Genomic DNA, 72,089 nt, shown 5'->3' with positions numbered 1-72,089 from the left:
ACAGTGTCAGAGAGGTGATGTGGCCCTCCTGCCAAAAACTTTGGACACCCCTGCTCTACGTGAAGATGCCCCTGAAGATGGTCCAGAGATTGCATGTGAGGTGCTTGGTTCATAACCCTCTTTCCATGTTTGTGACCCCTCTTGAACAGGAACATTTGTGTGGTTAGCCCTCTGCCACCACAGCCCCTGCAACCTCATGCTTTCAAGCTACACAGAAAGTGGCAGGTAACATGGTCTGTGGTGCAGCCCAACACCAAGGACCCACCAGAACCCCTCTATCTTTACCTGCCTTGTCTCATACAGTCACATTGGCTGTATGCTTAGCAATAGTCTCTGTCTCTTTTCTACATTGGCAAGAGTCAGCATGTGTCTTGCTTTCCCCAAGACTCTTATCTTTAATCCTCTGAGTTGGAAGCCCAAGATTAGCGTCAGGCCTCCACATGATTATTGGGCACTCCCCTAAGTTTTGGCATCATCTCCCTCTCAGTCTGCCCCTTCCCCCATAGTGTTCCTTGCCTTCTCAGGCCTACTTCCTTCTCTTTCAGAGTCTCAACTGAAGCAGCGCTGCTGAAAGGGCAATGTTGGAACTGCCCAATTATCATCATGTGGGGTGTGGAAAAAGAGCTCTGGATGCCACATCCATCCCACAGGCCTTATGTTTGACACACCTGCTCTAGATCACCCAGAGGAAAAAAGGATTTAGAAATGAGCATATGTTAGAAAAGGACAACTAGACAAAGAGAGAAAAAGGCAACAGGAAAGAAGTCAAAGTAGTGGATACAACATACAGAAAATTATATGTACTGTATATACAGGCGTGCATCACTTAATGATGGAGATACGTAATCCAATCCCCACCCCATTTATATGCTATTAGGTCGTTAAGCGAACATTCCAGCCCAATCCATTGCCTTTGTTGTATAAACAGACACTCCCTGCCAGACACTAGCTGGTTGCACAGGCTACTGGAGAAAGATTGCCTCTCCTTAGAGTTAAGAGCCTCTTTGCTGTGTAAACAGACACTCTGTTGCAGGCTATGGGAGTCCTGACTGCCTCATTAAGCCCCCACTTTGTTGTGCTTTGATCACCGTTGTATATGAGGCCCATCCTTAAGTGGAACGTTGTTAAGCGGCGCACACCTGTATGAGAATGTTCCAATCGGGGTGACCAGATGTCATAATCGCAAAAGAGGACAAGGCACCCCAAAATGTAGGCATTCAAGAAAAATAGGACATGACAAAACAAAAGCTAAAAACACTCATCTGTTGATTTCATGTGGCTAAATGCTAGATTTCTTATTATTAAATGTAAACTATATTGCATATAATTTATTAATTACAAGATGGCTATGCACTGCCTGCAGGGGCTGCTTACAGGGAAAAGGAGCACATTTAAATTCCTTTCCGGGACATGAGGTTAAAAAAGAGGACATGTCCTAGAAAAAGAGGATATCTGGTCACCCTGGTTCCAATCCAAAATGGGGGAGCTAGTTACCATGGATGTCCTGGCAATGGCATCACTAGGGTTTGCTAGTCATTGAGTGTGGGAGGCCAGCGTGTTACCCCCATGATGCCCCGGGCGGTGGGTGTGGCGATCTATCATTGCCTCACCCCCACAGTTTTTTGCCTATATACAGATATTTCAGCATGGTTTGTTTCATTGCATTCATCGCACTGAATTACACATTGAATGATAAACAACCTGATGGTATTATTAAAAAACAGCAATATTTTAAAAATTTTGGCTAGTAGTGGTGTAACCCTGCCCCCTGTTCAGGACACCTGGTGCGGCCCACACCTCCCTCGGAATTCCACGGTGTCCCAGGAACTGTATTATACACTTTATACAGGTATTCCAGGATGCGTGTTTTGTCTGGGCCTTGAAATTAAGGGTGCCATTCATCCATCAAACAATGACACAAAATGGTTAAAAGTAAAAGAGGAAGCTTTCAGAATAAATCATGTTAGACTTGTTAAAAAGATGTTGATAACAGCAGGGTGGTGGTGGGGAAAAAATCCTAACGATTTTTTAAAATCTGCCCATTCGGATTACAACAGCAGACACAACCGGGTTGTCACTCTTTTTCTATGCTTATCCGCAAACAGAATAAGGCTATAGACAAGCAATTTTCAACCAGCATGCCATGGCAGATTAGTGTGCCACGAATCATCCACAGGTGTGCCATGGAAGTTTGGGGGATGATCATTTATTAGCAGGGCCAATGGGGTGTGTGAGCCCCCCAATGGCAGTGCGTTGTGCCTTGTCAGTTGTCAAAAAACTGACAATTTTAACACTTTGTCAGAATGCCGTGAGATTTTTTTTTTTAAAGGCTGAAAACCGCCGCTATAGACTGTGAATTTGAATTGCTATGTCAAAACTAGAAGAAGGGGCAGGAACAGAATGGACTCTTCATCCTAGAAGGCAATACTCAAAGCACACAATACTGTACTTTCACTAAAATACATCTGGTTATTCAGGAGTCAAAAAGCTCTCGCTCAAGTGGGGAGAGCGGGCACAAGAGGGAGGGAGGGCAGAGTTCAGAAAAGGTAGAGGGGAACACTTTCCCTTCTGCTTGTCCCCCTTTCCAGGCATTTTCCATTTCCAATCCAGGGAGTGGGAGGAGAAGGATCCGTGCAGTGGATCAATGGAGGAGAGCAGCCCCCTCCCCACCAACCTGCTGCCTAAGTGACCACCTTGGTCAGCCTCATGGATGACCAGTCATGGGGCAAAAATTTCCCAGGAGGATTGAGCATCTGAGTTCATCATAATATTGGGCTGTTAGACAAGTATTTTCATGGTGCAGAGTAGAGAGAGATTAGTTTCGCTGTGGCATGCACAATACCGAGATAATCCAATGAAGCTGATCAGTGAGAGATAGGATGAATAAAAGGAGGTAATTCTTCACACAAGGCATAATTAGTTTGTGGAAGCCATATGATGTGGTGATAGCCATTAGCCTGGAAGGCTTCAATAGGGGATGATTAATAAGCTGTAAGGGAAATGTACATGATCCTCGAGGAAACAGGGTGTAGTGTCAACAGTGGCCCCTTGTTCTGGCAGGCAAGCATGAGGTTAACATCATTAACAAGTGAGTGTGCTGCACAGCTACAGCCAGTTGGAGACAATAAGGCCCACAGGAGTAAAAGCAGCACCTGGAGGAAGGAAAAGGGTGTGGGGTGCAGAAGGAAGGAGCCTGGAGAGACTGGTGGGAGTAGAAGGAAGGAGCTCAGAGAAACCGACAGCCCAATCCTGAGCCGCCTGGTGCACCGGGTTCCCATAGTGCCAAAATGGCACTGACTGGGCTCTGTCCCTCACTGGCCCTGCCGCCGCTCCAGGCTGCAGCTCTCTGGCAGCTTACTTAAAAGGAGGCTTATTGGGTAGGTGAGGTGAGGTAGGTGGAATCTGGCAGTTATGCCATATCCCAACCCCCATTCCTGGGGAGAACAGAGCGGCTCCAAGCTGCTCTGCTCTTCTCAGACTTTTTTTGTTTTTCCACAAACAAACAAACACACATAGAAAACAAAGACATACACAACAACATTGGGTTTGCAGGATACCATAGACCAATTAGCTAATCTCATTCTACAAATAAAGAGAAAAAAAATAAAAGATATATATTTATCTCTAAATACCATTTCTATATTATATATATATATATATATATATATATATATATATATATATATATATATATATATATATATATATATATATTCTATATTCTCTATGCTTCCTTTCATCATTTTCATCATCATAATTATCTCTCCTTCAAAACTCTAGACTCTTATCAATATCTTGTATACTAAATTTTACAACTGTTAGTCAGTGATTGGCAAGATGTATGCATCTCTATTGCAAGAGAAACTGCTTGATTGGATAGAACAAGAGAAGATACTAGGAGACGAGCAAGCAGGGTTCAGGAAAGGCTACTCTTGTATCGGTCATTGTTTTACTTTGGCATCATTGATAAGTAAATATTCATTAAATGTTCCTGGCACCTTATATACAGCATTTATAGATCAAAGAGCTGCCTTTGACTCAGTGTCTCACACAAGACTCTGGAACAAATTGAATTCTACATCTATGCCTAAAAGATTGTTAAAATTAACAATGAATTTATATACTGGAAACTCCTTATATGTTAAACTAAACAAAGATGGAGCTATTTCTTGCCCCATATCTGTTGAAAGAGGGGTTAGGCAGGGGTGTGTTCTTGCACCACATTTATTTAATCTCTATCTCAGGGGTGCTCAATACGTCGATCGCGATCGACCGGTTGATCGCGAGGCAAAATGAGTTGATTGCAGGCTTCTCTCCTGTCCACGCATCCCTGGGAGTGAGCCCTGTCCTGGGAGTGACGCATCCCTGGGAGTGAGTTCCTGTCCACGCATCCCTGGGAGTGAGCCCCGTTGACTCTACTGGGGCTGATCTGCTCCCCCCCACTTGTATTGGAATCGAGGAAGATCTGGTGAGGAGGTAGATGTGGTGTCAGCAGCGGCCCCTTTAAGGGTAAGGCCTGGGCATCCAGCAGAGTGTGCTGCACAGCTGCAGCCACTTGAAGGCAATAGGGCCCTCAGGGATATAAGAGCACCTGAGGCAGGAAGGACTCCACTTATTTATGTGAGTCAGCCTTTTCCTACATGAAGATCATTAAGTCCAAGCACCGTTCCACCATGACTGATGAACATTTGGAAGTGTGCTTGAGGCTGGCTGTCAGCAGCTACTGTCCAGACTATGTATCCTTGGCTGATTCACTTCAGTGCAAGTCATCCAAGTAAACTCAAGTAATTACAAAAAATGTTTATAGTTAATTATGTTGTGTTGTGCAATATTGGCTCATGCGGTTATGCAAGGTACACCAACATACATTGTACACATAAATGTTATATGTTATGATGGTGCGAACATTGTAAAAAAACTCTGGTAGATCTCCGGGCCTTGCTGGGTTTCAAAGTAGCTCTCGAGCCAAAAAAGTGTGAGCACCCCTGCTCTTTCTCAATGACTTTGTTCCTAAATTACTTGATTTAGATATACATGCACCGTGCCTAGATAACAAACCAGTTCCTGCCTTATTATACACTGATGATCTTGTTCTATTGTTCAGAACTCAGATTGGTCTTAAATGTGCCATTAAAGCATTTATTGCTTACTGTAGTGAAGAACTATTAGAAATAAATGAGGATAAATCTAAAATAATGGTTTTTACAAAATCAATAAGAAGGATCAATGAAAGATGGAAAATTGGCCCCTATAAGTTGCGGCAGGTTAATGAATTTCACTATCTTGGAGTAGTGTTCCAATCTAACCTTGCATGGTCCAAACATATACAGTACCTTAAGGGGAAAATTGAATTGATGCCACTGGCATTGAGAAAATTTTTTTACATCAAAGGAGGACAGTATGTGCCAGCACTCCTAAAGGCATATAAAGCAATGGTATTGCCACATATGTTATATGGCTCGCCAATCTGGTTTTTGGGACCAATAGAACAGCTTGAGCAACTCCAGCAAGTCTTTTTTCAGAAGCTTTTAGTCCTACCCCCATGTATAGCCTCTGAAGTTATACGGTTGGAATTGGGACTTCCAAAGATTTCAACCTTGATTTGGAAAGCTATTATTGGATTTAAATACAGACTTACAATTGCTGAAAATCTTCCTATTTTTATAAAACCAGTAGCACAAGAACGCTGCTGGGTAAAATGGAACAACAACACTAATATGAAAATACATGAGCTGGGCCTACAGTCACTAGAAAAATTCAGTGAAAGAAGCCATTCGTTGCTTGCTGAAAAACTATTAATTCAAGATTGGGATTGCCTTCTAAGGGAGGCTAAGCGTTAATGCTCCCCTTCTTATTTTGGAATTACATTTCCCACTAAATTTTATTTACCCATTTATTTTTAGGTACTGACGGTTCCCAAGTTGAGGTGTGCTTATATGATTGCATGATTTAATGCTTTACCAACTGCATAAATGAAGGGTCATTTTCAAAGGATCCCTACCAAGCAGCAATATTGTGATTGTCCCTTAACTGAATTAGACACTCCGGTGCATATCTTTTTCCGATGCCCCAAATATACAGCAGGGAGAGATTGATTCTTAAAGAAATGGATACATAAATTTTCTATGTTTTCAGACTCTTTAAGATTGAAATTATATATAAAATTTAAATAAATAAATTAGAGATAGAAGTTAGATGAGTGAATAAATGAATGAATGGGCTCATTCATTCAACCTCTCTGTCCCTCAGAACACCCTCCAGACCCAATCAGAGCACAGTTCTGGTCATGTTCAGTTGAGTGGGCCAGAGGCTTTCAGGGGACAAGAGGTTGGCTACGGGCTGGAAAGAGATTTGCTGCAGGCTGCATCTGGCCCCCAGGCTGGGGTTTGGAGACCCCTGTTTTAGATAAATAGGTGTATGGCTTATGTGCTGATTGACCTAATAAACTTGATTTGACAACTGTTAATGTCATAATAACTGAATATATCATTTCTCTATAACATCTCAAATGAACCTATAAAATTCTAAAATTATTAATATCTAAAAATATGTTTCAATAACACGTTACTGTAATCAATTTCTAAATTTTAACTTTAAGTTTTAACTATAACTTTCCATCTTTTCCCACCATTCATTATTTTCTCTTTCAATAAAATTCTAAACTCTTTCATTAATACAACTTATTCTAATACAAATTATTCTACTAAATACATGTCCTAAATCTAATTATAAACAAATCTGCCAGATCACTTCCATATATTACATATTCATTATTTTCTAAACTTTGTTTTCTACCTTTATATCATTTCCCCATCTACAAGGGTCGCCCAGAAAGTAATGCACCACATTTTTTTTCTCAGCCTACAGTAATGGTACAAATGCGAAACTTTAGATATACATTATTTGAATTTTCAGGAGTGCGCACACAAATTTTTGGTTTCTTCAGACAGATAGCGTAGCTGCAGCAGTGTTTCGAAATGGCATCTGTAAGTGATGTACGTTACAAGCAGCGTGTCGTCATTGAATTTCTCACTGCGGAGAAAGAAACTGTTGGGAACATTCACAAACATTTGTGTACAGTTTATGGAGAATCTGCAGTCGACAGAAGTACGGTTAGTCACTGGGCACAGAGGGTGAGGCCATTAGAAGGCGGTTCGGCAGAGCTCCAAGATTTGCAGCGTTCGGGGTGGCCATCCACGGCTGTCACACCTGACAAGATGCAGCTTGCTGATGTTTTGGGACTGTGAGGGCGTCATACTCATTGATGTGATGCCAAGAGGCAGCACCATTAATTCTGAAGCTTATGTGAAGACATTAACCAAACTCAAGAAGCGCTTCCAGCAACTTCGGCGCCATAACAACCCAGGTGAATGTGTTACCAAAAAGGGCTGTTTTGTTTAGGGGAATTAGTATATTAGCCTTTTGGAAACTTTTAGGATCGCAGGCTGGATAGCAAGACAGCATAAAGCAAAGAAATCCCTTGTTTAGCTTAAAGAGGAGACTGGGAGAAAGGTAGCTTTCAATCAAAGATTATATTTTTATTACAAAACACACAAAGGTAAACATAATACAGATTTCTTGGTTCTAGTACTTGAAAAATGTACCTAGTTTTTATGGTGGTTGCATGTGCTATGTGTTTGATGCATCCGAAAAGGAATTCAGAAACAGATAGATTGTAGGGAAGGATTTTAGGGGTTCCTTAATCTGCTACACCCAGTTTGCTGACTAAAGATGGGGAAGAAGGGAGGAATAGATAGGGAAGAAGGGAAAGAGTTTTAGATGCAAGATATATTTACCTGTCCCGGGGAGCAGTTGGATGGGAAAGAGTCCTGGGAAGGACCACTCCCTTGGGAGGGCAGCCAGAGAGAGAGAGAGAGAGAGACATGTGCTTGGAGCTTTCTCTTAAAGGCTTGTGGCTGACCTAGAATGACCCGGAAGTATCCCAGAGCTGTGCACATGCTCAGTATACACACAATGGTACACGTGGAGTATGTAAAAAAAAAGTAGAAGGGTCCAGAAATCAGCTATCAGCAAAGCCTGACTCGGGGGGGGGGGGTAGCTTGCTTCCTGTAGCTACTGGATTTTGGAGATGTAGTTTAATGGCTGTAATTTAGTTAACAATAGGTGGAGGCTAAGTATTTAGACTTTGCTGCCAAGGTCCTCTTCCCTTAAGGTGTTTGCATATTCAGTGATTGACTTAAACAATAAAGACATTTCCAGTGTCTCTAGAGAAAATAAGTCTTTCCATTCTGAAGGTGGCCAACAACATGAGAAATGAGTGAGCTTATGATTTGACTCCTTGTGTGGCCTGTAAGAGAAGTTTTAGGCCCGCATTTTAGTCCAGATAACATAACCAGATATAAAAACACAACTTGGAAGGGAAAAGGGGATTTTCACGTAACAAATGTTTGATTCAACATGATAATGCTCGGCCTCACACAAGTTTGAGGACTTCGGAACACATCACTAAACAGGGTTGGACTGTGTTACCCCATCCACCCTACAGCCCTGACCTAGCTCCCTCAGACTTCCACTTGTTTGGGCCATTAAAGGATGCCATTCGCGGAAGACATTTTGAGGATGACAAAGAGGTGATTCGCACAGTGCAGAAATGGCTTCGTGACCAGAACAAGGAGTGGTACTGACAGGGCATACATGCCCTTGTGTCTCGCTGGAGGAAGGCAATAGAACTGGACGGAGATTACGTGGAAAAATAGGGAGTGTAGAAGAAACATCATTCTTTCTTGTGTGTAAGTTTCATTGTGTTCAATAAATAATTGTTGAAGAAAAAAATGTGGTGCATTACTTTCTGGGCGACCCTCGTATAAATTCCAATTCTAATTCATCAAAATTGACCTATAAAATGCTAGCCTATATAGTGCCCAATCCTATCCAACTTTCTAGCACCAGTGCAAGGACAATGAAGCCCCAGGATAATGGAACAAACATTTCCTTACCCTGAGGAAGCATCCGAGACTGCCTCCCCACCATAGGAAGCAGTGCATGCCCCATTTGCACTGTTGTACTGGTACTGGAAAACTGGATAGGATTGGGCCCATGTTCTCTTATCTCAAATGAAATACTGTATAACTGCCAGATCATATCATTATCTTAGGTATCAATTCAAATCTTGCATACCATCTCTAAAGTTTATCTTCCATCTTTTTTCTTTTTTCCCCTTCTTTTCCTAATAAACTTCACATAAACATCTCTCAACAGTTCCTTCTTTAAAATATGTCCTCTCCTTACTCCTCCCAACAAATCCAGGTCCTGGCAAGTCATCTCCATCTCTTGACCAATTTCTTGATCGATCCCTTCAAGGTCTGTTAATCGAAATGTCTCTTCTCCATTCTGATCTAATGATTTCTGAATTTTTATCTTCCAGTTTACCATCTGTCAATGACTCAGATTGTTGATCCTTAGTTGTCTCCAATGTTATGACTTTGACTTCCGTTTCATTCAACTTAGATACGTGTTGGGTTAAAATTTCCATGCTGATTTGGACTTGTAAAGTTTGGATCACCTGTTTTTGACTCATTACCAGCAATTCTTCCATCTTTCTCAGCATATAGTTCTGCCATTCCCCCCCCCCCCAGAAAATCAGTCATTTTCCCCTTGCAATTATCTTTCAGTCCACTAGATGTCACAGACAACTCTTTTACAATGGAATGTGAAGAATTTCTCTTTTTCTGCTGAAGACAAAACAGCTCGATTTGCCACTTAACATTTCACGAGATCCTTCCACGATCTAAGAGAAATCCAAAATAGTCCCAAGTTCAGAGTCTAATAAAGAAAATTTATATCAAATACAGGGTTGCACATTTACAGAAATATATTGATGAAATCATGCTCCATATGATATCAAATGCTCAATGATCTTCTCAAATGTAAAAAACCACAGTGGGGCAGAAGGATCCTCCCCCTCTCTCCTTTTTCCTCCAAAATGTTGAGCCAAATCAATCCTTTAAAACCGGGATTTACTTAACACAAGCAGCACTTACTTTGTTCTTCCCAATGTCTTCTTTCAGTAGATGGTATCCCATAGGGGTTCAGCAGTTTGTCACGGTTTAAACTCCTTGTCTCCTTAACTGCCTTACAAAGTCCTGAAAAGAAAGCCCCCCCCCCCCGCTGAGCTCTAAACTTCCCAGGTACTTTAACACCGTCAGAATAACAATGCCTCTCCTGGCAATCATTACTGGATCTCCTAGATCCGCAGTTTCAGGTGAGAAACAGGTTGTTTTCCAGGAGCTCGCCCTGGAGACGTCCTGCTCAATGCTCTTCTCAGACTTGTGCCACCTCAAGAGGTGGCGCAAGTCTAAGGAGACCCATAGGCACCAGCGACCCTTACCCAGAGGTAAGGGGAAATATTTCCCCTTGCCTCTGGCTGAGCCGCTTGTGGCAACAATCCTGCACTGGATACAGCGCAAGCCTCTTCGCTTGCCTGTTACAGCACAGGATAGGATTGCACCCTAAGACTCAAGATATGCTTGCATTGATGGAACAAGCAGAAAAAGAGAAAATCTTCAGAGCATTACCAGAGCAGATGGGAGAGGAGATAAGAATGAGAATGAGAAATATTTTAGTATGATTTTTTCAAATTGAAGACGCAGAAGACTTGGAGATCAATTTTAATAGGGTCTACCGAGTAAACACAAGATTTGCAAGACAGAAGAATCTTGCTAGGGATGTACTAGTGATATTCGTAAGAAAAAAAACCAAGGGATATGATTTTACAACAACTTGCAAAATCAAGGTTCACAGTAGATGGAGTATTGATCATCGGGTTGAAGGAGGTCCCACTTAGAATTCTAAGGAAAATAAAGGATTACAGCTTACAGCTTTCTGACAAACATGTTAAAACAGAGGAAGATCGTTTTCAGATGGGACCAACTAGAAGGTGTTATTTTTAAAATTCAACAAAAAAACCCCCTTCAGGTTGGATACAGTTCAGAAAGCAGGAGAATTCATGAGGAGATTTGAGGACAGGAGAGGAGGAGGATTGGAAGAACAAGGGGATATGCAACATGCTCAGGGATACGAAAATTGGGTTTGAAAGACTAGTTATGGAATATAAGTTTTTATCTTGGAATATTAATAGGGCAAATTCCCCTAAAAAGAGAAAAAGACTATTTCATTATTTGAAGAAGTTAAAAAAACAATGTGATCGGCCTACAAGAGACTCATATGAAAACAGGGGATACGAAATATCTGATTCAGAAAAATTTGGAATAAGAATTCTTTTCCTTTTATTGTGCGTTTTTTAAATTTTTTTCTTTTATTATAATAAAGAGCAGAAATAAAAGCTGTTTGACCAGAAATGGCAGTAGGATGCAAGAGAAGTGTTTGTAAACCAAAATAACAATGCCTGGATCATATAGGTGTTGCCTAATATCTGTTTTTGGAGTTATCTTTTCATAGCTGAGGTAAAAATAAATAAAACTCAAGGGTTAGGAGTGAACCCCATTCTTACTGGAATGCGATTTTCAGCCAGTGTGTTTCAAACAGTGTGGTGTGCCCTGAGTAGTGTACAGGTGTGCCGTGGGAACCTGGGAGAGGGTCATTTATTCTTGGGGGATCAGCAGCATGGTGTGCCTTGTTAATTATCAAAAAGCTGATGGTGTGTCTTGTCTAATTTTAGCACCTTGTTAGTGTGCCCTGAGATGAAAAAGGGTTGAAAATCACTGGCTTAGAGACTGTAAGTTGGGGAAGGAGACCAGTGACTTGAGACTGATTTACATGGGTCCTGTCCTCTTCCTCACTCTGGCATCCCAGCTCATATCAGCTTCCCCCCAATGAACTAGTACTATGTATGTAGAACCCTCTGCCCTATTATAAACTCTACCCTTAACAACTCCATTGTTTTATGATACATTAATTGATCAATTAAATTTGATGTTGTTGGGGGCAAGGGGGCTCCAAATCTTCTTTGCACTGGGTTGCAAATGGCTTAGCTACAGCACTAGTGAGCAGTAACATGGTTGCTTTATATGAATTTGGTATGTGCAGGTGTATCTAGGTGCTGATACTCTCAAGCATGGTGGAGTGTACTCAAGGTATTTCACTTCCTCCAAAGGAAATGGTAGTTACAACTTGAAAGTGTGTGTGCAAGGCAAAGAGAAGACCAGAAAAATACATGGTCTTTTCTGGATATTAAGATAAACACAATAGGGGACAGTTTTCTTTACACATGCATTATTTATTTATTTTTTTACCTTGTTTATACCCCGCCTTTCTCTGCAAGGGAATTCAAGGCAGCTTTCAAAAGGGCAGGTAAAAAACGTAAAATCAGACACTCAAACTTTTTCAGACACTCAAACCCAGCAAACTGCTGAATGGGGCACCTGGCAAGGGAGATGGACTCATGATACACCATTGCAACTCCCCCTCCCGTCCGTGCAATCATGGCTGCTGCAACACCTGGATGGGAGAGTCCTACCACTCCTGCCTCCTCCAACCAGGTCACTGTAACACACATCAGGCTGGCATCCTCATCCAGGATTAAGTCCCAGATGATACAGGTTTTATTATTTACCTACCTGGCGTTTGGAAGCAGCAACTTCAGATTCAGGGAATCACTGCCAATAATTGGAGGGTTGGAAGAGAAACCAGAAAGAGAGACCATCTGTCTACAATGGACCATTTTTCTCCTGAAAAGGCCTGCCCAACCCTCACCACCATATCTTCCATGGTCTGTCATTCTCTTAATAGTGGCACCATCCTCTCCCCCAAGCTCCCTCCTGATAGAAAACACATGCTCTCCCAGGAAGGCCCACCCTCTGAGACTGGCATAGCTGCTCAGTTATCAGTTATCCAGCAAGTCAGCCAAAAAGCAGATAAAAACAAGATAGCTGTGATGCTGAATGAACAGCTGATACAGGTGAAGACCTCCAACAAACAACTTTGCTGAAGCCAATTGTCTTTCTTATTGCTGAAGTTTCAGTTTGGCTCTTCCCTGGTTGAGTAGTATGAGGGGGAGGACAGGCTGGATGTTGCATCTCCAAAAATACTGATGAGGGCTATATGATCTTCTGGGCACAAGCCACAGGTCAACAGCTACACCTCTGGCAAGTCAGAGGCTTAAGCCTGCAGGGAAAGGGAACCAAGCAGCCTTGGAGAGCTGATCCAGCCCCACAAACACAGGTGTAAATGAATAGCTCCCTTCTCTTCACCCTCACATCTTTTTTCCTTTGATTTAAAGGGCCCTTCTCATTGCATTGAGATAAAACTACAGGTGAAAAATCCATGGATCATTAGGTTATACCTGTACATAAAACCATAGGTAGAATGGCCAGATAAGTGAATCAACTATGCTGCAGTTGACCTGGCTCTGCTCCAGGAAAATCAGACAAGAGAGGAGGCTGCCTCTCTGCAAAAGGAGGCTTTTGCAATGGCCAACAAGTAACCACAGAGTCTGAAGCAATCCATCAGATGCCCACATCAGAAGGCAGTTAACAGGGTGGAGATCAGGGGAGAAAAGGAGTTGCTGGACCATCCCATTAGACTGATAATTATCTTTAGAATTAGGTAAGAAAGTACCCAACTGGGGGAAAGCAGAAAAATGGTTGGTAGAACCTCCAAGAGCTCAAGATAAAGCAAGTCCACTATTTAAACACAGGACCAAAATAGGTATTGGGGTTTTTTTTCTCTCTGCACACTGAGCATCCCTCAGACTCACAGACTGGCCATATTACTTGGGGGTAAATTGATTAGAAAAGACTTGTTGAGATTTAATTGTTAGGATTCTCTACAATCTTGTATCCTTTTGATTTATTGATCTGAAAATCATCTTGCATCATTGACTGAGAGACAGCTCACTTCACAGTTCCCTGGGCATTCTCTGAACCCTATGAAAATACAGTTTTGTTGGGATTCCACTTCTTTGGTGAAGGGCAACTTACAGCACAATTCTATGCACATCTACTCCAAAGTAAGCCTCTGAGCAGTAGTATCACTAGGGAGGTGCAGAGAGGGTGCGGGCCGCACCGGGTGACGTGTAAGGGGGGTGACGTGCACTGGGGGTGACATGCTAAAATCATGGTTTTAGGAGCAACCCTGTCATGCCATATACCGTTGGATGTGGAATTTCCAGTGGAATGCAATGCAAAAAACCAGAGTGAAATAGTTCCTTTCCTTCAAAAGTTATGGCCAAAAAAACCAGAAAGAAAAAAATGCATGGAGCCCTATGGAAAGTGAAACAGAGCAGTATTGCGCATTTACTTGCGTGTAGGCATAATTGCCATAGTCCATTGGAAAGGGCAGGCTGAGAGGAAACCAACAACACAAGAATGGTCCCTATCCAATGAATGCAGTCCCCCAAAAACACCCAAGGAGGAGGTCCCTCCCTCCCAGCTCTGAGTGTATCGAACCCTGTGGAAAGCTAAACAAAGCCACGTGGCCATGTTTACTTGCGAGTAGGTGTACTTGCCATAGTGCATTGAAAAGGGCAGGCTGAGAGGAATCCAATTATACCAGAATGGTCCTGATCCAATGAATGCAGACCCCAAAAACACTTGAGAAGGAGGTCCCTTCCTCCCAGCTGCGAATGTATTGAGCTTGATGGAAAGCAAAACAGCCTCATGGTCGTGTTTACTCGTGAGTAGGCAGACGTGTCTTGGCTTGTGATCAGGTCAGGCAAAGGGGAATGTGAGGACACCAGAATGGTCCTGATTCGATGCAACTGGAGAGCAACAAATGCTTCAGAAGGCAGCCCCCCACCCCCCACTAAAAAGGACAAGAAAGAGGCTTCAACTGGTAAGGGGAATGTTTTATATTTTGCACTTGTAAAGCCAGTTGGGTCTTTATCTTGATATGCTTTAAAAAGAACTTTAAACTGAGCACTGGGGAGGGCTGGAAATCTCACTGATTCTTTTTGGGGGGGCGTTATTGCAGGCAGACTACAGAGAAAATTCACTTGGTGGAACAGGACTGGCTCCCCCTTATTTATTTCTTTTATTTTAATTTAATTATTTATAATTATTTATTTTAATTTGCTTGATGATGTCACCTCTGGCCATGACATCACTTCCAATGGGTCCTGGACAGATTGTCATTCTAAAAAGTGGGTCCTGGTGCTAAAAGTTTGAGAACTGCTGCAATAGGGTGTTAGTAAGTTGACACAGGTGTGTGTGTGTGTGACTCTACAAGTTTTCAAAATCACGGTTTGGAGGAATAAAACCAACATGTTGTATATCAATCAATGTGTAATTTCATGCAGGAAGCAATGAAACAAACCACACTGAAATATCTGTGTTCTATCAAAAGGTACAGCCAAAAAACCAGTGGGGGCGGGACAATGGTACATCACCGCGCCCACCACCTGGGGTGTTGCCCTACCCACTGCATGGGGGGACGTGCAGGCCTCCCGCACTGGGTGACACAAATCCTAGTGACACCACTGCCTCTGAGTAGTAATAAGCTGAGGGACCAATCCTATCCAACTTTCTAGCATCAATGAAGCCAAACAGCAGCTCCAAGGTATGGGAACATTTGTTCCCTTATTTTAGGAGTCCTATGGGAATGCCCCCCCCCCCAGGATGCAACGATTACCCCACTGGCACAGATGCATCAGCACTGGAAATTTGATAGGATTGTGCCTGAATGGGGCTTACTCCCAGGTGAGTGTGCCTCAATGAGTTTGCCAGGTGCCTCAATCCTTTTTCTCCTACAATGGAGTGGCTTTCCCAAGGGTAAGAAGTTTTGAATTCATTGAAAGGAATCCTTGTCACTGTGACTCTTGATGGTTAAACATCTGTAATCAAATGCATATGTGTTGTTGACCAGACATTTGGAGTATTACTCCACAGCATTGAAACAAATCAACATGATGGTCATTACCTTTTAATGCTTAGGGGCGCAATCGTGTCCTGCGCTGGAACAGGCACACCAAGACGCTTGCGCTGTGTACAGCACAGGAAAGGTGCCCAAAGCGAATCAGCCAGAGGGAAGGGGAAATGTTTCCCTTTCTGGGCAAGCCACCCTTGCACCTATGGGTCTCCTTGGACTTGTGCCACCTCCTGAGGTGGCACATGTCTAAGGAGAGCGGAGTGACTTGAAGCCGTTCTGAGCTCCCCAGGAATGGGGATTGGGATTTGGCATAACTGTGAGATTCCGGCCCCACCTCCTGCTCCCCACCTACCTGTGCCCTGGGTCGCCCACCCTCCCCAGAACGCCTTCCTCCTGCCTCCTCCCCACCTCCTTCCAGCCCCACCTCTGGCCAAAAACACCTCCGGACAACACCTCCTGTTGTTGTCAGGACAAAAAAAAGGAAGGAACCATATACACCATCTTGAACTACTTGGAGGGAGGGTAGTATAAAAATGTAGACAGACAGACAGACAGCCAGAAACGTTTTTTTGGAACCAATGCAAAAGAACCAACTTAAGCAAGTTTTTTAGTCCTCCAGAACTTTTCATCAGTCTGGATGTTAAGTGGCAGCTGGGCATGTTGTGAGAAACTGCAGTTTACAACAAGATGGAGGATTGGAGGAATGAAGAAGATTCCTGTTGATTAGCCTCACTGGGTGCTAAATATTGATCACAAGCTGCACCCAAGCTTCTGATCTGGCATTAACTGTAGACATTTAGTGCTATTGCACCATAATCAGTTACCAACCCAATGAAGAGTTCTGGAGAACTCAAAAGCTTGCTTAAGATTTTGTGTTTATTGGGAAACGTTAAACAGTGGTTGGGAATTTTTTGCTCTGATGGACCTACATCTTAACCCTGCTAAGGAGGAAACAGGCACTTTTTAAAGTGACAATTCTCTTATATTAGCAGGGGGCAGAAACTCTTCCTATTCATCCCAGCAAAGTGTCTGTCCCAGTGGCTGTTGCTAATGTAATCTCTTTTGTTTAGATTCTGAGTTCCTTTGGGACAGGAAACTGATTTTTGAACCTTTGCTATGAAAACTCTTTTGAGAATTTTTCTGTACATAAACATTGTGTGACGTAGGCAATATTTTATTTCTATTTAAACAAGATGTGCAGGAGACACACACTGAAACATGTCTATCTGGTGCTGAGTCCAGCCTAAGAGAACAGAACTAGGAGGGAAAGAACCTAGGAAGGGCCAGTTCCCAACCACCCAGGCATAGTCCATTTTAGAAATTGAGCATCACCACCTTTAGGAGGTGATAAGAGCCCCGTTAGGCTAATCCAAGCACTCGATTCAGGAGCCTGCAGAGTAGATTAGGCCCATCAGCAGCCTTTTGTCTTCCTGAGCTTTTGTAAGCTCACCTGGGAAGACCAGCCCCCCTTTCAATCAGCAAGGAAGGAGGGAGGAGGAGCCAGCTAGGAGTATAAAGCTAGGGCCTGTCATCGCGTGAGCCTCTCTGCAGAAGCGTGTGGCCTCTGGGGCCCCAAGTGCCTCTGGGAACTGTGTGCCAGGTAAGGCACCTCGAGTTTAGCATCTGGGCGAGTTCAGCAGCAGGGCGAGGAGGCCAGGGCCCCAGACACCGCCCTTCTCTTCCCTTGAGAAGAGGGCTGCTAACCAGTGGAAGGTTTTTTAAAGTACCCCTAAATAAAACAACAACAAAAAAGCTATGCAGTCAGACAGCCAGCAGCAGGGTGGGGGCTATCCAGTGTTCTGCATTGAGTGCCACATATATGATTATATGCCTCTGGGGCATAAGTCATGGGTATGTCCTCAATGCAAGGAGCTCTAGGGACTCAGGGAACGCGTCCGCTCCCTTGAAGCCTTGGTGGGTGACCTGGAGAAGCGCAGGCAGGCAGAGAAGGACCATGGGGAGACTTCCAGGGACAATCAGTCTTCGTCCCAACCTCCGGCATGCAGCTCCTCAGCTGCCCGGGTGGGAAGTCTCAGGGCTGGAGGACGTCATCCTGGAGAGGAAGGAAACAATCCCCTAGGGGGGACCCCTTCTCCAGGGGACGGGCCCGTGTCCGAACACACTCAGGATGCTCCTCAGCAGGAGGGGGTCGGGGGCTTCTTGTAGTGGGGGATTTGATTATTAGAACCATAGAGAGGGGGGTTTGCGACGGATGTGAGGACTGCATGGCGACTTACCTGCCTGGTGCGAAGGTTGCGGACATCACTTCTTGTCTAGACAGGCTGGTAGACAGTGCTGGGGAGGAGGTAGCGGTTGTGATGCATGTCAGCACCAACGACATGGGCAAGTGTAGCCGGGAGGTCCTGGAGGCCAAATTTAGGCTTTTAGGCAGGAAGCTGAAAGACAGGACCTGAAAGGTAGCATTCTCTGAAGTGCTACCTGTTCCACGCGCAGGGCCAGCTAGGCAGGCGGAGATCACAGGTCTCAATGCGTGGATGAGATGGTGGTGTAGGGAGGAGGGGTTTAGTTTCGTTAGGCACTGGGGAACTTTTTGGGACAAGCGGGGCCTGTACAAGAGGGACGGGCTCCACTTGAACCAGAATGGACCCAGACTGCTGGCGCATAACATTAAAAAGGTGGCAGAGCAGCTTTTAAACTGATCCCTGGGGGAAGGCCGACAGGAGCCGAGGGGCATCTGGTTCGGGACCCCTCATCCCTATGGGACGAGGATGGGGGGGTTAGAGAACAACAAGACAAAGGCAGAGTAGGAGAAGAAATTGGAAAAGGTAGCGTGATGGGATGTGATAGACGGTCTGGCACAGTGAGAGGATGCGGGGACAAAGGAACGAATAAGTAGCCCATCCTGGGGCAGTCTGTGTACAAATGCTTTTATGCAAATGCCCGAAGTCTCCGAGCAAAGATGGGAGAACTGGAAAGTCTGGTGACTAGGGGAAACATTGACATAGTGGGCATAACGGAAACCTGGTGGAATGCGGAGAATCAGTGGGATACCGCAATCCCGGGCTATAAAATCTACAGGAGGGACAGGCAGGGGCGTGTTGGAGGTGGGGTGGCTGTTTATGTTAAGGAAGGTATAGAATCCAGCAAAGTAGAGATTGAAGGTGGGTCCGACTCCACCATAGAATCTCTGTGGGTTAAATTACCAGGCTTTTGCAGCGATGTAATACTGGGGGCGTGCTATCGTCCTCCAGACCAGAAATTGGAAGGGGACCTTGAAATGAGGAAACAGATCAGGGAGGTGACAAGGAGGGACAGGGTTGTAATCATGGGGGACTTCAATTATCCTCATATAGGTCAATTTGTGTTCTGGTCACGAAAAGGAGACCGGATTCCTTGTGCTAAATGACTGTGGCTTAGAGCAGCTAGTCACAGAGCCCACCAGAGGACAGGTGACTCTGGATTTAATATTGTGCGGTACACAGGACCTGGTTAGAGATGTAAAGGTTACTGAGCCATTGGGGAACAATGATCATGCTGCAATCCGTTTTGACATGCACGTTGGGGGAAGAATACCAGGCAAATCTCTCACAAAATCCCTTGACTTCCGACTGGCGGACTTCCCTCAAATGAGGAGGGTGGTTAGAAGGAGGTTGAAAAGGAGGGTAAAAAGAGTCCATTCTCTCCAGAGTGCATGGAGGCTGCTTAAAACTACAGTAATAGAGGCCCAGCAGAGGTGTATACCGCAACAGAAGAAGGGTTCCACTAAATCCAGGAGGGTGCCCTCTAACGAGCCAAGTTAGAGAGGCTGTGAAGGGCAAGGAAGCTTCCTTCCATAAATGGAAGTCTTGCCCTAATGAGGAGAATAAAAAAGAACATAAACTGTGACAAAAGAAATGTAAGAAGATGATGTGGGAGGCCAAGCGAGACTATGAGGAATACATGGCCAGCAACATTAAGGGGAATAATAAAAGCTTCTTCAAATATGTTAGAAGCAGGAAACCCGCCAGAGAAGCAGTTGGCCCTCTAGATAGTGAGGGAGGGAAAGGGGAGATAAAAGGAGACTTAGAGATGGCAGAGAAATTGAATGAGTTCTTTGCATCTGTCTTCACGGCAGAAGACCTCAGGCAGATACCGCTGCCCAAACGGCCCCTCCTGACCGAGGAGTTAAGTCAGATAGAGGTTAAAAGAAATGATGTTTCAGACCTCATTGATAAATTAAAGATCAATAAGTCACCGGGCCCTGATGGTATCCACCCAAAAGTTATTAAGGAATTGAAGAATGAAGTTGCTGATCTCTTGACTAAGATATGCAACCTGTCCCTCAAATCGGCCACGGTGCCAGAAGATTGGAGGATAGCAAATGTCACGCCGATCTTTAAAAAGGGAAAGAGGGGGGACCCGGGAAACTATAGGCCGGTCAGCCTAACATCTATACTGGGTAAGATGATGGAATGCCTCATCAAAGACAGAATCTCAAAACACGTAGATGAACAGGCCTTGCTGAGGGAGAATCAGCATGGCTTCTGTAAGGGTAAGTCTTGCCTCATGAACCTTATAGAATTCTTTGAAAAGGTCAACAGGCATGTGGATGCGGGAGAACCCGTGGACATTTCAGAAGGCGTTCGACACAGTCCCTCACCAAAGGCTACTAAAAAAACTCCACAGTCAAGGAATTAGAGGACAGGTCCTCTCATGGATTGAGAACTGGTTGGAGGCCAGGAAGCAGAGAGTGGGTGTCAATGGGCAATTTTCACAATGGAGAGAGGTGAAAAGCAGTGTGCCCCAAGGATCTGTCCTGGGACCGGTGCTTTTCAATCTCTTCATAATTGACCTGGAGACAGGGGTGAGCAGTGAGGTTGCAAAGTTTGCAGATGACACCAAACTTTTCTGAGTGGTGAAGACCAGAATTGATTGTGAGGAGCTCCAGAAGGATCTCTCCAGACTGGCAGAATGGGTAGCAAAATGGCAGATGTGTTTCAATGTCAGTAAGTGTAAAGTCATGCACATTGGGGCAAAAAATCAAAACTCTGAGCTGTCTGTGACAGATCAGGAGAGAGATCTTGGGGTGGTGGTGGACAGGTCGATGAAAGTGTCGACCCAATGTGCGGCGGCAGTGAAGAAGGCCAGTTCTATGCTTGGGATCATTAGAAAAGGTATTGAGAACAAAACAGCTAATAATATAATGCCGTTGTACAAATGGATGGTAAGGCCACACCTGGAGTATTTTGTCCAGTTCTGGTCACATCTCAAAAAGGACACAGTGGAAATGGGAAAGGTGCAAAAGAGAGCAACTAAGCTGATTACTGGGCTCGGGCACCTTCCTTATGAGGAAAGGCTACAGCGTTTGGGCCTCTTCAGCCTAGAAAAGAGACACCTGAGGGGGGACATAATTGAGACATACAAAATTATGCATGGAAGGAGAGAGTGGATAGAGAGATGCTCTTTACACTCTCACATAACACCAGAACCAGGGGACATCCACGAAAATTGAGTGTTGGGAGTGTTAGGACAGACAAAAGAAAATATTTCTTTACTCAGTGTGTGGTCGATCTGTGGAACTCCTTGCTGCAGGATGTGGTGATGGCATCTGGCCTGGATGCCTTTAAAAGGGGATTGGACAAGTTTCTGGAGGAAAACTCCATTACGGGGTACAAGCCATGATGTGTATGCGCAACCTCCTGATTTTGGAGGTGGGCTATGTCAGAATGCCAGATGCAAGGGAGGGCACCAGGATGAGGTCTCTTGTTATCAGGTGTGCTCCCTGGGGCATTTGGTGGGCTGCTGTGAGATACAGGAAGCTGGACTAGATGGGCCTATGGCCTGATCCAGTGGGGCTGTTCTTAAAAAGTGGTCTCAACTGACTGTTGGTAGCTGGGCTGTGACATGACACTCCCTGTAGTGAAGCAGTGCCTTACTGGAAGCTCCTGGAGGCTGCTTCCGGGTAAGGCCAGGGCTGGTGCTCCACTACATTGGCCTCTGTGAGCCCCCGAATGCCCCACAAACATGATTTGAAGTAACTTCAGGTGTGCAGAAGCCAACAGCCTAGCTCCCTTGCCTGGCTACTTTCAAGGCTACTGGTTCCCTTGCATGTGAGGGGCTTAGTTCATAGCCCTCTGTCCATCTCTGCGACTCCTCTTGAACACACTCATGAGTTCAGCCCTCTGCCACCACAGCCCCTGCAACACCATGCTTTCAAGCTACACAGAAAAGGGCATGTAGCCATGGTCTGTGGCGCAGTCCAACACCAAGAACCCAAAAGAAGCCTGCTACCTTTCCCTGCTTTGTCTCATACAGTCACATTGGTTGTGTGCTTAGCAATCATCTCTGTCTCTTTCCTGTGTTTTGAATAGAATTTGCATCTCTATTTAGAGACAATGCTTTATCTGATGCTTTGGTATAATGAATATACAAGCTGTAAATTTGATTCCAAGAGAAGCTTAAATCACTTGTCATACTAGCAATTAGCCTGAGAGGGAAATTCCAGCCTTACTCCCTTTATGAACCTTATCTGATGCTTTTGGCAGTTTTGCCTAGAAACATTCCTTTGCTTAATTTATAGCTTGTCTGCTGGTTGCAGTTTCAGACTTCCTTAGACAAACATAGTGGATTTCAGGTCTTAAGCATGAATACATTTTCCCAAATAATTGCTAAACTAATAATTTGTGAACATGCTAGCATATAAACACTTTTCCTTTTTCCCCAAACACATAAACAAATAACCAATTTAGCTATAAAAACCCATAAATATAGCATAAACATTTGGTTAAACATTACATAAATGACTAGTTTTCATGGCCTGTTTGAGACTGAGAGAGGGCAAAATGGATTTTTGTAAACATCTGAACATTTTCCCTATTAAACTTCCTAATGATTTGCTCTGTTTAACTTTTAATTTTGTTTGTGTTTGGCTTATGGCTTTCATTAGCCTGTATCAGGACCCAGTAGAAGCCTCATTGAGGCTTGCCGGCAAACTCATTCCGGTTTGCCGGAAGCACAGTTTATAGCGCTAGGGAACCTCACAGAGGTTTCTCTGGTGTGGGAGGAGGTCATGCGAGGTTCCATAAGCCTCTGGTGAGTAGGGGGGGCAGATTTCTGCGTGGGGGTGGCAGTAGCCTGCAGGGGGCGCCATCACAGAGCTATTCCCCGAGCGTGGGGCTGCGGAGGTCCGTGGCTGGGCAGTGGGTATCTCTACGCTGCCTGAATCCACACTCTGCCACCTTGGTGCACAGACACCCTCCTATGAATCCCTCCTATGGAGACTGAGTGGGCGGATGACCAGGTGTATTTCCACCCCACCCCCTTCCCTTTACTTATGAAGATTGCTGCATGCAGCTTCCTTGGTCCACACTATTTATGTTACAAATGAACAGGTGCAGAGGATCCTGGGAACCCAGGTCTCCTGCTCACGTTCATTACAGACAGAAGAACTGGTAAGGCTGCATGCAGTGATCTTTGGAAGTCCAGGCAAGGGGACAAGCAGATTCTAAATCACTTTCCCTGCCTAGTTGGTGCTTCATAAGCATCTGGATGGGAAGATGTGATATGGAGCCATGAGAACTTCTCTTTTTTGACTTCGTCCTCCAGCAGCGCTGAGAGCTGGGGGCCTCACTGGAAGCTTGTCTGATCGCTGCCCCTCTAAGGGTACCCAGGGTCCCACTCCACATAAACACTTCAGATGGCCTCATGGTTGGGCTGCCCCTGAACATAGAGCACAAGGGGGAGTATGATTAAGAGCAAAGCCATGGTGAAAACGAGTCCTAAAGCCCCAAATAAGTCCTTAAAGCCCCACTCCACCACTGTTCCCTCTAAGGCAGTTTTTCTCAAACTGTGGATTGGGACCCACTGGGGGGGGTCGCAAGCCAATTTCAGGTGGGTCCCCATTAATTTCAATATTTTATTTTTAATATATTGAACTTGATACTACCATGCTATGTGACTGCATTTGGGGAATTGTTACAGACCTGTACTTTTAGCAAACTACTTTGTATATTCTTTTAACAATGACAGTAAATGGGATTTACTCCTGGGTAAGTGTGGGTAGAATTGTAGTCCAGGATTTTTAAAAATTCTGCTGCTTGATGATGTCACTTTCGGTCATGACATCATTTCCAGTAGGTCCTGACAGATTCTTATTCTAAAAAGTGGGTCCCAGTGCTAAATGTGTGAGAACCACTGCTCTAAAGTGTGCGGCCGAGTGGCTGTGCACCTCCAAGTTCTGCATAGTGTGGTGTTTGGCAGCCCAGAAATTTGGTGATAATGTGATGATGTCATTGCCTAACATCTGGAAGTGGCATCGCAACACAATCGCAACACCACCCAGCTGCAGAAGTGGTCCATGTACTGGCACAGTGGGAACAATGCACTCCACTCCCTTGATGCAGTTTTGTGGCCCCTTTAAACTGCTACTTAAAAAAATCAAACAACTAACTGGGCCACAAAATATTTCATTCATTCATTTGATTTTTATCCTGCTTTTCTCCACGGAAGGTATGCAAGGTGGCTGACAACCAATTAAAATACATAAAAGTTAAAATACATAAACTGTGAAATAGACATTAAACTATAAAATACACATTAAAAGCCAGAGGCAACATAAAAAAACCATAAAACATTAAGGGCCAAATTCTATCCAATTTCCCAGTGCTGGTGCAGCCGTGCCAACAGGGCATGCGCTGCATCCTGCAGTATGGGAGCTGTCAAGGAGGTATTGTCTAGATAAGGGAAAGTTTGTTCCCTTTTCTTGGGACTGCATTGCAGCTGCACCAGCATTGGAAAGTTGGATAGGATTGGGCCCTAAATCAATTAATAAAAAGCATGAGCCAGTGCAGCCATCATTCACTAAGACATTAGAGGGTACCAACGGCTTTTCAGAATAAAAACATCTTCAGGCCTCACCAGAATGAGGGAGCTGTTCTCAGTGCAAAGGGGAGGGAATGCCATAAAACAGGAACACCAGTGAGAAGACCCTATTTCTGGTTGCCATCCCCCTCACCTCGCAATAACAGCACAACCAACAGGGCCCTTTTAGATGATGAAGAGAACAGACAGCATTGTATGGAAGAAGGCAATCTCTCAGATACACTGGTCCCAAGCCGTAAAGGGTTTAAAGATCAAAACCAGCATCTTGAATTGGGCCTGGAAACAAACCAGCAACAGGTGTAGCCACCGAAGCAGTGGTCCAACAGAGTCAAACCGCTGACCTCCAGCAACCGTATGAGCCACCACTTTCTGCACTAGCTGCAAATTCCAGACTGTCTTCAAGGGCAGCCCCATGTAGCGCATATTACAGTAATTAAGCTTGATGTCACCATGGCATGGACCATCATGGCCAGAACCGACTGGGGCAGGTACGGCCACAGCTGGCGCACCTGTCAAAGTTGGGCAAAGACACTTCTGGTTGCAGCTGACATCTGGCTGTCCAGGAGTGCCTTTGCCCAGCTTCAACTGGTGTACCAGCTGTGGCCATCACAGGAACAACTGTGAGTCCAGCATAACCCCCAAGCTGCAACCTGCTCTTTCAGTGGGAATTCTTATAACCCCCAATAGGAAATTCCATAATTGTGGTTCCTCACAATGAGACACTTCCAGAAATGTGAATCAACTAGGCTGCAGTTGGCTCCAGGAAAGTCCGACTCAAGAGACGATGCTGCAGAAGAAGGCTTTTTGCAGTGGCCAACAAGTTACCACGGAATCTGAAGCAATCGGTCACAGCATGAAATACAGGTGCCCACATCAGAAGGCAGTTAACAGGGTGGGGATCAGGGGAGAAAAAGAGAAGTTGGATCCTCCCAGACTGATTATCTTTGGAGTTAGGTAAGAAATTACCTAATTTGGGGGGAAACAGGAAAATGGGTAGTAGCTGATAAGGAGTCCCCAAGATCTCAAGAAAAGTAAGTCCACTATTTAAACTCAGGATCAACAGTTATTTGGGATCCATCTTTTGGCACACTCACATCATCAGGAGATTGATCCAGGCTTACAGGTACTAGCCCAGGCATTTGATTACTTGGGGATTTGTTTGATTGGGAAACCTAGTTGACATGTAATTGTTTGGATTCAAATATAATCATCTATGGTTGATTACTGTTTGGCAAATAATATCAGAAAAGCTTTTTGCATTGTTAATTGGCAATCAGATCATTTAACAGTTGTCTGGGCATATCACTGAAACCTAAGAGTACCAGTTTCCTTGGAATCCCTGGTCTCTGAGAAAGGACAACTCACTCATTTTTTCTCCAGCAACGAATTGGAGACCTGATGGTAGAAATATTCAAATTCATTGAAAGGGATCTTTGACATTACTAATCTTCGCTCTTGGCAGAACATCTATATCTAACATACATGCTTTGTTGACTGGGTCCAAGCAGAAGGAGCTCCGCTCCCCACAGTTAAAACAACTTCAGTGATTCCTAGTTCATTTCCAGACCCCATTCACTGTGCTTCTCATTACCTTAGAGCCCTGCCTAAACAATTTAAGACCAGGTTCCTCAAGGATGTCCTTCTCCCATATCCTGCCTAGATATTAGGATTAGCCTCAGAGGTCTTGCCCTGAGTCCCTATGCCTTCTGAATGCCATCACTGGGGATCTGTGGAGGGCATTTTCTATGGTGATACTCCATTTATGGTACAGTGTCCCTAGAGAGTTGTCTAACATAATAGAGTTATGCCCTATATTCATTTTAGAAATCTGAAGTCTCATTTTAGCTTTTGAAGTCTCTTTTGTTTGCCCAGTCATTTCAACATACTGCATTTTATTGGCTCCTGGCTGAGTGTGAATGCTCCAACTGAGTCTCTTTTTAATGTTAAATAATATCATTGTTATTATTTGTTTGAACATTGTTAGCTATGATGGGAAGATTTGCCTAAGGAGCAGGGTGAAAAACCCTGTAAAAATACTCTTTATTTTGCAGCTGAGAGATATGAAACAAAAATGAGTGAGAAACCCTTAGAATTAAGAGACGCTACCTTTCAGAGTGCCATTTCTGTGAACATTTTGGGTCTGACACCAGCTGTTGCTGGAACAAAACAATCCCTTCAGTTCAAGCCTGAAAACGTCACAAAGGAAAATAGCACCATGATCTACTTTGCAATAACAGTAGCAATGTGGGAGAAGCGTCCAATACCGCAAGAGCAGTTTTGCGCAAGTCACCATTGCCTAGGTCTGCCACTAGGCATTCTAATTTGCATGAAAACAACAGTGTTATAAGAGCTGTTACTGTAATAGTGATCATAGCATGTGTTTGGGCTATTTTTTATTAGTGCTTACAATAGCACTAATAAAAAATAGCCCAAACACATGCTATGATCACTATTACAGTAACAGCTCTTATAACACTGTTGTTATACAGTATGTGCTGTACTAAAGCGAAAGAGGCATCCAGAAACAGGAATGTAAGATCTTTTAAGATCTTATGAGCTGGGAATGCTAAATTCTACAATAGGGAGAGAAATGTGTACTGTCTGCAGTATTTAGATATATAGGTATCCACAGGGACTGTGTTCCCCTCTTGTTATTCACATGTGATGTAACCAAGAATGCCGTGGTAGCGCAGGAGCTGGGATTGGTGCCAGCCTTTGGACAGGATAGAGAATATAGTACAGACAAAAAGAGGAAGCGCTTCAAGAATATCTTCCAAAGGGCAGAAATGCACAATGAGAAAATGCTGAAAGAATTTCTGGTATGCCCAGAGCAAGAGCCATCCTGTTTGGTTGAAAGATTACAGGACAAGACAATGAACAGAAACAGTACTGGCATTTTTGGCAGTGCCCAAGCTTGGGGCAATGTAGCCGCATGGGTCTCTGGGCAAAATCCAGTCTCTGACAAACCTCTGGATTGCAGAAAACACCATAAAAGGCATTCGGTTGACCTTATTGGGAGGGAAGCACCTCATCAATTCGCCACATCTCTTACTAGTAACTGTTTCTGCTACCATAATACATTTCAGAGTGATGCCTAGATACTAAGTGCATTCAGAAACAATCATGAAATCCCAGAATTTTTTTTTCTGACCACTTCATATACATGGGTATTGCTGCTGTGTTGGAATTTTCATGTATCCTGAATGCACTATAATCTAATGTTTACACAACCTGGTATCTTTTTCACCTTTTGTGCATAGGATGGAAGCCAATGAACTATAGCAGGGTTGGGCAAACTTTCAACTTTAGGGATCCTGGACCTTTAATAGTTGTATAAGAGAGAATTTCAGCAGGTACAGCTTGTAATCAGTGAGAAGACAAGCTGTACCTGCTGAAATTCTCTCTTCTATACAACTGTTAAAGGTTTAGGATCCCTAAAGCTGAAAGTTTGCCAACCCCTGAACTACAGACTTGCTTTACATGGACAAATGGCAAAACAGGCACATCTCCATTTGGCATTTGAAGTGTACTGATAACTTCCTACAGAGAAGTGATATATGCGTAGAAAATTTATTGCATGTAAAGTGTCTCTCTTGAAGAAAGAAGAGCCTCATCTCCTTGAGTTATATACTATATATACTTGTGTATACGTTGATCTCATGGATGAGTTGAAGGCGTGTTTTAAGCCAAAAATTATGGAATTTGTTATGACCCATGGGGAAGTAAAACTTAGGGATGTATGAAAGTCTTTGAATTACGTAGATACGGCAGTTTTGACTGATTTTACACTTGGCCACATTCTGAAAAAAATCAACTTACCAGGTATTGTTCTGAAGCTGCTATTCCCCAAACATGATGCAGTCATTCCCAAACAGAAAGGAAGGTGAAGGAGGTTGTAGACTTTGTGAGGAGTACAGTGAGTATAGGTAGACCCTCTTTATCCATTGGTTCAGAACCTGCAGATTTCACTCACCAAGGGTTCCAAACCTGTGAGGTTACAGCCTCTCCGGACCTAAGAAAACATGTCCCAACAAGACTGAAAGGTGCTTTCAGTCATGTCCAGAGGTCATCTGATGGTTGACCCACTGATTCCATTATCCACAGTTTTGGTATCCGGCAGGTGTCCAGGAACAGCTCCCAGGCAGATACCAAGTTCCAATCTTACTTCCACAGCAGCAGCCTTCACAAAGGCAACAATTCCCATAAGCTCCTTTACCATCCTTTCTGTTCGGAGAATAGCTCCATTTCTGTGGTGCTTCAGAAAAAGATAAAATTGCTCTTTTTCTTTCCTTTTCCCCCCCTGGGCACCCTGCTTCTCAGGCCACTCCCAGTCCAGCTCACCAAGCTGCTGTTCTTAGAAGCTGAGGAGGGCTTACAGCTGCTTTTTTCAACCACTGTGCCGTGGCACACCAGTGTGCTGCAAATTGATCTCAGGTGTCCCATGGGGCCAGAGGAGTCAGACAGCCGCTGCGAGTGAGAAGCGGCCACTTTACGCCTCACACTGCAGTGAGCTTAGAAGAAGCAGCTGGAAGCTGCAGGTTTGATGTTTATTCTGTGCAGAAAGAATGAGGCGGCTGTTGCTTGCTTTGCATGCTGATTGGGCAGCTGAAGATGCCGGAAGGAAATCTGGGAGGGAGCTGTGTTGTGGGTGAGAGCGAGAAAGCAAGAAGGTGAACTGCAGGTAAGCAGCCAGTCATAGTGGGAGTTGGCCCAAGGCCACCAATCAAACCAGATGACTGTCAGGATCCACCTGGCTTTGCAAGTCTCAAAAAAGTTCACTTTATCAGCTGAAGCCTGTTTTGATCCTTTTTAGTGTGTGTGTTTGGGGGGACTGCCTTCTGGAGCATTTGTTGAGCTCCAGTTCCATCAGATCAGGACCATTCTGGTGGCTTTACATTCCCCTTTGCCTGGCCTGACCACTAGCCAAGGCATGTTTGCTTACTCATGAGTAAATGCGACTGTGAGGCTTAGTTTTGCTTTCCATAGGGCTCAACACATTTGTCTGCTTGGAGGGAAGGGCTTCCTTCTCAAGTGTTTTTGGGGGCTGCATTCATTGGATCAGGACCATTCTGGTGTTGTTGGATTCCTCTCAGCCTGCCCTTTCCAATAGACTAAGGCAGGTTTGCCTACTCATGAGTAAACACACGATGCAGCTCAGTTTCATTTTCCATAGGGCTCTATGCATTTTTTGTTCTTGGGTTTTTGGCCATAACTTTTGACAGAAAGGAGATATTTCACTCTGGTTTTTTGCATTGCATTCCGCTAGAAATTCAGCATCCAACAGTATATAACATGATGGTATTACTACTAACCATCATGATTTTAGCGTGTCACCCTGCAGTGCATGTCACCCCCCCCCCCGTGCATGTCACCTGGTGTGGCCTGCACCAACCACACTCTCCTAACAATGCCACAGGCAGAATGCAATGAAACAATCGGTGTTGAAATATCTTTATCAAATGTTATAGCTAAAAAAGCAAGTGGGGGCAGGGCAATGGTGCATCACCATGCCATTCACCTGGGGTGTTGCCCTGTCCAGTGAATGGGAAGAGATCCATCATTGGGGTGAAGTGCTGGTCTCCCGCACTGGGTGACACAAACCCTAGTGATGCACTGCTGGCTTAAAAGTGTGCTTGAGAGTCCCTTTTCCTTGCAACAGTTCGTCTGCCTGCAATGCCCCAAAGTGACCCTCCCTGTGTTGTATTTTTTGTGCTGTCTTTTCTGCATACGTGAGCAGACAATTGGCACATCTCTCTCCTCTACTCTCCCAACCCACTCCCTCCCGCACACACAACTCATTCCTTCCCCCATCCTCAAAGCTCATAATTACACTTAAAACTTCCCTTCCCATCCCTCCCTCACTCTCCCTACTTTCTAATGGACTGGAGTCATTGCCTTGTATTCTCTCCCCTCCCTCACTGATTCCCACATCTTTATTCAATCATTCCACCTCATTGCCCCTTACTCCACATTTCTCCAGTACACCATGCGGTGGTGGTCCTGGGGATGGGTCAGGGGGAGCAAAAACCCTGGGGTGCAGCATTTTTGCACCCATCGTCGTTGCCACCTCCACCCACCCTCTGGAGCCCCACACTTTGTCCATAGGGACTCTGAAAGCCTTCTGAGGTGTCCAGAGCACTGCTTTAACAGTACTTCTGGTTTTCGGAAGAGCAGGCGCCTGCTAAACCCTGAGAGGCAGTTAGGAGCCTAGCTAGGGGCCCAGCTAGGGGCCCTCTGGGCCAATCCTCAGAGGGGCCTAGAACAGTGATGATGAACCTGTGAGACACATGTCAAAAGGTGACATGCCGTGATGTTTACAGTGACATGCCACCGTTCGCCTACACCCAACAATATGAGTTTGTTTTACTCATATTTCATTTTTGCAGTTATAGCCATGCCCCTGAATCTGTGGGTTTCTGTTCTGGAACCGCCAGTGGATACCTGAATCCGCAAGAAGGGGGATTCCCCTGCCCTTCAGAGGCAAGGAGAGCTATGTTTCCTATGCTTCTGGAGGGTCCCCTTCTGAGCCCCACAGAAGCCACACACATCTGGCCACAGCCTCTGTGGGGCTCAAAATGACTATTCTGAGTGTTAAAAGTCACTTCCATTTTTTCGGCAAAACTGGAAGTGACATTTTTAAACCATTAAAAGACATTATGAGGGCCAGAGAAGTGCGGTTCTATGTGTAAGTATGTCATATTTGGTTCTATGTATTAGATTAAAAAATTTCAAATATGGGGGGGCAGCAAATCCGCAGATAAGTGAAACTGTGGATGCAGGATCCACGGACACGGGGGGGGGTTGAATATGATATTTCTTTATCTAATATGTAGAATCATTCATGACTAGAAAGTGCTTTTCTAAAAAATAAATATGTAAAGAATTGTTTCTCTTTTGTTTGGGGGGGGGCAGGTGTGTCACGCCAGCAGACTCAAGATAGGTATTTTCCAAATTTTTGACATGCTGAGGCCAAACTTTTTGCCATCACTGGCCTAGTACAAAAGGATTAGACACCTCCTCCTAAAGTGCCACTAACTTGCACTGAGGAGCAGCTTTCTAGTGCTGCTGAGAGGTGTGGTTTGGAAGTTAAGCTGTTGCCCTGACAGAAGAAGGTAAGAGGGAGTAAGTCTGGTTGTGCCTTGGATGGGAGGCCAAAGCTGCTGACATTGTGAAAGCCACTGTGAAAGAATGGAGCCGCAAGGAGTTGCTGTGATAACCTGCCATGAGGAGGCAGGGGAGTTTGGAGGTCAGCTGCCCAGAATGAATAACAGCCTGGCTGATTTGTAGCTGCTTCTGCAGGACGCATGAGCAGCATGTATGCTTTGCAGCAAAAAGAATGATGATCACACTGTGAGTTTCTCATGGAACAATTGTAAAAACTCCATCTGTAAAAAATGTGTTTAGTGATAGCCTGCCTGTGTGAATTGCCTTGAGTCTATAAGACTCTCACTCATTGCAAGAATCTGTGAGAAAGGCAATGTATTAATACAGTATAATGATATCATAACCTCAGATCTCGGATGTCATATATAGTTACACCAAGACGCGTAGTTGAGGGGGGCAGGGTGATACATTGTCTCAGGTACCACGTCTTAACAGGAGGTGCCAAACTGAACCCTCAATGGTGGACCAAAGGTAAAGAAGTGGCCTTCTGTGGCCTGGGGAATTCATGCATGGCGTTTGCTGAAAACCGGATGTGCCTTTCTAAGGTGCAGGGTGTTAAAAAATTTTGTGCCCCGGGTGCCAGATGGTTCAGCTATGCCACTTCAGTTCAACAAACTTAGGCAGCATTAAAACTAATCACACTTTTTTCTTGTCTCACTATGAATTTGACAGTCACCTATAAAATACAAGTGGTAAAGAATCCTAGACCAATCACATGGCTTAACCTGTATATCTTCTACCTAGCTCTAAAACAAGTGAGAAGTTTCAGGCCACTGCAGTGATCAGCATGAAGCTTCAGCTTCTTAAAAATGCTTGCAATTCACAAGCAATGCAAACAGAATATGGAAATGCAAGGTCTGATTAATTTATGACAACATTTGGAGAAGTTTCTTGTTTGCTATCACGTAACTGAAGGTGGTATTAACAGCAGTAATTCTGCTGTTCTGTCAAGTTCTGTCAAATTCTGTCAAGTTCAATTTTCTTGACAGAATCTAGGCTTCTTGTCAAAAAAGACAGGGGCTTTTAGTGCGTATATAATACAAGCCCTTCCGTAAACAACTTTCTATATGCTGTTGTTTTTCAAAGGAGACTGATGTCACAAGCAAAGATGTTGCTTCTTTTACTGGTGTTACAACTGCTACACTGTGTGACAGGGACTATGGTCAAACTCAACAATGGTGGGTTTGAAGACATTGTTGTTGCAATTAATCCTGAGCTCCCTGAAGACCACAGGATTGTTGACAGCATAAAGGTATGTTTCTTAAACCTTTGTGACTAGTTTAAAGAGTAGCTTAGCCATCTGTGATTTTGCCAAATTCAATACATTCTAGAAAATTCAAATTTCCCCACTTCAGACATTTCTAGCAATTGTTATCTTAGGGAATGCACAAACCAAATTTCAACAGCAAAGCTTGTGGAATTAACTCTTTATTCAGTGGTGCTGCTTGTGCATTCAGGCACTGAGGTTGCATAGTGCAATACTGCGCAGTGAACAAAAGGGCTGCTATCTGTTTAAACTGGCCATATTCATAGTCCTTTAATAACAGCCTTAGAAATTTAGCAGACACAAACTATCAGACAATGGTTTAAATATATGCACTATTTAAAACCCCAAAGAAAAAACAGCAAAATAAAGAAGGATTTGGACATGACTTGGATGGCCACATAGAGGTATCTTAACAAAATTGAATGCAGTAATCATAGTGTCAGTACAATCTGAGCAGATCTTCCTCCTGAGTATGCAGAGATCTGCCGGCCCTGAATCACCCTTTAAAAAAAAAAATAATTCACACGTGCTAATGTGCACACATGCTGCCAGAAATATCCTCTCTCCTACTATCTATTTACATTGGCTCAGGAGTCCTGGCCCCCAACACTTACCACGATTAAGTGTTCCTTGGGCAAACAAGCAGCTGGTTCCAATGGCAGACCTGACACAACACCCCAGCATCTTAGTGCTTGATCTTAACAAACCTAGGGATGATGACATCTGAGGGCCATCTGATTGGATGAGGAGAAACCACCAGGCTATCCCCTTAGAGCCCAGTCCTACACATGACTTCTCAGAAGGAAATACATTATAGTTAATGGACTTTACTCCCAGATCCGTGTGGACAAAATTGCAGCCTCAGAGCCCAATTATATCCCCTTGGTATGCTATAGCATGCTGCCACACCAAAAAGGTACACACTGCATGCTATTGAAGAAGAAACTTGAAGGTAAAAAACATTTTTACTTACTTTTACCTATTTTGGTGGTGTATGTCCAAAGAGGGAAAAGGAACAGGAAGGTTTAAAAAAGAGAGGACAAGACCTGACATGGTTGACTGCTGCCAGATCTATCCATCTCCCTGCCCTGGTTCCTCTCCCAAATGCCTTGATCCTTTGGGATCCCACCCACAGCCCACTCCTGCCAGTGCCTTGCCAGTGAAGGGGAACCAAAAGGGCCACTGCCACGTGGCTGGCACAGCTAATCCGTTCAGCCGCAGCTGGGTACCAAGCAACAGCATCATGTTTTGCGATTCTTTAAGTCAGGCTGCGCTGCCAGAACGTGAGTTCTGGAAGCACAGCTGGGTGATCGGATTGGGCTGTGAGACTGATGGGATTGGCTGCCCAATTGGTGGACACATGATCTTAGCGGCGGGGGGGGGGAGGTTGTTTGAAGCTATTGACCTTGGAGTAAACCCAGACATAGAGAAAGAGCAATACACGTTCAGGCACTTGTGGCTGCATGAACATAGCATTTCATGGCATTCCAGGTTAATGGCTGCTGCATTTAAGATTCCAAGCAATCTCTTTCAGAGATTACAGCATCCCAATGGGATGCCAGGGCTAGATATTTCACAAAATAAGGGGGAGTAGGCAAAAAGATGAGGTATTTCATCACAAATGTAAAAGAGAATATGTTATTTTCTTTTCCTGTTAGGACATGATTAAAGAGGGATCTACTTATCTCTTCGGTGCCACACAGCAAAGATTTTACTTCAAGTCTGTAAAAATTATAATTCCTCTGACATGGACAACTAAAACTGAATACAAAAGACTAACTACAGAATCCTATGAAAAGGTAAGCATTGAAGGAGGGTTCTGGAGATACCTTCAGTCGAAGAATGCTGGGTAAGATATTAGCGGAAGTGGAGAAATTTACAATTTTCCTGAAAGATAACTCAGTAAAAACTTTTATAGTTAATTGGAAACCATTCATGAACTTCCTGCGTGTGAAGGATAAAATGGGTCTAATGAATTATGGATTCAATGAGTAGATAATTGATATGTAGAAAATTTTTCTTGTTTTTTGTTGAAAATGTATTTTAGAATAACCAATGAACTATTTAAGATATGATACCTAATATATTATATAATTTTGTCGAAGAACAAAGAAATGTAGATTTAGAACTCCGCACTTGCCACACAACTTTCAAGACTTATTTTTATTTCCATTTCCAACTTTGAGTTTGTATTTGTTCATTTTTGGTGTCTTAGAATAAAATTATAATTTCTTTTTTTAAAAAAAGGTGAGTGTTGAAGAGTATACTTTACAATCCTCATGTATTTTTGATCTCCCTAAAACACAGAAGAAAGACTACAGGATAAATCTGAAGTTCTATAGAAACTCACCGAAACTATATCCTGTTGAAATCTGTAGGACTTACTGCTGAATGAATATGAATAGGACTAGTGTGTACATAATTTACAGGGCAATTCTATTCTGAGGCCTGATTTGCCGCTGTCACAAGGAGCTTGGAAGGCTGGAGCAACTAGGATCCTTCTGGAACCCTGGAGAAATGGAGGGTTCCACTGATTTCTGTCATAGAATAACTTCTGTAGAAACCTCATTTGAAAAAATGGGATTTATGGTCAGTCTGCCTAGGTCACCTTGTGTTTATGAGAATGGTGGTATATTAATTCTGTAATAAACAAATAAAAAATAAATCCAACTATGTTCAGTGGACACTGTCCCTCTATAGCATGCACAGGATTGCAAACTAACTGTTCTTATAAAGATTGTGCTGGTCATTGGTGATGTTTAAACCAGGTTCTGTTGCATTTTAGGCTGATGTCATAGTGGCAAAACCTTTCCAGAAATATGGAGATGAACCCTACACATTGCAGTATGGAGGATGTGGAGAAAAAGGACGATACATTCATTTCACATCCAACTTCCTGACAGATGATAAATTGATTAATGCTTATGGACCACGAGGTAGTATTTACCAATTAAAACTATGTTTTCTTATTTATTATAAAATAGTAAATAGTAAAGGTTTGCAAAATAACCAGAATAAAATAAGCCACCACAAACCATTTGGGGTTTCATTTTATTCACTAAATCTTCCTCTAAAGGGCCTTAAGATCTGAATGCGGACATGAATAGATCAATTCCTGGTGGGATTTAGGATTATCGCAGCTTTCCCCTCTGCAAGGGTGGGGACCACCCTGGAGACTGATGGATCCAGAGGGATTCTTGAGGACTCTGGGGGACTTTCCCATTACCAGAGCTGGTGACTCACCCAGTGCCCTGATGGATCTCTATCAGGAAATTTTCAAGCCACAAAAGCAGTCTCCATACTGTACCTATAATAATTTCTAATTGCATTTATATTCTGCTTTTTTTTTTTTGCACTTTTACAATTTTTCTTATTTTTCCTTTTTTGTTTCATTAAAAGCAAATACAAAAAAATTAAAAAGTAAAGATATTACAAGTTGTGTGGCAAGTGCAGAGATCTCAAACTACATTTTTGTTCTACTACAAAATCATACAAAAAATTAGTTATCAAATCTTAAACAATCTACACTTATTAAAAAGTACATTTTCAACACAAAAAGAAAAATGAAAAAACATAAAAGTTAAATCCCTTATCTACTCATCAAATCCATAGATTATTTGCCCCATATTCCCCTCAATGCACAAGAAGTCCATGAATGGTTTTCAATTGTCCATAAAAGTTTTTACAGACTTATCTTTAAGAAGAATTGTAAGTTTATCAATTTCTGCCAAATTCAATACCTTTAGCCACTATTCTTCCAGTGCAGGTATCTCTGGAACTTTCCAGTATTTAGCATACAATATTCTTGCAGCAGTTGTCATATATAAAACATAGTTTCATAGTCTTTCTGAATCAAATCATCCAATATTCCCAACAAAAAAGATTCTAGTTTCATTTGTAAATTTACTTTAAATATCAACTGCATTTGCTGGTGTATCAAAGTCCAATATTTTTTCGCTTTTGTACAGGTCCACCACATATGACAGAATGTTCCTTCTTATCTTTTACACTTCTGACATCTGTTCACTACATTTTCGCCAATTTACCAAGAGTCAAATACCATCTATACATCATTTTATAAAAGTTCTCTTTAAGGTTTACATTCATTGTAAATTTTAATCTTATAATCCACAAGCTCTCCCTTGTGGCATGTTCTTTTACCAGACACAGTTGACTCTCCAATAAAGACATACAGTCTTCAAAACCATACCTTTTCTTACCCATTGTGAATTTCCTCAAAAGCTGTATATACTGAAACCATTGACAACTGAATCCTTCCCCTAAAGGCTCCTCTCTTGTCTTTATCCTATATTCAGTTTGTGTAAAAATTATTAAATTTCTGTATGATAGCCAAGTTTCTGTAGAACCTATACAACAACCAAAAAAAGCTTCTTGTGGAGAGATCCATAATGGTATTTTTGTATAAAATCTATTTTTATATTTACTCCATACTCTCAATAAAGCATGTCTAACATAGTGATTTTTAAATTCGAGATTTGCTTTTAGTTTATCATGCCATAAAAATCCATGCCATCCAAACCTTAAGTCTGAATCTTATAGATCCAACGAGCTCTTATTTCGTAGCAACAACCATTCTTTTAACCAAATAAAGACACATGCTGCATAATAAGTCCTCAAGTCCGGCAAGACTAATCCTCCTCTTTGCTTTGCATCTTGCAAAATCTTAAATTTGATTCTTGGCAATATCCTGCTTTTCTTTCATAGTGCCACATATAGGACTTTTCAAGAAGTCTCCCATCCAGGTGCTAGTCCAGCCTAGGCCTGTTAAGTTCCAGCAAGTTTGCTGTATGTATGATGTGCCTTCAGACCATGCTCTGGGATGCAAGGGCAGCACTTCAGCGTAGCGTCCTCATGTTTCCATACCATGCCTCAGAGCCATGCATAATGAACATATAGATTTAAACAAAGCTACCTTTTAAAAAAGGTTATACCTTGGGGACTGGAAGAATAGCTTCAACAGGAGCACAACTATTAGTGGTACAAGGCCCCTCATATTACAAAGCTTCTCAGTTGCTGGTGTGACTACAGAGTACTTCTAATTTTGTTTTAGAAGTTTCTTATAGGAAAATGTTGTTATCATCAGCATTATACTAACAACAGGCTGGCAACAATGCCATCAGGCTGCTGCAGGCACACAGGAGATAGGAGACTGGGGGGGGGGGGGCAACACTTGAAAAAGTGCCTCTTTACCCAGTTAGCAGGGGTAACTGGAATTGAGAGCTCACTCATTGACACCCTATTGGTTCCATGCTGTATCATAACAACATCTCATTGGCTCTCAGAATAGTCTCATAGGTCCATTGACTATAATGAAACTTAGTTCTGAGTAGACATGCATAGGATTGGGCTCTAAACTAGATAAGCCTTTTAGATTTATGGTTACTTACAGAACAAAGAGGGTGGAGGTTTGAAAGAGGGCCCCTTGCCTCCAGTGATCTCTAAAAACATTTCTATTTCAGCAAGCCTTCTGATTTTATTCCTTAACACCTGACACCTTCTGGTTTTATTGATGCTTTTATTCTTTATTGATCATTGTATTTTAAGTAGTTGTGTGTTCATCCATTATGCCAGAGCTATTCAAACTGGGGTGTTGTGACTGTGTTGCTTTGGCCACTTTCCCCTTAAGGGGCAAGGGCAGGGGGGAGGCAAGGATGCAACCCCCAGGATCATGTCACTAAAGGGGGCACAGAGACTGGCATGTACTCACCAGTCCCTGCAGCAGCATCCCTAGGGTGCGGTGAGCCCTGCGCAAGCGTCTGCAGGGCTCCCTGCAGCTTAAAAAGTGAAAGTGGAGCGTTCACACTCCACCTCCGCAAAACCAGAAGTGGAGCGCGATCACTCCGCTTTCACTTTGAGAAGGCTGGGTAGACCTGCAGATGCTTGCGCAGGGCTCTCCGTACCCCCAGGACACTGCTGCAGGGACTGGTAAGTAAATGCCAGTCCCTGCAGCCCCCTGAGCAACGCGATCCTGGGGATCCTCCCTTTCCCCTTCCCCCTCCCCTGCAAAGACTTACTGCACTCCTCAAACTCCCTGAGAGTTTGAGAACCGCAGCATTATGCCCGTGATTGATTGAGGGCTCAATCCTATCCAATTTTCCAATGCCGGTGCTGCTGTACCAAAGGGGCATGCACTGCTTCTTGTCATGGGGCAGCAGTCACAGAGGTCCCCTTAAGGTATGGGAACATTTGTTCCCTTATCTTGGGGCTGCATTGTGGCTATACCGGTGCTGAAAAATTGGATAGGACTGGGCCCTTAATTAATTAAATTTGATATCATTGCAGGTGTGGGTGTGTGTGTGTGTGTGTGTGTGTGTGTGTGTGTATGTGTGTACAAAAATCTTCTTTGCATCAGGTAGCAAATGCCTTAGCTATAGCGCTGGTTTATACTGTTTATATTTTTAAATTTTATCTCTGTCTCTAAGATTCTAGAGACTTTGGCTGTGAAGTTGGGTCCCTGGAAAAAAATGTTTCCAATTGGGCCGGCCCTGATTAGCTGTATATTGTAAGTGTAAATCCCCAAATTATAGTCAGTTTTCTTTCCGGTGCTGTGCAGGCAGAGTCTTTGTGCATGAATGGGCTCATCTCCGATGGGGCGTCTTTGATGAATATAACCATGATGCACCTTTCTACACTAATGGAAGGACCAAACCTGAAGCAACAAGGTACCCTCCTAAATGCTTATCTTCCTCTGTTACAATAAATACTGTACCGGTTCCCTTTGCATTGGTCCAGACCCCCCATGGTTACCTGAAACAGTAGATATGGGCGAACCCCCCTACCCTCACCCTCCAGGACTTTCCGGGGCCTCCTAATGCCTTAGAAGGCATTAAAAAGATCACTTCTTGTTTCTCTGTGAAACTGTAAGTTGTATTATTTGAGCTGCCCAGCTCAGTCTGAGGGCTCAGAGGACCCCTCAGAGGCTAAGGTAGCAGAGATACCCTCGCCTCCCACAGGTGGGGAGGCTCACTGGACCTGATCTGCAGATAACTGAATCCGCAGGCACGGGATCCGCAAATACGGGTCGTCGTCCCCAGTACAACTTCTTTGCATTTCACGTGAGGCAGAGTCTTAATCTGAACAGTTGCATTAGTACTGAGGCCCAGAATACACCACTGGGGAACCACCACAATATGGACTTGCATTTTTAGTTTATCTTTAATAGCCAAACAGTAACAATCAGAAGAAGGAATTACTGCAGCAAATACCTTTCTTGACAGCTATTGTTAAATTTGTTTAGATTAGAAATAAGGTCCTGATAAATATCACGAATAGGTTTCGTGCCGGTTTAATAGATACATCTATGACTGCTCCCAAGTATCAACAATGCTGAGGGAGATGGCTCAGGAGAAGAAGACAACAAATATTCTTGTTCAGGATAAAGAACAAGAAACTGCCTTATACTGATTTGGACCATCTGTCCATCTAGCTCAGTATTTACAGTTGTCACCGACTGCCAGTGGCTCTCTAGAGCAGCCATTTTCAACCTTTTTCAGCTCAAGGCACACTGACAAGGCACTGAAATTGTCAAGGCACACTACCAGTTTTTTACTTACATTAAATTGAGATGGGGGGAATATTCCTGGGGAAGGGGGTGGGGTGGGGGAGAAGAGAAGTGCCAATTGCCTGCTTGTGTATTTGAGAAAAAAGAGTGCAACCAAAAGCCCAATTCTATGCATGCCTGCTCGGACGTAAGTCCCATTATAGTCAATGGGGCTTACTCCCAGGTAAGTGTGGATGGGATAGCACAACTAGAGCCCAATCCTGTGCATGCCTGCTCAGAAGTAAGCCCCATTACATTCAATGGGCTTACTCCCAGGTAAGTGTGGATAGGATTGTGGCCCAGCACCCTTCCTCTAAAAGCCCCAAAGTGCAGGGAGGGTCGCTTTGGGGAGTTGCAGGCAAACTGGCATGGAAAAGGGACTTTCAGGGACCCTTTTCAGCCAGCCAGTCCTTAGGTTGGGGGCCTCAGCAGACTCGCTCGCTATGTACCTGCTTCTGGCTCCCTCTTCTCACTCATTCCGCAGCTCCCACCTCCTGGCTCCTCTGGGCTTCTCTGGTTGGGCAATCACCACGCAGGTAGGCAACAACCGCCTTCGTGCCCAACTCTATGCATGGCTACTCAGAAGTAAGCCCCATAATAGTCAATGGGGCTTACTCCCAGGGAAGTGAGGATCAGGTTGCAGCCTGAGTCATGCTCAGCAGCAGGAGCAAGCTCCAATGGGACACTTCAGCTGCTGCGTGGGATGCAAAGCAGCCTTGACCAGCCCCTTCCCTGGCTGCTCCTTTGCTTGTGCTGCCTGCTGCAGGAGGCTCAAAGCAGCCGCTTCTCTGGCATGCGGGCGCGCAGCTGCTGCCTGCCTCCTCTGATCCTGCGGCACACCTGAGGCAGCCTCACGGCACACCAGTGTGCCACATCACAGCCATTGAAAACCGCTGCTCTAGAGTTTCAGGCTTACTCCCTGAGTTTCAGGAGTCTTCTCTCTGTCCTTCTGGAGATGCTAGGAACTGAACAGGAGATTTTCTTAATACAAATACATGCTCTACCACTGAGCAATGGCTCTTCCACAAGGTACAGAACTTCTAAGTACAGAACTACTAGGTAGTGTAAAGTTACATTTAAAACATTCACAAATACGAAGTACAAAAGAAGTACACAACTTTTTCAAACTTTGTATTCTCTCTGTTACTTTCAACCCAGTTCTTGATCTGGCTTTCTGGGAACGGTAGGGCGGAGGTTATTTCTTGGTCATGAGACTTGATGGGCCTGAATTCAATTTTAGTAGTGTCACATGGTGTACCTTTTCCAATTTTCCTATCCTATTTTCCCATCCTCCTATCCAATTTTCCAGTGCCAGTGCAACTGTGCCAGTGGGGTGTGCACTGTATCCTGTGGTGGAGAGGCACTCACAGAGACCTCCTTAAGGTATGGGAACATTTGTTCCCTGACCTTGGGGCTGCATTGCGGCTGCACCAGTGCTGGAAAGTGGGATAGGACTGGGCCCTAGGTGTGGTATGGGCTTGTTTTTGTTTCTTTTTAGTTATTTTTTTTTTATTTTCCAAAAACAAATATAAACAAACAGACATAACACAAAAAACATAACACCCTTCACTACACAAAAAAGGGTGCAGGAAATCATATTTCATATAATGGTATTGACAATTTAAAACATGTTTGTTAGAAGAAAGGGCGGGGGAGGGGAAAGTTCTGCTCAGGAGAACTACTCCTGGCCTCTCAATGGAACCCACATGGCACAGCTCAAAGTAATGAGCTGGAGACCTCGATGTCTCAGTGCCAAAGTAGGGTTTGGGGATGGGAAGGGGACAGCGAGAATGGTTGCAGGTGGGAGGGAAAAAGGAGATGGGAATGAGGGAGGAGAGAGGCAGGGAAGTGGTGAGAGGGAGAAGTTAAGAACAAAAGGAAAATTAATTAGACAATGCTATTTAGTTAAATATGACCATAAGTGGAACGCTACAATATATATTAAATATTTTACAAAGTTATGTAAGAAGAGTATGTCTGGAAATATAGGTTATAAAATTTATGACTGTAATGTTAGATAATTTGTATATAATTTCTTATAATACAAATGGCTCACCAGCTAAAAGATATAGGATTATGAGGACTTTTAAAAAATTGGGAGCAGTTGTATTGCTGTTACAGGAAACTCACCAGAAGAAGGGGAAAAAATTCCAGGAGAAATAAATACAATTTAAGCATTGGAGACAAATTGGAATTTATAGAATTAGAGATTTATTTGAAGCAGGGAAACCAATTACAACCAGACAATTAGAAGCGAAAACAAGTCAAATAATAACTAATTGGCTACAAATAAAACAAGTAAGGAGTTTTGTGATGCAACTATATAAAGAATTTGGTCCTATGAGACCATTAACAGAATTTGAACAATAGAAGAAAATAAACATAATAGAAAAAGATTAGCTTCATTAATATCTAGAAATATTATTGAGAGAGAATATGGAAAGGGTATGGGAGTTAAAATAGCTTGGGGGAAAAATTTGAATGTTAATATATCAGAGGAAGTATGAATGGGAATATGGAGCAAATACCCCTATAAATCAATATCAGCTAGAACGAAAGAAATGGTTTTAAAGGTACTTCATAGATTATTAACAGTACTTATTAACAGTATTTATATACCGCTTTTCAACTAAAAGTTCACAAAGCAGTTTACAGAGAAAAATCAAATAACTAAATGACTAGATGGAATTTGTACCCCACAAAATTGCATAAAATTAATGGAGATATATTAGATATGTGTTGGAGGAATTGCAGACGATAGGGTACATTGGAACATATGTGGATTTTTTGTCCTAAAATAGAAAAATATTGGCAGGAAATAATCACGTGGATAGAAGCTTTAACTAATCAAAAAATAATTGGGAATGAAACATTATTATTTTCATTATTCACTGGGGAAAATGAGAAGTTGACTAATAAAGAAGTAATTGCAAATCTTATTGGACTGGCAAGGTGTGAGATTGCAAAAAGCTGGAGAAATACCCAGTGGCATCACTAGGATTTGTGTCACCCGGTGCGGGAGGCCTGTGTGTCACCCCATGCAGTGGGCGGGGCAACACCCCAGGTGGTGGGTGTGATGATGTACCATCGTTCCCCCCTCCCACTGGTTTTTTGGCTGTACCTTTTGTTAGAACACAGATATTTCAATGTGGTTTGTTTCATTGCATGCTGCATGAAATTACACATTGATTGATATATAACATGATTTTTTCTTAATTTAGTTTGCCAAACTGATGCAAGGTAGTGAAAGCCACTTATGCTAAACAATTAGAACAAATCATTAGGAAGCTTAATAGGGAAAATGTACACATCCTTAAAACACCTAGAGCTCCCTGCTTAAGTGTTTAGCAGCTTACTTAAAATCCATATTACTTTTCTGTCTTAGTCTGAAGCAGGCCTAAAACTGCAAACAGCAGACAGGCAGTTTAAAAATAGCACAAGCAGGAGGACAGCTAGAATTGGCAGACTGTCAAGTAGCTCTTGGCAACATACCAAGGCATCAGATAGCGGTTCAGGCTTCTTTTACAATACAAGGCATATTGTATTTAGAGAGGTTGCTGGAAAGCATCCAAGCCATCTTAAGCTAGAAATTCCCTGCTTGCTTGTATGGAAAATTAAATAGAAAGCATTTTTGCAGCTTAAATCATAATGCTTTCAGACTTTCCCCTTTTAAACCAAAAGGATAGTGTTATAACACTAAGAGAGCTAGGTAATATACCAAAGCATCATAGAAATGCCAAAATTTTACAATGCCTATAATTGAGTAAACAGTGCCATCTACTGGTTGTTGAAATCTTTAAATTGTATGTTTCAATGTATATTTTTGCCTTATTTGAAACCTGTAACTTGAAGCCAACCAATCAAATGTTTGTAAAGCTATCTGTAGCCAACCCAGAGCAAGCCCCGTCTCTGATGTCAACTCCAGCCAATGAAAAGTGTGAAACTCCTCAAACAAAGGAGCCAAAATGAAATATAAGCAAGAGGGTCAGACTAGGAAAATTGCTCTCTTCGCTTTGGACAAGGAGTCCCTGAGAAGCCCGTTGCTGGCAACGAAATAAAGTTTCCAGACGATCACCACTCTTGCCTACTGAGTTTGCTTTTGAACCTGCAACACCTTGCAACAAAACATAACACATTTACATTGAAAAAAGAACAGTAAACAACTATAATAAACTATAATAAACATAAAATACATAAACAAATACATAAACAAAAAAAGATAAGAAGGGGGGGAAAGGAAAAAAAAACACCATATATACTCTAATGGTGTAGCAAGAGTGAAGCCAAAAAATTCTAACTACTTATATTTTATATATATAAAGTCTAAACATTAACAAATGTTGGTCTATATTATTATCTAATCCTTTAAAACTAATCTTCAAATCCATAATACATTAAATTATTTTCTCTGTTTCAAAAAGTCAATAATTGGTTTCCAATTTTTCAAGAAGTTTTGTGTAGAGCTCTCTTTAAGTATAGTAAAGAGTTTTTTGTTGAGTTCTCTTTAAGTAAGGATATATAACATGATAGTATTGTTCCTCCAAACTCTGATTTTAGTGATTTTGAAAACTTGTAGAGTCACACACACACACACACACACACACACACACACACACACACACACACACACACCTGTGTCAACTTACTAACACCTTATTGCAACAGTTCTCAAACTTTTAGCACTGGGACCCACTTTTTAGAATGACAATCTGTCCAGGACCCATTGGAAGTGATGTCATGGCCAGAAGTAACATCATCAAGCAAATTAAAATAAATAACTATAAATAATTAAATTAAAATAAAAGAAATAATTAAATAAGGGGGAGCCAGTCCTGTTCCACCAAGTGAATCTACTCTGAAGTAAGTCCTATTGTGGTTAATGAGGGTTACACTCAGGAAAGTGTGGGTAGGATTGCAGTCTGTGAGCCCAATCCTATGCATGTCTACTTAGAAGTAAGTCGTACTGTGGTCAATGGGGCTTGCTCTCAGGAAAGTGTGGGTAGGATTGCAGCCTGTGAGCCCAATCCTATGCATGTCTACTCAGAAGTAAGTCCCAGAGTGGTCAGTGGGGCTTACTCTCAGGAAAATGTGGGTAGAATTGCAGCCTTTGAGCCAATTCTATGCATGTTTACTCTGAAGTAAGTCACATAGTGGTCAATGGAGTTTACTCTGTAGCCTGCCTGCAATAACAACCCCCCCCCCAAAGAATCAGTGAGATTTCCAGCCCTCCCCATGCCCATTTAAAGTTCTTCTATTTCAGGCATATCAAGAAAAAGACCCACCTGGCTTTGCAAGTGCAAAATAGAAAACTTTCCCCTTACCAGTTGAAGCCTCTTTTTTGTCCTTCTTAGTGGGGGGGGGGGGGGAGGCTGCCTTCTGGAGCATTTCTTACACTCCAGCTCTATCAGAGCAGGACCATTCTGGTGGCCTCACATTCCCCTTTGCCTGGCCTGACCAAAAGGCAAGGCATGTCTACCTACTCGTGAGTAAACGCGACCGTGTGGCTGTGTTCTCAGGTGTTTTGGGGGCTGCATTCATTGGATCAGGACCATTCTGGTGTCCTTGGATTCCTCTCAGCCCTCCCTTTTCTGATGGACTATGGCAAGTTCGCCTACTTGCGAGTAAATGCGTGCTACGGCTCACTTTCACTTTCCATAGGGCTCCATGCATTTTTTCCTTCCGGTTTTTTGGCCATAACTTTTGAACGAAAGCCGCAAAGTTAGTGCATCCTCCCCCCAGGGCACGTCACCCCCCCCGCGGCGCGTCACCCGGTGCGGCCCACATACCCTGCACCCTCCTAGCGACGCCAGTGGAAATACCCAAGATATTACATTACAGAGATTTTTGAATAGGACCTGACAAATAGTTACTATGGAAAAATTGACCAATAAGGCCAGAATATATAGAGGAGAAATAAATGATCAATTTATGAAAATATGGCAGCCCTTGTTAATAATAATAATAATAATAATAATAATAACTTTATTTCTACCCCGCCTTTCTCCCCGAAGGGACTCAAGGCGGCTTACAACATATTAAAAACAATTTTAAAAACAAATAAAAACATATTAACACATACTAAAAACAGCAGTCAGAGTAAAAAAAAAAATAGGTAAAAAGAGCATAGAGCAGCAGCAAGTCATAAAAGAATCAGGCCTGTAAAAAATATTAAAAGATGTTAAAAAGATGTTAAAAGGCCAAGAACTCAGAAGGCCTGTTTAAACAGAAGGGTCTTCAGGCCTTGCCGAAAGGTCTCAAGAGAGGGAGCCATTCTTAAGTCAAGGGGAAGGGAGTTCCATAGCGTTGGTGCCACTACTGAGAAGGCCCTATTTCTTGCAGCCGCCCCACGCACCTCCCTAGGCGGCGGCACTTGTAAAAAGGCCTTCTCTGATGACCTGAGAGGGCAAGCCGGATTGTAAGGGAGCAGGCAATCTCTAAGACACCCTGGTCCAGAGCAGTATAGGGCTTTAAAGGTCAATACCAGCATCTTGAATTGGGCCCGGAAACGAATGGGCAACCAGTGCAGCCGCTGGAGAAGCGGACTGACAGAGTCGAACCGCCTACCTCCAGTAACCGCACGGGCCGCCGCATTCTGCACTAGTTGCAGTTTCCGAACCGTCTTCAAGGGCAGCCCCACGTAGAGCGCGTTACAGTAATCTAATCTCAATGTCACCGAGGCATGGATCACCGTGGCCAGGTCTGCACGATCCAAGTATGGCCGCAGCTGGCACACCAGCCGAAGCTGAGCGAAGGCCCCCCTTGCCACAGCCGCCACCTGGGAATCCAGGAGCAGCTGCGAGTCCAGGTGGACCCCCAAGCTGCAGACCTGATCCTTCAGAGGGAGTGCAACCCCATTCAGCGCAAGCCGATAGTCCAGCACCTGCATCGAGGATTTCCGAACCAGGAGAGCCTCTGTCTTATCCGGATTTAATTTCAGCTTGTTAGCCCCCATCCAGATCCTCACTGCCTCCAGACAGCGCTCCAGGTCCTCAACCGCCACCCTGGAGTCTGGAGGAAAGGAGAGATAGAGCTGGGTGTCATCAGCATATTGATGGCACCCCACTCCAAACCCCCGGATGACCTCTCCCAGCGGTTTCATGTAGATGTTAAATAGCATGGGGGACAGAATTGAGCCCTGTGGCACCCCGCACCTCAAGGGCCAGGGTGTCGAACAGGCATCCCCCAGCACCACCATCTGGGACCGACCCTCCAAGTAGGAGCGGAACCACCGCAAAACAGTGCCTCCAGCTCCCAACTCGGCCAATCGGCTCAGAAGGATACCATGGTCGATGGTATCGAAAGCCGCTGAGAGGCCCAGCAGGACCAACAGGGACGCACTCCCCCTGTCCAGTCCCCGGCGTAGGTCATCCACCAAGGATGTTAACATATAGTGCTGAGTTGGATAGGAATAACGATGTGGAAAGTGGTCTGGATTGTTGGACAAACAGACATAACACATAACACAAAAAACATAACACACTTCACTACACAAAAAAAGGGTACAGGAAATCATATATCATTATCACAGATCACTAAGGGCGCAGTTCCTAACCCATCTGGAGCAGGCAAGCCATGAGGCTTGCGCTGCATCCAATGTGGGATTGCAGCAAGCAGTGGCTCAGCCACAGGCAAGGGGAAGCTCTTCCCCTTACCCGTGGGTAAGGGCTGTTTGCCCCTATGGGTCTCCTTGGACCTGCGCAACCTCCAGAAGTGGCGCAAGTCCAAGGAGAGCAGAGTGGCTTGAAGCCACTCCACTCACCCCGGGGATGGGGGTTGGAATCCAGCATAACCGCCGGGTCCCAGCCCTGCCCCAGCTCCCCGCATTCCCGACCTGGCCCACCCTCCTCCCACCCAGTAATGCCCCCTCCCCACGCCTGACTTTGCTGCTTATGTCGGCGCAAGTAGCGGCGCAGGAGCTGCGGCGGAGACTTCTGCCTCTGTCTGCGTGTTGGCGCATCTGAATGCACCAATGCAGCTCCCGCCTAAGGAGGCGCAAATGTGCTTTACGGCACGTTTGCGACCCTCAAGGGCCACCTATACTGGCATAACTGCTGGTTAGGATTGTGCCCTTAAACTAATAAATCATTACATATCTCCTAATCAATTTCCTCTTCTAAATTTACCTCTTAATGTCATTTTTCATTCATCATATATATCATACCCTATCATATATTTCTAAAACTTCATTTTCAACCAAGCATAAAAGGGTTTCCATTGCTCAATTTGTGTCAGTTTTCGTTGTTGATCCAAAATTTCTGAAAGTCTGTCCATTTCCGCCACATTCATTATTTTCTCTATTAATTCATCTTTCATTGGTATTTTAAAGTCCTTCCAATATCTAGCATATGAAATCCACGCTATAATTAAAATCATAATAACTAGATATTGTTTTCTTTATCTATAACATCTAAAGTAATATTGAGCAAAAATAATTCAGGTTTCAACGGTATAGTAATAATAATAATAATAACTAGGTATTTATATACCGTCTTTCTGGTCATCGGATTACTCCTCTGACTTTATTCAAGGCAGTTTACATAGGCAGGCGTTTCTAAATCCCTCAAGGGGATTTTTACAATTATAGAGGTTCTTTCTTTCAAGAACCAACAACATTTCAGAATGGATCTTTCTGGTTTGGTCTCACTTCTGGCCTCCAGTTCTCCCAAGCAAGCTGACAAGCAGCTCCATCTCTCACATGGAGGGCAGCCAAGACGCTTCTTGCTCACACCAAGAGCGGGTGGAATCACTCCACCTGTAAATAGTAAATCCAACAATCTCTTGTATTATATTTCTTACCATCCTCCAATAAATTTGCATTTTTACATGTCCACCACATATGATAAAACGTTCCTTCTGCACATTTACATTTCCAATAACTATTTGATATATTCGATTTCATTTTTCCAATTTTTTTGGTGTCATGTACCATCTATAAAACATTTTATATACATTTCCTTTGAAATTTGTTGCTCTAGTAATTTTTATATTATGCTTCCAGATCTATTCCCATTGATCTATTGTGATATTATGGCCTATATTTTGCACCCATTTTATCATACATGGTATGGGCTTGTTGAAGAAACAGAAATCTGGCTAAATGATCCTGTTTGGAAGTGTTTGTAACTGATTAGCCACACCTATGTTTTGAGTCTGATTTAAATATGATAGGAGGGCAGGATAAGTTTCTGGGCATATTCACAGAGGAGAGATCTGTGCTGATGTCAAATGCAAAACTAGAAATATTAGGAGCTGAACCCCAGAAAAGAAGGTGATGTTTTATGACTGACTTGTAGGATTGGATGCACTGATTATATAGTCCCTGAAAAATATCCTGTGCAATTGTGCCATTCTGAGCATTATGGATTTCATATTGGTTGGCAACCTTCAGTCTCGAAAGACTATGGTATAAGCCTACAGCAGCCGGTATTCCCAGGCGGTCTCCCATCCAAGTACTAACCAGGCCTGACCCTACTTAGCTTCCGAGATCATGGTATAAGCCTACAGGAGCCGGTATTCCCAGGCAGACTCCCATCCAAGCACTAACCAGGCCTGACCCTGCTTACCTTCCAAGATCAGACAAGATGGGGCATGTGCAGGGTAACAGTTGCTGTCATTTCATATGTGGATTTCATATTATAATAATGATAAATGGTATGTCTATGGATACAAACACCTTTAACTTGTAAGTAAATTTAAGGGTATCTGCGGGAATGGGGAGCAAAGTCAGAAGTAAAGGGAGCGCTGCACCCACTGGATGGGACATTTGATGGAGCAGTCAGACTGGGAGCCCAGGTCTATCCACACAGCAACTCTCGGCCATGGAGGTCACAGGTTCAACTGGGAGCCCTGGTCTACCTGGCAGGTAGATCAGCACGTCCAGGTGGGAGTCCAGGTCTATCTGCTTGGTTGACCTGGGTTCTGGAGTTAAGCTAGTGCTCATGGCTCCCCCCCCACTGGCGTAGATAGAGATGGGGCAGCACACTAAGTTTTGCAGGGAACCTCCCTGCAGCATGCAAGCAGCTCCTCCCCCTCCCCTTGGGAGCCATTAACCTCCGTTTCCCCCCCCCCACATGGCTCCAAAGGGGAGGGGAGGAGCCACTTGCATGCTGCAGGGAGGTTCCCTGCAAAACTTAGTGTGCCACCCCCCCTCTAGCTATGCCAGTGCCCCCCCCCACATAAATTCTGGATCCACCCCTGGCCCTTGGCCAGTGTCCAACATGGCCAACCTCTAATGTCAGCCCCAGATAACCTGTCTTTGGGATGGCTGTGTTATATAAATAATGTCAAGTGGTTTTGGATATAACAATTCCTTGGTTTTATCACTTGCTAACAATACTTGCTTCTTATATTGTTTAGATGCTCAGCTGGGATCGCTGGTAGGTACATATTCCTAACTAGCACAGGAAAAACCAGGCCATGCAGAATTGAACACCGAACTGGACTATATGAAACTGGATGCCAATTTGTGCCAGCAAGAAAGCAAAACACGCCAGCATCTATAATGTATATGCAAAGCCTACCTTCAGTAAGCTTGAGTAATGTGATTTGGGAGGCTAAGGGATTGACTCCACTCCACTGTCTGATCTTCTCTCTTCTTCTTCTTCTTCAAAAGGTTACTCAGTTCTGTGACAAAACGAACCATAATATCCAGGCCACAAATTTGCAGAACAAACTGTGCAACTACAGGAGCACCTGGGAAGTTATTATGGACTCAGCTGACTTTGCCAGTTCATCTCCAATCGCTACCCCTCCACCTGCACCCACCATCACCTTGCTGCAAACACAAGACCGAATTGTCTGCCTGGTACTTGATGTCTCTGGAAGTATGAGCTCGGTATGTCTATCTTCCCCCTTCCCAATTTACAGAAACTAGATATTTAGAATGATGAAATTAGTCTGTAGTCCTGAGTCAGCAATTCTATAACAATGTTTCTATTGTGTTGGAAAAACAGAGCCTAGTTTTGCTCTTCCTCATCAGTGTGGTGATAAATAGGCTGCACACTTACCTGAGACTTGACCCCCGTGACTCTAATGAGACTTACTTTGGAGCAAACATGAACAGGACATTAAAAGACAGACTTGCAAATAAGGGCTTCCCCAGTTTCAACCTCACCTCTGCCATGAACTCTCAGTAGATGGCCTTAGGCAGGCCATTCCGTGTCAACCTCAGTTGCAGTGGCGGACCTGGGGCGGAGGCAGGGGGCAAAAGCCCCAAGCTCCATGCTCACCATGCTCCCGCTGCTGCTGCCTGCATCCGCCATTCTACCCCACCTGCCTGTCCAAGCCATTCTGTGGACAGGCGAGGCCCTGCATGGCTCTTGGCAGTGGGCAAAAAGCCTTCTGAGGCTTCTCCTGCTGTTTTAAGCAATACCTTCAGTTTCATTGGGAAACCGGAAGTACTGTTTAAAACAGTGGGAGAAGCCTTAGAACAGCGGTGAACCTCCCCAGCCCCACGCCTGGGGCAAAGGTCCGTGATGGCACCCCCCGCACAGGCGGTCACGGCCCCCCTGCGTGAAAATCCACCACCCCCTTATTCACTTGAGGCTCATGAAGCTATGTACGTCCTTAAACCACGTCGGGGAAGCCTCTGAGGTTCCCCAACAATTTAAACTGTGCTTCTGGAAAACTGGACGCATAGTTTCCGACCCTGTCAGGAGCCTCAGAGAGGCTTCTGCAGGGTCCTAGTGGCTCGTGCCTGGGACATTTGCCCCATTGGACCTAATGGCAGGTCCGCAACTGCCTCAGAAGGCTTTTCACTCGCTGTTGGGTGTTGCACTGTTGGGTGTCCGTGAGCCTATGTGAGTATCCTGGGGAGAGAGGCATGCTGGGGGGGGGGGCAGCATGTTGCAGACCTGCCCCAGGGCACAATGGGGGCAGGTCTGCTACTGCTCAACTGTAATAAGAGGGATTATAATAACACCATACAATCCTAGGCATGTTTACTTAGAAGTAAATCCAACTATGTTCAATGGGGGCTTACTCCCAGGTGAGTGTGCTTCTCCTCTATGGAGAACTAGTGCAGGAAAAGCACCCCACAGGCAGAGCACAGCTGTGATATGATATCTGCAAGAGGGATTTGAAGGCCTTAGGAGTGGACCTCAACAGGTGGGAAACCCTGGCCTCTGAGCGGCCCGCTTGGAGGCAGGCTGTGCAGCATGGCCTTTCCCAGTTTGAAGAGACACTTGGCCAACAGACTGAGGCAAAGAGGCAAAGAAGGAAGGCCCATAGCCAGGGAGACAGACCAGGAACAGACTGCACTTGCTCCCAGTTTGGAAGGGATTGTCACTCCCGAATCGGCCTTTTCAGCCACACTAGACGCTGTTCCAGAACCACCATTCAGGGCGCGATACCATAGTCTTTCGAGACTGAAGGATGCCAACAACAACAAGTGTGCTTAGGATGGTAACCATACTGGGTTATAGTAAAGTAAGCATCAAGTTACTGCATATGAAGCATTCAGCACACTGAGAAAGTGTGATATAAATATTACATATTATCACCTTGCAATAACAGATCCATACAGAGAGGATCTCGAGTGACATGTAGCCATCCATGCTTATTATACTGTGTCAGTCGTTGATGCTTCTGACACTGACTGGTTGAACAGAACAACCTAACTCCTTGGAAACAAAGCCGTTCTCAGAAAGCTTGAGGTCCAGACTGCGTGATGGGAAAGTTGTGTGGATGAGATTAAAGCTTTACAGAGAGCCTAGAGACAGGAGGGGATTTGTTGTTTCTGTTCATTTTGTGTTATGCTGTCATTTGTGTCAGGCGTTTTTATTTAATTTCAAATTTTTCTCCTTGAATGCAGATATGCAGTAAGGCAGAATATAAAATGGTATCTGTGATATTTAGTGGCTGCCCTCCTTGGATGGCACTGACAATTTTAAAAATATCTTTTCCTTCACATGCAGCACAATCGCATTAATCGACTGAGGCAAGCGGCAGAACTATTCCTCCTACAGATTATTGAAAAGAATTCCTGGGTTGGAATTGTTACATTCCATCAAACTGCAAGCATTGCAACTGGTTTGCAACAGATTGCCAGTGACAGTGTGCGCAAATCTCTTTCAAACTATTTGCCCACAAAGGCTGATGGAGGAACTAACATCTGTTCGGGAGTGCGTGCAGGATTTCAGGTGAAGCAGAACCTTTTCCAGTTACTTTTATTCCATTTCTAATAAGGTATTTTGGGTTGTATCCTGCGGAAGCTAGTGATGGCAGGCAGCCCAGTCCTGAGCTGCCCAGTGCACCCAGGCTTGGCAGCACCAAAAAGGGCTGCCACCAAATCCTACACCTGCCACACTACCGCGGGAGGCTCCTCAGAAGGGGGACTTTCGTCCCCTTCCCCCAAGTAAGGTAAGCAGCCCCGCAATGGGGCTACTCACCTTACCGCTGACCAAAACGTCGGCGGTAGAATAAAGGTGCTCGTGTAGGGCACGCAGCCCTCCACAAGTGCCCTGGATCCTGCGGAGCCCAGCTCTGCAGATCCTCCTCCCGCCCACCCCCGGCACACCTCCCACCTGCCCTTCGGCATGCCTCTTCCCTGCCCCCGCCAGCCTCCCCCCTCCCTGGAACGCCTCCTCCACGCCCCCATCCCTGCCCCTGCCTGCCGTTTCGCAGCTTGGCAGTCTGGGAGACTGCCCCGCTCTAGCCCAGCACTGGCTGGCGCTGGGCTAGCACCAGTGGGAACCCGGCAGTGAGCCCCGCGAACGTGCCTTACGGCACGTTTGCGATTGTGGTCGGTGGCACGGAGCCATGCCGCTGACCACAGGATTGGGCTCTAAGTAACACTGAAATTAACAATATAAAATTAATATGATATACAATATAAAATAAGATAACAATATTAAAAAATAAGGTAATTTATTTAGATAAACATCTAAATTTCAGGAGGATAATGATTCAGTTATTTTTCTGATTATGAAAATTCCTGTCAGGAGTTGGAAGGCCAGATCACATTACTTTTATCATGTGTAAGTAATGAAAGCAATTTCATTACATTTGCAAGTAGTTTTGAGAATTGGAAAGCCAGATATACTATTAGAAGACAAGTTTGCAGAAAGCCCTAGGGCACAATCCTAACCGGCAGTTATGCCGGCATAGGAGCCCCTGGAGGGTCACAAACATGCCGTAAAGCACGTTTGCACCTCCGTGGGAGGAAGCTGCATCGGTGTATCCAGACGCGCCAACGCACAGAGGCTGGCAGAAGCCTCCATGGCGGCTTCCTCCCTGTCGCTTGTGCCAGCACATCCACACCGACACAAGCAGCAAAGGTAGGTGTGGGGGGGCAGGGAGGAAGTGGGAGGGGGCGTTTCTGGGCATGGGGGAGGGCGGGTGATGTGCGGCCCCAGGGGCGGGCACGCAGGGAGCTGGGGGCGGGGCTGGGACCCGGCGGTTATGCCAGATCCCAACTGCCATCCCCAGGGAGAGCGGAGCGGCTTGGAGCCGCTCCGCTCTCCTTGGACTTGTGCCACTGCCAGAGGTGGTGCAGGTCCAAGGAGACCCATTGGGGTGCGCAACCCTTACCCAGCGGTAAGGGGAACAGCTTCCCTTTGCCCCTGGCTGAGCCGCTGCAGCCAACGAAACTGCACTGGATGCAGCACAAGCCTTCTGGCTTGCCTGCTCCAGTGCAGGTTTGGATTGCGCCCCTAGACACATTTGGAGAGTGGAGGTTTATTTCCTTTCCCAGAGGAGATCTCCAGTTTGAGCGGTTTGCCAATTGCTTTGTGAACTACGTTTTGGTAAAAAATGGAATACAAATATTCATCATCATCATCACCACCATCATCATCGCACTCCAAACATCTTCCTGTGACGTCTACATTTCTTGCTGCTAATATTTAACATGCTCTTTAAATGCAGGTATTTTTAAGCAAATATGCAAGTACTGAAGGCTGTGAGATCGTGCTCTTGACAGATGGAGAGGATAAAGGCATAGGCTCTTGCTTTGCTGAAGTTAAAAGAAGTGGGTCAAAAATTCACACCATTGCCTTGGGGCCCAATGCTGCAAAAGAACTAGAAACCTTGGCAGACATGACAGGTAAGGATGTAAGCAAAGCATCTAATTCTATGCCTGGCTCCTCAGAAGTAAATTCCACTGTATTCAGTAGTGCTTGCTCCTAAGAAAGTGTGCATACAATTGCAGCCTAAGTTTCACAAGACTCAGATATCCCCCAAAACTTCACTTAACTTAGTAGGCAATGATCTGAAGCATCTAGTCCAAGTTCACAGCAGCTTCAAAGTACAGTCCAATCTTCCCAGTCCAATCCAGCAGCATCCCCACATCAGTCCTTGGATGGATCCAAGGCAGATCTGTCAGGCAGAGTCCTGGCATTCCCCTGCTCTGTGTGTGTCCAGCAGAGTCCTGGCAGTCCCCTCCTCTGTTTTCCTCCAGCAGAGCCCTGGCAGTTCCCGTCTGTCTGTCTGTGATACTCCTTCTAGGGCTGCTTTTTATTCCTGCAAACCCTCATTAGCCTAATTAGGCACAGGCGTGAGCAACCTCATTAGTCCATATCCATCATCCATTGACCTTAATTGATTACAGCTGTGGTCAGTAGCCCTGCCCTTCTCAAAGTTGTCGACCAGCTGTCAAAACATGGGAATCGCTGTCCACATCATCTACCTGGTGATCTCCTGATCTTCCATTACACCTGCCAAATGATTCCCATCCACGTATATCTTCTCCTATCTGCTCCACCCAAGCTCACTCCATTAGACCTCTCCTATCAGTCATGACATTTCTATAGAAACTTCAGAGGCAGCATACATCTGAATACTAGAAGCTGGTGCCACAGAGTGGATCCTACTTTGGGAATGTTTACATAGATAAATGGTTTTGGAGTAAATGTATGCAGGTGGAGAAATGGAACCAAGTGTTGCATGTATCCTAAGACACTGTGTGCAGCAGTGGGTTGCTGCATATACTTCCTGTCATTAAAAAGTCAACTGTGATTATCCGGCTCCAGTCACACATTTATTGATACTATTACAAAAACAATACAGTTGGCACACATTATCTGCAGGGGATCTGTTCCCAACCCCCCCGCCCCCACATGTACCTAAACCTGCAAATAATAGACTCCACAGGTCCAGGTCATAGAGAACATCTGGATGTGTCTGGATGCCACCTGGGCCTCAGAACCCCCCCCCCCCCCGGAGGTGTTGGAAAGGCACTTCTGGTTTTCAGAAAAACTGGTACTTCCAGTTGTATCTGGGAGGTCAGGTGGGGGCGTACAGCGCAGGTTCATAATCCATGGGTTCTGGACCTGCAGATAAAAAGCACCCACCTGTATCTGAGATTCTCTTGCAACTGATGGATTCTTTCTCATCATTCTTCCTATCACATTTTAGGAGGACTGAAATTTTCTGCCACTGACAGTTTGGATTCCAATGGCCTCATAGATGCTTTCAGTGGACTTTCATCAGGAAGTGGTTCTGTCTTTCAACAGTCTATTCAGGTCTGGATTTCAATTATTAGGAACCAAATTGGGATTATTGTTATCATTTGCTATTGCAATTATTATCATTAAATAGTTCCTCACAGCCTAGGCTGGGCTGGTGATATTCTGCAACTCAGAATTTAGCCAAGATCCTGAGCATCCCAGAGATACCATTTCAAAAACTGCTAAAACAGTTGTTGTACCGAAATTGCAAAGACCACAACAACTGCCCCGGTTTCCAGTCACAAGTAGAAAATTAATCAAACTTCCAATTTAAGAACACTTCATTCCCAACTAGTTGCTGCTAAAGTGGCAGACCTGATGCAAGCCATAGGCACCCCGAGGTAGATGCCAGGGTCTCAGAATCAGGCAGAGGTCACTATTGATGCCTGGCCTGAGACACCCTTTTCAGTACCATGCAACTTTTATAAACCTGTTTCCATCCTCCCCCCCAATTTGTTTTATGTATAGCAATACTATTTCAAACAGCAAGAGTGTGTGTGTGTGTGTGTGTGTGTGTGTGTGTGTGTGTGTGTGTGAGAGAGAGAGAGAGAGAGAGAGAGAGAGAGAGAGAATATACCAATTATACAAAATCATTACATACTTGAGAACACATGCAAATATATAAAAGAACTCTTTCAAGTCCAGAGGAGGCAAAAAAAAATTGCATTATATACAACACTTCACAGTTCCCATTTTCATTTGACTTGAGTCATTTCCAAAACTGGGTTTAAGGGAGCTATTGTTCCCAAAAGATCAGCATTGCCTCCAATTTCCCTTCCACCAAAAAAAAAAAAATGTTCTAAAATTGTGACCGTGGTGATCTCAGAAGCTTCTGGATGCAATTTTGATTTTCCCATAATGTCCCCAACTGGTACTGCATCAAGGGCACTGTCAGGAAAGCAAGATGGTGGCCAGAAGCCACCGAGAGTCCTGCTTTTACTGCTGCTACCATCCTGGTGGTAAAAAGTTTTTTAAAAGGTGCTCATGTTGCCAAGTTAAGTCTTAGTGCCACCATCACCCAGCATCACCCATGGTGTCCACTAGTACCCACTGGCAAGCACTCTGCCAAAGTCCCCTTCAATCCTGAAGCCAGCACTGTCTAGTCTTTCATTTTTTAAAATGAAATTGTGTTGAAATGGTGTTAAGATTTAATAAGAAACTAAAACTATGAAAATTAGCCAGTGTAAAAGGGATGCAGCATAAAAAATCAGTGAAAAAACTAACTGGTAGTTAGTGACAAAGAACCCAGATGTTTGGGTAGTAATTGGGTGTAATAATGCAGATATGGGATCATTTAAATGAGAGCAATACTTATTTTGACTTTGTAAATAATGTAAGTATGTAGACAATTCCTCCATATAACTGATCATTTTTCACTACAAGAGGCCACCTCTTTATTCACCTCCACACTTCATGCCTCATCAACAATTTGACCCAGTAAATTCAATCTGAGTAGCAATGAACTTAGTGGTTGAGTTGTTCTGTCCAGAGGTAAATGAGTCCTATAGTCCATTACTATTGTAGGATGATTAAGGGAAAGTACTTGGCTCGTTCATTTAGAAAGCGCATTTCCTGATGGTTTGTAGAATGAGATTTCTGCCTTTGTATATCAACTTCTCATCCATGATCATCACTTTGCATTTGGTCAGCATTTGTTCTCCTTTTGCCCACATTACCATTATCAAGCAGTGATATATTATTATTATTAACAGTATTTATATACCGCTTTTCAACTAAAAGTTCACAAAGCGGTTTACAGAGAAAAATCAAATAACTAAATGGCTCCCTGTCCCAAAAGGGCTCACAATCTAAAAAGATGCAAAATGAATACCAGCAGACAGCCACTAGAACAGACAGTGCTGGGGTGAGGTGGGCCAGTTACTCTCCCCCTGCTAAAAAAAGGAGCACCCACTTGAAAAAGTGCCTCTTACGCAATTAGCAGGGGTTGGGTAAGTTATAGTTAAGTCATTTGACACACAGGGCCTGTAAATTTTTGACACCCCCACATGAAAAAATTTTTTTAGTAATAGTCATGGAATTAAATGAATAATTATTTATGTAGTTAATTTTCACATTTTGATACCACCCTCCTCCCAGAAGCTGAGGGTGGCATACATGGTTCCTTCCTTTTGTCCTCACATCAACCCTGTGAGGTAGGCGAGGCTAAGAGTTAATTAGCCCAAGGGCACTTAGGTTCATGGTTTTGAACTTGGATCTCCAGGTCTAACACCAGCTCTTGAACATCTGCCCCAGTGGTTCTCAAACTTTTAGCACTGGGACCCACTTTTTTGAATGAGAAACTGACAGGACCCACTGGAAGTCGGGGCTGGGGCACCTTCCTTATGAGGAAAGGCTACGGCGTTTGGGCCTCTTCAGCCTAGAAAAGAGACGCCTGAGGGGGGACATGATTGAGACATACAAAATTATGCAGGGAATGGACAGAGTGGACAGGCAGATGCTCTTTACACTCTCACATAATACCAGAACCAGGGGACATCCACTAAAATTGAGTGTTGGGCGGGTTAGGACAGACAAAAGAAAATATTTCTTTCCTCAGCGTGTGGTCGGTCTGTGGAACTCCTTGCCACAGGATGTGGTGCTGGCGTCTAGCCTAGACGCCTTTAAAAGGGGATTGGATAAGTTTCTGGAGGAAAAATCCATTATGGGTTACAAGCCATGATGTGTATGCGCAACCTCCTGATTTTAGAAATGGGTTATGTCAGAATGCCAGATGCAAGGGAGGGCACCAGGATGAGGTCTCTTGTTATCTGGTGTGCTCCCTGGGGCATTTGGTGGGCCGCTGTGAGATACAGGAAGCTGGACTAGATGGGCCTATGGCCTGATCCAGTGGGGCTGTTCTTATGTTCTTATGAAGTGATGACATGACCAGAAGTGACATCATCAAGCAGGAAAATTTTTAACAATCCTAGGCTGCAAGCCTACCCACACTTACTCAGGAGTAAGCCCCATTGACTATCATTGTTAAAAACATATACAGAGTAGCCTATTAAAAGTACAGATATGTAACATTTCCCCAAATGCAGTTGCATCCTATGGTAGCATCAAGTCTAATATATTAAAAATAAAATATTGAAATGAATGGGGACTCACCTGAAATTGGCTCGCAACCTACCTAGTGGGTCCCAACCCACAGTTTGAGAAACACAGATCTACCCCATCACCCCCACTCTTGTAATAGTAATTGTGGCCTGAAAATAAAAGTAGTGAACATTTTCTTTTTTATTTATAAGTAGTGTGAAAAGTCTTTCTTAAGTCCCCACTTCAACCATAATTCATAATCTCCCAATAGTAATTCTTCCACCCATTACCCTTCTAATCTCCCTCCTTCCAATATGTGCACCGGCTGCAAAAAGCACCCTATCAAAACTTCGTGGATTGAAAAAATATTTGTCAACTTTAAAAAAACAAACAAAACTAGTACATGGAATAGAACAGAGGTCTTTTTTTTGTGCCACAACAGAAAGAAAGAAAGAAAGAAAGAAAGAAAGAAAGAAAGAAAGAAAGAAAGAAAGAAAGAAAGAAAGAAAGAAAGAAAGAAAGACTGGGCACCCACTGTCGATCCTTCCCCCCTTCAGATTACTTATCTGCCCACTCCCTGCCCTCATTACGTTGTCCCACCTGTGTTCACTGTAACCAAATAGTTTGATTAGAGACAGCAGAAAAAAGTTACAGTGAAGCCTGGCACTAGTAAAAGCTATTTCAGCACAGTTGCTAAGAACCAGAACAGGACTGGGACACAATCTGCTGTTACCTGAAGGGGTACACCAGATGCCTCCCCCTTCACCTGGTGGTTCTCTAGTCCAGCGGTCTTCAACCTATTTCATTCCTGTAAATTGGCGCAACCCCACAACTGAGGCTTTGCAACCCCTTTGGGGTCTGAACCCCATGGTTGAAGAACACTGGCATAGACAGAACACATACTCAGGCTGGCTGCCTAAAAATTAAACAAGGGAAGAGAACAGCTGTAACATACTGGCTGAAAGCATGAGCTGTAATCTGAAATGGACTTGATTAAAACTCTCGCCCTCCATCACAGTCATTATAATGGGGGGGGCAGTTATTTTCTTGACCTAGGATTTGATTATACAGAAATCTATAAAATTAATCAAGAATAACCCACATTGACTATTTCAAAATTTTTGCTAAATAGTTTTTTAGGTAACTTTTCAGAATCCCACAGGAAAGGTGCCCCATATGTTATTAGCAAGCAATGCGAAGGACAAAATTCAGACCCAGAGCTGCCTAGGTTATGCACTGAACTGCTGTACAGAAGGCAAAGTCTAGCAGCTGCCACAAACTACATAGAGAAAATTTATTCTTCAAACAGAAAAGACCTGGAGCAAAAAATAATAAGACACCAGATAATGTTATTCCCAGTAGGATACACACAAACTCTCCATCAATCCTCCTTTTGCACTGAACTAGAGTCTAAACAAAAGCATCACTCACCAGCAAGGGAAGATTGCAGAAAGAACCAGGAGAGTTTTCAGAGGTGCATCAACAACACACACTAACAAGGGGTAAGAGAGCTCTTAAATTAAGCAATTGTACAGGCATGCCCCAGTAACCATGGATCCATATACATGGTTTCACTTATCCGCGGATCCAGGACCCCCGTCCCTCCACACAATCTAAACTTACCAGGGCAAGGACTAAGTTCTTGTTTAAATTAGGCTGCTATGTAACCCTCCAGGCTACCTCCTGGCAGCGTGACTGCTTGCTAATGACTAGACGGAGTGCTTGCAGCCCTCTTGCAGCCCAGCTGTTGGCCTGCAGAGCTCATTACAGAACATTTTTGTGGCACTGGTTCTTTGGCGGTGGCGCCACCTTGAGGAGCCTTTTGTCGCACCCCCTCAAGCTTGGTGTCTGGGGCAGCCGCACATCCCCTACTAGCTTACACCACTGTTGTCAGGCATTCTGTCACTCCAAAAGCATGCACTGTAAGAACATGTCACTGAAACATGCTGTCAAGTTACATCCCTTTTTCTCCTACAGATTTTTATTGGTTTACAATATTCATATTCCACCATTCAGTTTAAAGCTCACAACACAGCCAACAACCAATGCAGATATTTTTTGAAAACAATAACAACAAATCTATTTGGCCCAGATTAAAGAACCAGTGTGGTTTCTGCTGGGGGTGGGCCAAAAAGAGCAAATGAACAGTTTTGGGTGCCACAGATACTAGGATACCAGTTTTAGCACCAGGTCACTTATCACTGCTCATGGCAATTCCAATGTAAATACTTGTCTGAGCAGTATGTATAGCTTTGCTCACTCAAGGTGCCTTGAGGAAGCCATCACAGTGGACAATGAATTAATGGCTTTATTGTTCATGAAATGAAATCAACCATATTTATTAAGTCTGTAACTTTTTGTGCTGTATTATACTTTGGAATTTTCTTTTAATAGCTGGAAAGTAAAAGTCAAAGTGTCAGTATCTCCCAATGGATGGATGGTGTTATATCCATTGATAAGTCTGTGGGAAATGATACATTCTTTGTGGTTACATGGAGTTTGAGCGCATCCCCACCAACAATTATCTTGACGGATCCAAGAGGAAAACGATACCTTCAAGCAAACTTTGTCATTGACAATACCAACGTGCGACTGGCTCGACTAAAGATTGACGGAACTGCAGAGGTAAGAACTGAACTTTCTTTCAACAGTATTTAACCTACAGACATGACAAAAGAGCCTTCAGGAAAGCAGGCAAACATGACCTATGGAAATGCAGCCAGTGCCAACAGAGATTTATATTACTGCTGCTAGATAATGTCATAGATTCAGCAAGTGGGGAAGAGCCTTGCAGCTTTGCCTCACTAGACTCAAAGACTTCCTCCAATCCATTCACTTCCACAAATCCAGGGCTCCATTCTAATGGCTCTCAGTATCCCATGGTAGCATTTCTCTATCCCCAGCATATAACTATTAGGGCTGGTCATGCAGCCCTAAATGCAGTGCCCAAATGCTGCCGAACTCCTAGGTGTTAAAACTGTGGAGTGTTCTCACAACAATGTCACCTAGGTCCCTGCCATCTACACAGAAATCACAGTATGTTATGTTTGACTATTTTATCTTTTATATTATAAGACAGGCTCTAACAGAATGCTTGTATGAAACATTTATTTGCCCAGGACACTTGTTCATAGCACACTACATTGATGATGCTGTCATGTTTTTTACTGCCACTGTTTGCATAATTTTTTGAATGTGCTGTGTATTGTAGTTTAAGTTATGTTAGTAACTCCTTTGATTTATTTCTAGAAAGGTTGTTTAAAAATATATCTTAAATAAAAATATTGTAGAGCTCTTGACAAGGGCCGTAACAGGTTGTAAACAAATCCCCATTGCAATACCAGGACAGAGGGATACACAGTGCAGCAATCTTGTAGTACTAGAGGTAGGAAGGTAGGAAGCCCACACAGTCACAGACCTGAGCTGCAGTTCTGTAGGCTAGTATGATGATGAGCAGCCTATTGATGACAACAAGCCCATTGTTTGCACCACTTGCTCATCTCCCACTGCTTCATCACTCACTGCTTGATGCCCTGCAGACACTCTCAGTCTTGCTCATATGAATGGGAGGAGAGGGAGGGGGGATGCAGTAGCAACAGGCAGGAGAGTTGTGTGAACAGGGCCTGGGAGAGGGGGTACTTTGTACCTGGGCCCAGGGTCAAAAGGGTGCCCAGGAGCCAAAGGAGGGGCCCCAGAAATTTCCTGGGATCTGACATTTTCCAATCTTGCCTGGACTCAAAGCCCACACGGGATGCGGGAGGCACTACTATGAGGCATCTGGCTGCACCAACTGGCAAGCCATACATGCTAGGCTAAGGAATGCATACATTTAATACAGTGTCAAATCTGGAAAGCAACTGGCCTGCTACAGGAGGTCTTTGGCTTATGGATCTACTTAGCATGAAGAAGCATATAGGAGCTCAGGGACACAGCTGTGGGACTACAGAAGGATGTTTTGGTGCACACAGGACACTTTCCATTCTAGTGTGAGCCTAAACATGATGATGCTAATTTTCTGCATGTTTCTCTATATTTAAAATATTTTTGAAAGACTTAGGAGTGTGTTTGTTTTTCCGTATTACTGTATTTACCAGCCAATGCTGCATGAACAAGTAGACCTCGACTCTTTTCCAGTTGTCTTCACCCTCCCCCTGCCCTGTTTTTGCCCACCCACCCCCATTCAGCTTGCCCATCACCACCCTCCCCATCTCTGTTTCACCCCTCCCCCTTTGCAAAAGAAGAAACTTTGTACCCCCTGATAAAATTCCTCCCAGAAGCCCTGTATGTGACCAGCCAGGCAGTATAGCAACAAGCTAGCAGGTGGTTGCCCCCTTCCAGGCTTCCAGGTAAGGAAGATTCAGATTCAATAGGATGAAGAGCAGGGAGCAACACAAAGATCCCAGGGACTGACATTTGGCATCAATGGCACCTGCCCTTCTGGAGCCAACAGCATTGGGGGAAAAGGTTAACCTCCACCCACCTCTCTTGGTTCTGACTTCCAGTGTTGCTCTTTTTAAAAGAAAACACACATGCATGGACAAAGCATGTGATTAATATAACATGTGGATTGGCTTATATCACAATCAATCAAGGCTTGCTTCCAGCTAGCCCTGTCAAGGGGAGTCACTTTACCATTGCTACATTTATAAAATTTTAATCTTGGATATTGAATATTTGATTTTCTTTCTAACTTAATCAAACATTGTGATCTGCAGGCAGGAGACTGGGCTTACTCCATTCAGAATACCCACAACACGGCTCAAGTCATATCAATGACAGTCACCACCCGAGCAGCATCTTTAAGTGAGCCTCCAGTGACTGTGAACCCCTATCTGAGTAGAGACACCAATAACTATCCTAATCCATTGATCATTTATGCAGAAGTCAGCCAAGGATTTTTGCCTGTGATTGGTGCAAAGGTCATAGCCACAGTCGAACCAGAGTCTGGCACTGCTGTAGAGCTGGAGCTTCGTGACAATGGTGCAGGCAAGTTGATTTTGAAACATTTATGGTATTATGAAGAATTTGCCTCTGTGCATAGATTTCAAAATTTATGAGCCGACAATGCTGCCAGGTAGTAACCGGACCATCCTTAGCCCAGCCAGTGTTTGTCCCATCTGACTGGCAAGGCAATGTCCATCCAGGGTCTCTAGCAGAAGTCCTTCCCAAACTGGCTACTGTAACCCTTTGTAACTCGAGATTCTAGATATGGGACTATTTACATACCAGCATGTACTCTACAACAGAGCTAAGGTGCTAGATGCTATAGCCTAGCTGCATCTTAGCAACTCATTGTATTGGCAACCTTCAGTCTCGAAAGACTATGGTATCGCGCTCTGAAAGGTGGTTCTGGCACAGCGTCTAGTGTGGCTGAAAAGGCCAATCCGGGAGTGACAATCCCTTCCACACCGGGAGCAAGTGCAGTCTGTCCCTGGTCTGTCTCCCTGGCTATGGGCCTTCCTTCTTTGCCTCTTAGCCTCAGACTGTTGGCAAAGTGTCTCTTCAAACCGGGAAAGGCCATGCTGCACAGCCTGCCTCCAAGCGGGCCGCTCAGAGGCCAGGGTTTCCCACTTGTTGAGGACCTTAGCAACTCAATGGATGGAGATTATAGAGACCAATCTCTGCCGGGTCTGTATGCTACACGCCATAGTGCTACTGTACTTTCTCCAATGCTTCCTATAGCTTATGCTTTCCTGCCTTTGAGAGGGACTGAGCAGAACAAATAACAGGTCTCAGCAGTCATCTCTTGACTATACACTCTAGGCTAAACATGTACACAAACACAAACTGCTCCTGAAGTCTGTCCGTCTCTCTCTGTGTGTGTGCATGCATGTACATGGAAGTGTCTAGTCTGGTAGTGAGGAAAAGGCATTTTGCACATGCTCAGACGTACTTTCTTTTTACCCTCTACCTCCTCCTCCTTCCACCAGTTGGATTAGAAAAGGAAGAGGGGGACAGAGAGGAAGAGGAAATGTGGAAGGGAGGAGACTGCTGAGATAGAACACTGGAGAGTGAGAAATACAGAGGCAACTCATTAGGTAAGGGGGTTCGCAACTGGCATGTTTCTTCAGGCGTCAAGATGTCTGGGGCCAGCCCCGCTTCTAGACATACTCTCTGGTGGCTATAAACTGTGAGCTGTAAACTGTTTTATATCTTAATTTTTGTGTGTGTGTACCTAGGTGCTGATATTCTCAAGCATGATGGAGTGTACTCAAGGTATTTCACTTCCTTCAAAGGAAATGGTAGATACAACTTGAAAGTGCGTGTGCAAGGGAAAGAGAAGGCCGTCAGACGTGTCCGCAGACAGAGCCAGGCTTTATATGTACCAGGTTACATAGAAGATGATGGTAAGGATGCATCATGAAACAACATTGCTTTCCTGACAAACTACAGTAAAAAGGGAGTTCATTAGCTCAAGGGCTCAGGGGATTCTTTTCTTGTCGACATTAAAGTGCTTCCATTATTTGTCTAGCCAATCAAACTGCCTTTATTTTGTCATAATGACACCATGGAAGTCAAAAACCATGCATTATTAACTGTATTGTGTAATGTGTTGTGCAGATGGGAGGGAAAGACCCACTTGATTTGCCCTTCTCATGTCACTGCATTTCCAAGCACATACAGGTGTTTCCTGGTATCCCCAGGGATTCCGTTCCAGAACCCTCCGCAGTTGAAGGAAGCTGCAGATAACTGGGGATGCCCCCCCCAGCCCTCTGAACCTGACTGAAGCTGTGCTGCGGTTGGGGCCAGAGGCTTTTCTGAGGTCCTTGACCAATGCGGACTTCAGAATGGCCACAATGGCCGAAAAGAGGTGACTGGGGAGGGCCTCAGAATGCCTTATAAGGGCAAAAAAGTCAGTTCCAGTTGCCTGAGGAAACTGAAAATCACGTATTTTCAGCCCTAATGGCCATTCTGAAGCCCGCAGAGGCTTGGGCGGACATGTATGACCTCTGTAGGCCTCAGAAGAGCCTCCAAACCTGACTGGAGCACAGCTCCAGTTGGGTTTGGAGGGCTTGGGGGTTTATGCCCCCGGACATCTGGAGTTAGGACAGACATTAGGACAGACATCTGGAGTTAGGACAGACAAAAGAAAATATTTCTTTACTCAGCATGTAGTCTATAGAACTCCTTGCCACAGGATGTGGTGATAGCATCTGGCCTTTAAAAGGGGATGCCTTTAAAATGTGATTGGACAAATTTCTGGATGAAAAATCCATCACCAGTTACAAGCCATGATATAATGTGCAACCTCCTGATTTTAGAAGTGGTTTACCTCAAAATGCCAGACGTAAGGGATGGCACCAGGATGGAGGTCTCTTGTTGTCTTGTGTGCTCCCTGAGGCATTTGGTGAGCCACTGAGATACAGGAAGCTGGACTAGATGGGCCTATGGCCTGATCCAGCGGGGTTGTTCTTATGATGAGTAGGGTAAAAAAACAGCAGGAAGTAAAACAGCAGCACACGGGAAAAGGTGCATTTGAAGAATGAAAAGATAAAAAGGCATCGGAAATTGAAACAAGGATAGAGCAAAATGCATGAAGACATGTAATTGAAGCTTAAACTGAATCCAGCCAATGACAAGAAACATACAAGGGAGAGAGACAATCTCATCAAGAGGAGAGAAATATTAGACATGCAGAAAAATCTAAGGCAGATACCAAAGGCAAAAGACAAGAAGCTGGAAAACCAATAAGAAAAAGATTATAATACTTCACCACTTCCCACCGGTTGGTCATGAGTCCAAGCATAGTGGGTCACAATCTGGATCCTCCTGCCCACCCCTGCACTGATTTGGTTCCAAATAGGAGACATTCTGGAAGCCCCATTACTTAACAGAGCCTCTCCCATCCTGGCAACCCTCTCTTCAGATCTCAGAATGGCCTTCAGAAACCTTAATCAGTCACTTTCTGTTTGCTTCTGAAAACCAAAAGTGGGTTAGAGGTCAAAGGAGGGGGTTTTGAGGAGCTGGAAATAGTTGATCTAATCCTAGGAGACTGGCTGCCTCCTGCTCAACAATGGCAAGGAAAGTGGTTTTTAAACTGCAGTTTTTAGGGGTGCTCTGTTTTATAAAAGCGGGTATGACTATCCACGCTTTTTGACATCTGCTCAGGTTCCAGGACCTGTATATTAAAAAGAGGTGTCTGTTGAAGATTAATAAGGAAAAACAATGGTGATGAACTTCATAAAAATTGTTCAGGAAAGGAATTAAATCAAAGGTTATCAAAATAAAGAATAAAGGGTGTTGAACTTTATTGCTTCCTACTGTGACACAACAATTGTGACTTCTTCTTTTTTTTTTTGATAGGGGAAATTCATATGAACCCACCAAGAGCTGAACCAAGCGAGGATGAACTCCAAGCAGAAGTGGGCAATTTCAGCAGAGTTGCACCAGGGGGTTCTTTTGTAGTGACAAAAGTTCCCCCAGGAATTCCTCCTGATGTCTTTCCACCGGGTAAAATCACTGACCTTGAGGCAGTGCTAATTGATGATGCCAATGAATTCCTTTTGTCATGGACAGCTCCTGGAGGTGACTATGATGTGGGGACAGGTAAGTGTGAAAATTCTACAGATATAACCTAATTATCCACAAATTTTTCACCTGCGGTTTTATCTCAAATCGATGAGAAGGGCCTTTTGCATTAAAGGAAAAAAGTTGTTTAACAATAGCCTCATTAATGCAAGAGGAGGGAGGGCAGCTGGCTGACAATCCATCAGTAATTCTCCAGGCACTTAGAACAGCTTCCCTCCAAGCTTCACATCAGAAGGCACTTGATGCTAGCGACCCCTCACTTTCCCCTGAGCATGTGAAAGAATGCTAAATGGCAGTGATTATCTGCCATTCATACCTCCTCCATTCTCCCCCCCCTCCCCGCACTGCAGCTCCTGGTGAAGGGAGGGATTGCTGCCTTTGAGTGAAGCCTTTCTAAGCACCTGGAGAGAGACTGATTGTCTGTTTGATGTATTACAAAGGTCAGCAAGGCTGTTTTTAAATCACTGAGCAAAGGGATGTTGTTTTTTCGAATGAGATGTCAGCTAATACCAGCAAGCCCAGCTGCCATGCTGTGTAAATTGGCAGTGTTCCCTGAAATATGTTCTAGAGTACTCTGGATCATGCACATCAATGTGATGAAGCATTTTGAAGTACATCAAAACCATAGGTAGAATGGCCAGATAAGTGAATCAACTAGGCTGCAGTTCACATGGCTCTGCTCAAGTCCAAGAAAGTCAGATTCAAGAGAAGAGGCTGCAGAAGGAAGTTTTTGCAATGGCCAACAAATAACTACAGTCTGAAGCAATCCGTCAGATGCCCACATCAGAAGGCAGTTACCAGGGTGGAGATCAGGGGAGAAAAGGTGACACTGGATCATCCTATTTGGGGGAAAATAGGAAAACAGGTGCTGGCCAATATGGAATCTCCAAGATCTCAAGTAAAAGCCCCTATTTAAACACAAGACCAAAATACAGTAGGTATTTGGGGTTTCTCTTTTTTCTGAACATAGACTTACAGACTGGCCATATGATTACTTGGGGGTCATTTGGATAGAAAAACCATATCGACATGTAATTGTTTAGATTTTATATCATCTTGTATGCATTTGATTTGATTATTGATCTGAAAAGCTTCTTGCTTTTTTAACTGGGAGTCAGCTCACTTCACAGTTCCCTAGGCACTCTCTGAACCTTATGAAAATACAGGAGTCTTGTTGGGATTCCTCTTCTTTGGTGAAGGGCAACTTACAGCACAATTCTGTGCACATCTAATCCAGAGTAAGCCTCTGTGTAGAAATAAACTGAAATTCATGGGGCTTACTCCCAGGTGAGTGTGCATAGGATTGCAGCCTCAATCCTTTTCCTCCTGCAATGGAGTGGCTTCCCCAAGGGTAAGAAGTTTTGAATTCACTGAAAGGAATCCTTGTCATTGTGAATCTTGATGGTTATACTATTGGCAACCTTCAGTCTCGAAAGACTATGGTATCGCGCTCTGAATGGTGGTTCTGCCACAGCGTCTAGTTTGGCTGAAAAGGCCAATCCGGGAGTGACAATCCCTTCCACAACGGGAGCAAGTGCAGTCTGACCCTGGTCTATCTCCCTGGCTATGGGCCTTCCTTCTTTGCCTCTTTGCCTCAGACTGCTGGCAAAGTGTCTCTTCAAACTGGGAAAGGTCATATTCAAAAGCATGTGTTGTTGATCAGGTATTTGGAGTATTACTCCACAGCACTGAAACAAATTGAAATGGTTTGCATTACCTTCAAAGGTCTAAATGACATTAGGACCAAATTACTTGAAGGTCAGTCTCTTCTCATTTCCTTCCTTGCTACTAAGATTGGCCTCAGAGGTCTTACTCTTAGGGCACAATCCTATCCTGCACTGAAACAGGCAAGCCAGGAGGACATAAGTGGCTTAGATAGAGGCAAGGGGAAACTTTCCCCTTACCCCTGGGTAAGGGCTGCTGGCCCCAATGGGTCTCCTCGGACTTGCGCCACCTCTGGAGGTGGCACAAGTCTGAGGAGAGTGGAGTAGCTTGAAGCTGTTCCATTCTCCCCAGGAACAGGTGTTGGGATCCAGCATAAGTGCCGGATCCCAGCCCCGCCCCGCCTCCCTCTCCCTGTCCGCCCCGTGGGGCTGCCCACCGCTCACCCTCCCCTGCCCAGGAATGCCTCCCTCCCTCCTCCTCCTCCCCACCTCCTTTTCGTCCTTGCGTTGGTTCATCTGAGCCGACGCAACGCGCTAGGAGGAAGCCGATGTGGAGGCTTCTGTCAGCCTCTGCAGACTGGCGCTTCTGGAAGCGCCAGCCTGGCTTCCTCCCAAGGAGGCGCACACGTGCCTAACATACCCTGTTACGATTGTGCCCTGAGTCCCTATCCCTCCTGAAATGCAATCATTAAAGATCCGTGCATGGTCTTTTCTTTGGTGGCACACAAATTCTGGAAAGCTCTCCCTAGAGAGGAATGCTTGGCACTGACCCTGAATGGATTTCAGCATCAGCTGGGGTCTCTTTGAACTGGCAAGCCCAGGCATTTTGAGGTTCTGCATTTTATCAGCTCCTGGCTGAGGCTGAATCTGCTTCTACTGAATTTCATGTTCTTATTTTTTTTGTTATTTGTTTTGAGGCAGTTAAGCACCTGAGATATGTTTCCTGAAGGGCAGAGTTTTTTTTAAAAAGCCTTGTTAAAAATACTCTTTATTTTGCAGCTAAAAGATATGAACTAAAAATGAGTGAAAACCCCTTGGAATTAAGTGTTGCCACATTTCAGAGTGCCACTTCTGTGAACACTTCCAGTCTGACACCTGCTGCCGCCGGGACCAAGCAATTCTTTCAGTTTAAGCCTAAAAACTTTGTAAAGGAAAATGGCAAAACAATCTACTTTGCAATTCGTGCTATTGATAAAAGCAACAATGTTGGGGAAGCATCTAACATAGCCAGAGCAACTCTGCTCAAGTTAGCATTGCCTTCTACTCTTCAGCCTCCATCTGCTCCTAATCATGCAAAAAACATTACCTTCCTAGCAATGATAGTAGCGTATCTGCAATAATTGTTCGCATTATTGAAAGTGTCATGGCTTCTATTATTCATAAGCGAAAAGATTTGAGCAGGACTTCTGAGGCCCTACATAAGAGTGCCTCCTTGCTCAATGCCTAATACATAAAGTATATTTCTGTTTCTAGCCTTTAAAAATGATTCACCTCAAGGGAAGAAGACCCAAAGCGAGAAAGAGTTATTGGTACCCTTTGTTCTATTTACATGTTTTCAAATGAAATAAATGGAACTATCCTCAAGTTTTATTTGGTTTCTTGAATTCAGAAAGGCAGCACAGAAATAGTCAATCAATAAACACAGTAAATAAATAAATGAATAAATTCACCACTTCAAATGAATAAAACAGCCAGAAAAAAGTGTGTGGTTCAGTACATGTGAAGTTAGTGAGAGAATGGCATCCAGTGGATGAAATGGGGATGCTTAAAATATCGTTCCTGAGTTGAATTTCCCACATGCCGCTTCTGGTGTAAAA

At 44.1% G+C, this 72,089-nt stretch overlaps 1 protein-coding gene across 1 annotated transcript; it reads left to right on the top strand.

The window, feature by feature from the left end:
• The first annotated feature begins 32,875 nt into the window (after nt 1–32,875).
• On the top strand, nt 32,876–71,612 carry LOC136648457 (calcium-activated chloride channel regulator 1-like). The gene is made up of 14 exons (XM_066624569.1): nt 32,876–33,019; nt 34,693–34,833; nt 35,820–35,970; nt 39,609–39,717; nt 50,952–51,120; nt 51,208–51,429; nt 53,510–53,734; nt 55,461–55,638; nt 56,949–57,055; nt 62,474–62,704; nt 64,795–65,065; nt 66,259–66,426; nt 68,384–68,626; nt 71,272–71,612. Exons 1-14 carry the CDS (start codon nt 32,876–32,878, stop codon nt 71,610–71,612), a joined length of 2,700 nt encoding a protein of 899 aa, XP_066480666.1.
• Nucleotides 71,613–72,089: the final 477 nt, after the last annotated feature.

Source organism: Tiliqua scincoides, chromosome 4 (genome assembly GCF_035046505.1).
Source record: "Tiliqua scincoides isolate rTilSci1 chromosome 4, rTilSci1.hap2, whole genome shotgun sequence".
In the NCBI taxonomy this organism is placed as follows: Eukaryota; Metazoa; Chordata; class Lepidosauria; order Squamata; family Scincidae; genus Tiliqua; species Tiliqua scincoides.
The sequence above is the reverse complement of the archived record's forward strand: the minus strand, read 5'-3'. Positions and strand labels throughout refer to the sequence as shown.

Bases quoted from the DNA above. Each gene is read 5' to 3' on its own strand.
- LOC136648457 (XM_066624569.1), top strand. From the start codon at position 32,876: ATGTTGCTTCTTTTACTGGTGTTACAACTGCTACACTGTGTGACAGGG. The intron at 65,066-66,258 runs GCAAGTTGATTT...GTGTGTACCTAG, and splicing joins GCTTCGTGACAATGGTGCAG to GTGCTGATATTCTCAAGCAT. The intron at 66,427-68,383 runs GTAAGGATGCAT...TTTTTTTGATAG, and splicing joins AGGTTACATAGAAGATGATG to GGGAAATTCATATGAACCCA.